Source organism: Nicotiana tomentosiformis, chromosome 9 (assembly GCF_000390325.3).
Source record: "Nicotiana tomentosiformis chromosome 9, ASM39032v3, whole genome shotgun sequence".
Classification (NCBI taxonomy): Eukaryota; Viridiplantae; Streptophyta; class Magnoliopsida; order Solanales; family Solanaceae; genus Nicotiana; species Nicotiana tomentosiformis.
In genome coordinates, this window is record NC_090820.1 from 89,058,129 (window position 1) to 89,130,217 (window position 72,089).

The 72,089-nt window shown below is 39.5% G+C and overlaps 1 protein-coding gene and 1 long non-coding RNA gene across 3 annotated transcripts; both read right to left on the reverse strand.

The window, feature by feature from the left end:
• Positions 1 to 6,221: 6,221 nt before the first annotated feature.
• On the reverse strand, positions 6,222 to 7,783 carry LOC138899166 (uncharacterized). The gene is made up of 2 exons (XM_070185292.1): positions 7,340 to 7,783; positions 6,222 to 6,584 (listed from the first exon to the last, which is right to left on the reverse strand). Exons 1-2 carry the CDS (start codon positions 7,781 to 7,783, stop codon positions 6,222 to 6,224), a joined length of 807 nt encoding a protein of 268 aa, XP_070041393.1.
• Positions 7,784 to 14,918: 7,135 nt separating this feature from the next.
• Positions 14,919 to 30,037, reverse strand: LOC117275632 (uncharacterized). 2 transcript variants are annotated; one of them, XR_011411315.1, is made up of 3 exons: positions 29,849 to 30,037; positions 29,458 to 29,580; positions 14,919 to 15,143 (listed from the first exon to the last, which is right to left on the reverse strand). It is a non-coding gene; the product is annotated as an uncharacterized lncRNA (long non-coding RNA). The 2 variants fall into 2 exon arrangements; XR_011411316.1 differs by having other exon boundaries at positions 29,823 to 30,037.
• Positions 30,038 to 72,089: the final 42,052 nt, after the last annotated feature.

Sequence of the window (72,089 nt, forward strand, 5' to 3'; positions counted from 1 at the left end):
GGAGGATATGCTCAGAGCGTGTATAATTGACTTCGGAGGGCAGTTAGATCGATTCTTTCCCTTACCCGTGTTTGCTTATAATAACAGTTATTAGTTCAGCATCGAGATGGCTCCATTTGAGGCTTTATATGGTCGGCGATGTCGTTCGCCCATCAGATAGTTGTTGCCCGGCGAGGCTAGGTTATCCCACTAATTTAGTGAAGGATGGCTTGGATAAGGTAAATTTAATTCAGGAGCTACTTCGCACAACACAGTCAAGACAAAAGAGTTATGCGGACCAGAAGGAATGTGATTTATCATTTATGGTGGGCGAGAAGGTTCTCTTGAAATTCTCGCCGATGAAGGGTATCTTGATGTTCGAAAAGAAGGGCAAGTTGAGTCCGAGGTTTATTGGCCTATTTGAGGTGTTGAGGCGAGTTGGGGAGGTTTCTTATGAGCTTGCATTGCCTCCCAGTCTATCAGAAGTTCATCCGGTCTTCCATGTGTCTATGCTCCGGAAGTACCATGCCAACAGGTCGCATCTGTTAGATTACAGCAAGGTTCAGCTAGATGAGAATTTGGGTTATGAGGAGGATCCAGTTGCCATTGTTGACAGGAAGGTTCACCAGTTGAGGTCTAAGAAGATTGCTGCAATAAAGGTCCAGTGGAGGGGTCAACTAGTCAAGGAGGTGACTTGGAAGACCGAGTAGGACATGCAGAGCAGATATCCACACTTATTCATCACTCCATGTATGATTCTAGACCTGTTCGAGGACGAATATTTGTTTAAGAGGTGGAGAATGTAACGACCCGACCATTCATTTTTATTTCTAGATCCATGTTCCCCTAATTAAGACTCATCGTATGTGCTTTTACTATTTTTGAATTGGGAGGATGCTTGGTTCAGGTTTGGAAAGGTCCGGGTCGAAATCAGAACACGTAGTTCCTTAGTAGTGGCCTAAGATGGCCAAGTTTGACTTGAGCCAACATTTGAGTAAACAACCTCAGAACCAGGATTTTATGGTTCTAATAAATTTTTATGATGATTTTGGACTTGGGCGAGTGTTCGGATCGAGTTTCGGGTGATCTGAGAGCGCTTCAGCGCTTAATGTTGAAAGTTGGCACATTGAAGGTTTTCATGTTCCTTAAATTTAGTTTGAAGTGGACTTTGGTGTTATCGAGATCCGTTCGGGATTCCGAGCCTGAGAATAGGTCCGTATGGTGATTTGTAATTTGAACAAAAAATTTAACGTCATCCTGAGTTGTCTAAGTATGATTCGACGTGTTCGAAGCTAGTTGAAGAAGTTTGAAGTTCATAAGTTGATCAACATGGTTTTGGGGTGTGATTCTTAGTTTCGATGTTGTTTTATGTGTTTTGAGGTTTCTAGCAGGTCCGTATTATGTTTATAGACTTGTTCGTGCATTTGGATGGGGTCCAGGGTGGCTCGGGTGTGTTTCGGACCGGCCGGACCAAAGTAAAAACTGCAGAAATTGTTGTTCTAGTTTCCTTCTTTGCGAACGCGGAGAAGGAGTCGCGTTTGCGATGAAAGAAATGTGGTTGGGTGGCATTTTTCCCTACGCATTCGTGAGAAGGGGGCCGCATTCGCGATGCCCTAGGCCACTGTCCTTCGTGTTCGCGAAGTGTGAGGCCAGCTGCGGAGGGGGTCAGTCAATGGCCTTCGCGTTCTTGTTGAGGCCGTCATGTTCGCGATGGGTAGGTCAGCTAAGCCTTCGCGTTCGCGAAGGGCAATTGTTTAGGCTTTGGCATTTTCCTTCACGATGGCGAGTGCCCTATCACAATCGCGAAGAAGGAATCACTGGCCGAGAACATATTAAAGTCGGGACATAGGCTTATTTTTCCCATTTCTCATTGTGTTGGCCGAATATGGAACTTCTTGGAGGGGGAATTTCTTCAAGCACTATAAGGTGAGTGATTCCTACTTAATGTATGTTAAACACATAGATTATGGGTAGGTTTTAACATGTAAAATGTGAAAATTTTAGGAGTTTGTTAAAAAACCTAGGTTTTGATAAAAATGGATTAGACCACGGAAATGATTATGGAATTGAGTAGAAGTTATATAGTTTTATTCGTGAGGTTATGAGTAACATTTATTTACAAAATATTTTGGAATCAGGGCATGTGTGCTCGGAGGTAAATTTTTAGGAATCTTCCAAATTGGGTTGGGTAATTGCTCTAATAGTTAAAGTATGAACTTTTGAGCAAATATTGATTAGTTTGTACAACCTTTGTCTAGTTTCAGATTGTTCGGCAACGACTTGAGGGTTTTTAGTATTGATGACTGAAAAGTGAATTTGGACACGAGGTAAGTCTCTTGCCTAACCTTGTATGAGGGAATTAAACCCATGGGTGTTTAAATTGTTATTTGGTACTAATTTGTGGGTGGTACGTATGCATGAAGTGACGAGATTCTGTATGTAGCTAAAATCATACTTATGTTCGGCTAGACTTAGGACTTTATCATGCATTACTTTTATTATGTGCACCCAACTTTCTAGTTTAATTATTTGAATTTATAATTGAAATTGGATAAAGGGATTTTAAAAGACATAGCTTCATTACTTTTATTGGATCAACGTTATCTTCTAGGAGTCATGTGAAATCTTGAGCAACAATAACTCTCCTAAGATCCTCTTGTATCTATTTTGTAGAGTTTGTATTTATCTGGTAAACCAACACATGCAATCTTGTACTATAAAGTGTATCTTATTTTAATTACTTTGAGTTTGGCGGAATACTTGATTGTTAGTGGACCTCAGCATAAATCGTGCGTGATAATGCTCGGAGTCCGATTATACTTGATATTTCTTCTTGTTCTGAGACATGAAAATTACTTGGTGGTTCTTATGTGTTAAAGACTTGGCATGTGATAGTTGGAGACATTAAATTGATATTATGTTTAAGAATTATTAATTACCATTTCTTATTTCATTGTTATTGTAAAATTTCATGCCTATTTATTATTTCTACGCTTTATTTATTGACCTCTAGTAAGTGTCGATGTCGACTCCTCTTCACTACTTCTTCGAGGTCACACTAGATACGTACTGAGAACATGTTGTTTATGTACTCATGCTACACTTATGCACTAATCGTGCAGGATCAGAGGCAGGTGCATCTGGTGGCCAGTCAGGTGCGTACCTGTCACGACCCAAATCTCAACATGTCGTGATGTTGCCTATCATAGTACTAGGCAAGCCGACAATCACAAATAACTGCACATTCTTAATTGAAAACATAATGTAATAAATTTAACGGTGAAAAATCTCATAAATGATCAATAAGAATAATTACGACTCAAATACCAAATCCCCAAAATTCGGGTGTCATCGAGTACATGAGTTACTAAGTTTCAACACAATTTAAATCTCTAATACAACTGTCTAAAAGATAGAACTGTACAAAATAAAATTAAAAAGAATGAGAGTCGAGGTATGCGGGCATCAAAGCAACTATCTCAAATATCTCCTAGCAGATACAACTCCAAGTCTAGCAACCACCGGGTCCATATGTACATGGATCTTCACCCGAAGTGCATAGTGTAGTATGAGCACAACTGACCCAATGTACTCAATAAGTAACAGGACTAACCCTGGGTTGAAAGTAGTGACGAGCTCAGAAAGGTACAATCCAAATCCAGACAATAATAGTACAGATAAAACAGGGAAAATGACCGTAATAAATCACTGAAATCCCATAATACCCAATATCAAAATGTAGACATGCTTTCAAGTTTAACAGTTTAAGCTCAACACTGATAAAATATGCTAAGTATAACTGATACGAGGAATGCTACATCTCTATGTCTAGATGTCAAATGTGCATGTCACATGTAATGCATCACAGTGATAAACTCATGTACTCACACTCTCAGAGTACTCAATCTCACTGTCTCACACTCCCCACTCATCACTCTCAATCACTCAGCACGGTATAGTACATGCGCTCACTGCTGGCATGTCAGACTCCGGAGGGGCGGATACCGCCCAAGCCCTGATATAAAGCTGACATGGCCTGCTACGGCGTGCAGCCCGATCCCATAATAATAGATAAAGCCTACAAGGCCTTTTGCGGCGTGCAACTCGATACATAATAATAATATATATAAAGCCAAGAAGGCTTGCTACGGCGTGTAGCCTGATCCACAACCTCACTCACAACACGGCTCTCGGGCCCTAACTTAGTCATCAATCTCTCCAGTCTCTCGGGCTCACAAATCTAATGCCAATTAGCCCAAACAATGATACATGATGTAATAATAAATGATAACATAGACTGAGATATGATATGCAAATGATGGATGTGACTGAGTACATAATTGCAATTTAAGCAAATAATTCAACAGCAAAAATGACCTCAATGGGTCCCAACAGAATAAGCATGTAGCCTAAACATGATTTCTAACATGGATTGCAGCTCAATTACTCTAACACATAGGAATTACATTAATAGCAACAACGATTGATAACTACACGGTACCATGGAATCAACCGATTCACAATTACCACGGTGCATGCCCACATGCATGTTACTTAGCGTGCGTGTCACCTCAATACCAACCATATAACACGTATTTCATGGATTCATACACAAGAACAAGGTTTAGAAGTGTTACCTATCTCTAATCGCGCAAATCCCTACTCCAACAAGCACTTGACTCGCGAATAGGCCTCCAAACGACTCAAATCTAGCCACAAGCAACCTAATACAATCAATACAAGCTATAGGAATCGATTTCATACTATAAAGCTAAGTTTTTTAAACAAAATCAAAAAGTCAACCCCGGGACTAAGTATCGGAACCCAAAAAAATTAAAAATATCCGAACACCCACTCAATAAAGAGTCCAACCATACCCAAATTATCCAAATTCCAACCTCAAATTGACATTCAAACCTATAAATCTCACTCTTAAATCCCTAGTCCAAAGTTTCCCAACTTTAACCTCAAAAACACCTAATATTGGTGAGAAATTCAATGGGTATTCAATATCAATAAATAAAAATGACCAAAAGTTTCTTACCTATTGAAGTCTAGTGAAACCCCTCTCAAAAATCGCCACTAGTCGAGCTTGCATTGTCCACAAATGAAGAAAACTCGTAACCTTTTCGAATTATAACACTGCGAGCACTATCGCACCTGCGGTCCATGATCCACTTCTACGGTTAAAGTTCCGCACCTGCGTAACTGACTTAAGTTCCGCCACTCTACTTCTGCGCCCTGAAAATAGCACCTTCGCGGGTGAAACGCATCTGCGGACGCGCTTCTGCGCACTATGTCAGCTTTTGCAGAAACACCTGACCCCCTCAAGACTCGCTCAGTTCCGCTTTTGCGGCCTCCCTTCCGCATAAGCGAATACGCTGATGTGGATCTCCTCTCGCATCTGTGATCCAACAGCCCCCAACTTACCTCCGCATCTGTGTATTTCCAGCCGCACCTGCGACCCATTTCACAGCGGTTACACCAGACCTGATCACACCAGCATTTCCACAAGTCCAAAATTCAATCCGTTTTCAATGTGAATCGCACCCGAGGTCCCCAGCACCTCATCCAAACATACCAATAAGTCCTAAAACACGATAGGAACTTAGTCGAAGGCTCAAATCACATCAAAAAATATCAAAACTACGAATCACACCCTAATTCAAGCCTAATAAAACTAGTGGATTTCCAACTTCTACAATGGATTCTGAAACCTATTAAACCAACTCCGATTGACCTCAAATTTTGCATACAATTTATAAATGACATAACGGACCTATTTTAACTTCCAGAACCAGAATCTGAGCCGGTAACAAAAAAGTCAAGTCTTGCTCAAACTTCTTAATTTTCCAAACCTTCAACTTTCTAACGTTCGCTAATTCAAGCCAAATCGACCTACAGACCTCCAACTCAAAATCTGGATATACTCCTAAGTCCAAAATCACCATACAAAACTATCGGAACCATCAAAACTCCATTTCGGAGTCGTTTATTGATAAGTTAACATTCGGTCAACTCTTTCAACTTGAGCTACCAACCTTGGGACTAAGTGTCCCAATTTATTCCGAAACATCCCCAAAACTAAACCAACCACCCCGGGAGTCACATAACAACAAACGAGCATAGAATAAGCAATAAATGGGGAAACGGGGCTACAATACTCAAAACGAACAGCCAGGTCGTTACATTCTCCCCATCTTAAACAAACGTTCATCCTCGAACGTGTCTAGAATCATAATTTAAGTCTCAAATAGGTATGGATAGCTGCTCTGTATCTCCCGCTCGGTCTCCCAAGTGGCTTCCCCGACTAGCTGACCTATCCACTGTACTTGCATTGAAGCTATATTCTTTGATCTCAACTTTCGAACATACCGATCCAAAATGGCCACCAGCTCCACATAATAATTCAAATCCCTATCTAATTGAACAGTGTTGAAGTCAAAAACATAAGACGGATCACCAAAATACTTTCGGAGCATGGAAACATGAAACACTAGGTGAACACTTGATAAACTAGGTGGTAATACAAGCTTGTAAGTCACCTCTCCAATCCTCTCAAGCACCTCAAAAGGGATAATATACTGAGGGCTCAGTTTACCCTTCTACCCAAACCTCATAAAGTCTTCATGGGTGAAACTCTGAGTAATACCTTCTCTCCCACCATGTAAGCAATATAACGAACCTTTCGATCGGTGTAACACTTTTGTCTAGATTGTGTCATGCAAAGCCGATCCCCAATCAACTTAACCTTCTCCAAAGCATGCTAAAACAAGTCAGTACCCAATAGTCTAGCCTCACCCGGCTCAAACCAACTAATCGGAGACCGACAAAGTCTCCCATACAAGGCCTTATATGGAGCCATATGAATACTCGATTGGTACTTGTTGTAGGCAAACTCTGCAATCAGGAGTAACTGATCCTAAGAACCCTCGAAACCCATGAAACAAGCGCATAACATATCCTCTAATATCTGAATGGTGTGTTCGGACTATCCATCCGTCTGAGTGTGAAATATTGCATGCAACTCAACCCGTGTGCCTAACTCTCACTGCAATTCCCTCCAAAACTGCAATGTGAACTGCATGCCCCGATATGAAATAATAAAAACGGGCACACTGTGAAGGCGAACAATCTCATGGATATAGATCTCAGCTAACTGCTCCGAAGAATAGGTAGTCCCAACTGGAATAAAATGTGCGGACTTAGTCAGCCGGTCCACAATCACTCAAATAGCATAAAATTTCTTCAAAGTCCATGGGAGCCCAACTACGAAGTCCATGGTGATACGCTCCCATTTCCACTCCGAAATCTCAAGCCTCTGAAGCAAGCCGCCCAGCCTCTGATGCTCGTACTTCACCTGCTGACAATTCAAGTACTGAGCGACAAACTCCACTATATCTTTCTTCATTCTCCTCTGCCAATAGTGCTGCCTCATGTCCTGATACCTCTTCGTGGCACCCGGATGAATGGAATACCGTGAACTGTGGGCCTCCTCAAGAATTAACTCACATAGTCCATCCACATTGAGCACACAAATCCGACCCTGCACCCGCAACACCCCATCATCTCCAATAGAAACCTCCTTGGCATCATCGTGCTGAATCGTGTCCTTAAGGAAAAGCAAATGGGGGTCTTCATACTGACACACTCTGATGCGATCATATAAAGAAGACCGAGATACCATGCAAGCTAGAACCCGGCTAGGCTCCAAAACATCTAACCTCATGAACTGATTGGCCAAGCCCTGAACATCTAATGCAAGTGATCTCTCACCAATAGGAATATAGGCGAGGCTACCCATGCTCACCGCATTTCTACTCAAGGCATCGGACACTATATTGGCCTTCTCGGGATGTTACAAAATGGTAATATGATAGCCTTTTAATAGCTCCAACCATCTCCGCTTCCTCAAATTTAGATCATTTTTCTTGAACAAGTGTTGAAGACTCCAATGATTAGTAAATACCTCACAAGACATGTCGTAGAGATAATTTCTCCCAATCTTCAATGAGGATTCAATTGGTGTGAACAGGGTAGTTCTTCTCATGAGGCTTCAACTGGCGTGAAGCATAAGCAATCACTCTACCCTACTACATCAAGACACACCCAATACCAATCTGAGAAGCATCACAATACATTATATAATAACCTGATGTTGAAGGCAAGAATAGAACTGGAGTTGTGGTCAAGGAAGTCTTGAGCTTCTGTAAGATCTCCTTGTACTTATCAGACCACCTGAATGGAGCACCCTTCTAGGTTAACCTGGTCAAAGGCGTTGCAATGGACGGGAAACCCTCCACGAAGTGATGATAATATCCGGCCAAGCTAAGAAAACTCTGAATCTAAGTAGCTGAAGACAGTCTGGGCCAACTCTGAACCGTCTAAATCTTCTTCAGATCTACCTTGATCCCCTCACTGGACACCACGTGCCCCAAGAACGCCACCGAACTGAGCCAAAACTCACACTTAGAGAACATAGCATAAGGCTTCTCCTCCCTCAATGTATGTAGTACAACCCTTACATGTTGTATATGCTCCTCTTGGCTACGTGAGTACACCAGGATATCATCAATAAATACTATGAAAAATGAATCAAGATATGGTTGGAACACACTGTTCAATAGATGCATGAATGTTGTTGGGGCATTGGTTAGCCCAAAAGACATCACAAGGAACTCATAGTGACCATAGCGGGTCCTGAATGCCGTCTTCAGAATATCGGAGTCTCGAATCTTGAACTGGTGATACCTAGACCTCAAATCAATCTTAGAGAACATTGTATCTCCCTAAAGCTGGTCAAATAAGTTATCAATGTGCGGCAAAGGATACTTGTTCTTAATTGTATCCTTCTTCTTCACAAACAGAACTGGTGCACCCCAAGGCGACATACTAGGCCTAATGAACCCCTTATCATGAAGCTCTTGAAGCTGCTCTTTTTATTCCTTCAACTCTGCTGGTGCCATACGATATGGAGAAATAGAAATGGGTTGAGTGCCTGGCACCAAGTCAATACCATAATCAATGCCCCTCTCGTGTGGCATGCCCGGTAGGTTTGCAGGAAACACATCCGAAAAGTCTTACACTAATGGAACAGAATCAATGGTAGGAGTATCAGCACCAACATCCCTCACAAAAGCCAAATATGACAAACACCCATTTCCAACTATCTGTTGGGCCTTCAGATATGAAATCACCTTACTGGGAACATAGTCTAGAGAACCTCTCCACTTGATCCTAGGTAACCCAGGCATCGCTAACATCATGGTCATAGCGTGACAATCCAGAATATAATGACATAGGGATAACGAATCCATTCCCAGAATTACATCAATATTAACCATACTAAGTAATAAGAGATCATCTCTCATCTCCAATCCCCCAATGGTCACCACACATGACCGATACACACGGTCCACAACAATATAATCACCCACCGACATAGATACATGAACAAGGTAAACTAAGGACTCACGGGGAATATCCAAATAATGAGCAAAATGATGATACATATGAATAAGTGGAACCAGGGTCAAATAATATGGAAGCATCCCTGTGGCATATTGAGGCAATACATGTGATTACTGCGTCTGAAGCAACGACCTCTGGACTGGCAGGTAAAGCATAGCATCGAGCCTGACTGCCACCTGATCGACCTCCCACTCTAGGGAGACCTCTAGCTACATGAGCCCCACCTCGATTTGGCTGAGCGGGTGGTGATGTAACTAGTGCAGAAGTCATAACCTGACCCCTCTGCTGAACTGGGTCTCCTAAGAGATGGGGACAATACCTCCTCACATTTCCAAACTCCCCACACTCGTAGCAACTCCGATCCGTCAATGGTAGTGGAGACTGAATTAAACCCCGAGAACCAGAATAGCTACTAGAAGGACCTGGTACAAATGAACCCTAAACCGATGGAGCACGGGATAAACTCTTAGCTGGGAGGGCACTAAGAGATGACTAACCCGGACGAGCACTATATAAAGTGTAAGACCCCATAAAATTTTGCCAAGGAATTTAAGGTTTCGTGGTGCCGAGGTATGCTTATGTGTTTGAGCCTCTCTCTCCCTCTCCTGTGTATGTGGCTCATAGGATTTAAGGAATCACTTTACTCCCTTTGTGAACATTATCATAAACCCCCTTCCTTATTTAGTACCATAAGAGCATATCTCAGCACCTATCATATGTGTACATGGTATGTACTTTATGTTTTGAGGTATAGCTAGGGCCTTGTCGCTGGCACTTCCATACTACTCTTCTGTTGTAATTAGAGGCTCCGTAGACAGGTTGTGGCTTGTGTATGATGTTGGGAATTAAACTAGTAAGTGTTTGTATTTGGGCAAACATGTTTTTCATCATATCTATAAACTTGTTATATTTTGGAAATCATAAATGGATATCTTTTATTAATGGAAAAGGAATGTGGAACACTTGACACTTCTCATGTCTATCACTTGTACAATTTCTTATGTTGTTAATGGGCAAGGTTGGGTAGAAGGAATCTAGAAGGCTTGCTTAACCAGGGTATCTCGGTTGAGCACCGATTGCGCTCCCCGAGGTCGGGGCGTGACAAAAAGAATGGCTAGCTGATGCACCATGATGAACCAGACGAGCCATCTGAGTGGGCATGTACGGGCGACCCCTATTGTGGTGGGACTGTCCTCAAGAAGAAACACTACTGAAACCACCCTAAACATAAGGCCTTTTGGACTCCCTCACCCCACGCTCCTGACTATGAACCTGCTCTAGCCGCCTAGCAATATCAACCACCTCATCAAACCTAGCACCTGCTGTAATCTCCCGAGTCATGATGAAGCGTAGTCCATAGTTGAGGCCATCAATGAACCTCCTAATCCTCTCCCTCTCTATGGGAACCAACCAGATCATATGACGAGCCAACTCTGAAAATCTCATCTCATACTGGGTCACTGACATACACTCCTGGCATAGCTACTCAAATTGCCTACGCAACTCCTCCTTGCGGGTCTATGGAACAAACTTCTCTAAGAAGAGAAGTGAGAACTCGTGCCACATAAGTGGGCGCCGGCTGGCCTGCTCAACTCATAGACCTCCCACCATTTGAAGGCTGACCCCGACAACTAAAAAGTAGTAAATTAGACTCCACTAGTCTCCAGAATACTCGTCGTACGAAGGTGACTCAGCCCCTCTGAACTATGGGGGCAAACGCCTCCCAAACCGCTCTAGCCTCTTCTGCTCCTCGTCACTCATAAGTGGACTAACCGGGGCCTGAGCCACTGCAACTGGCTGGGTTGGTAGTACCCACGATGTATGAAGACCCTAAACTACCTGCTCTAGAGTACAGGCGGCGGGAGTCTGAGCACCTCTCCCGGCCTGAGAAGTAGATGGTGCTTCCGGAACTGAAACTGCTTGAGCAAGGCTAGTATATACATTCAATATCTGGGCCAGAGCCTCCTGGAGGCCTGGAATCACAATGGGCACAGCTGGTGCCTGAGCCAGTTTCACCGGCTCAACCTTATCTGGTATCTACTCCTGAGCTGGAGCAAGTGGTGGCTTCACGAGTGCTGCTCTAGCTACTGTTCAAACTACACCTCAGCCTCTACCATGGACCCGGCCTCTCGTAGCCCTAGCGGGTGGTACTGGTGGCCGTCCATCCAATCTAGTCGCACGTGTCCTCACCATCTGTGAGAGAATAGAAATATAGAAAATTAGTTTCCAGAATCTACAAATCCGCATGACAAGAATACAAGAAAGTGAAGTTTCCTAATGATTCGGTAGCCTCTTGAAGATAAGCACAGACGTCTCTGTACCAATCTGCAAGACTGTACTAAACCTGCTCATGACTCGTGAGACCTATGTAACCTAGGCTCTAATACCAACTTGTCATGCATTTTTAATTGAAAACATGATGTAATAAGTTTAATAGTTAAAAGTCTCATAAATAATTGTTAAGAATAATTTCCACTCAAATACAAAATACCCAAAATCCGATGTGACCGAGTACATGAGCTACTAAGTGTCAACACAATCGAAATCTCTAATACAATTGTCTGAAATATAGAACAATACAGAATAAAACTAAAAAGAAGAAGAGTCGAGGTCTGCGGGCGTCAAAGCAGCAACCTCAAATATCTCCTAGTAGATACGGCTTCGAGTCTAGCAACCATCGGGTCCAGATGTAACTGGATCTTCACACGAAGTGTAGAATGTTGTATGAGTACAACCCACCCAATGTACTCAGTGGATCCCACCCAAGCACTAATATAAAGCTAATATGGCTTGCGGCGGCATGCGGCCCTATCACATAATAATAGATAAAACCTATAAGGCCTGCTACGGCGTACAACCCGATCCTTAATAATAATATATATAAAGCGAAGAAGGCCTGCAGCGGCGTGCAGCCCAATCCACAACCTCACTCACAACACGGCTCTTAGGCCCCAACTTAGTCATCAATCTTTACGGTCTTGCGGGCTCGCAAATCTCATGCCAATCAGCCCAAACAATGATACGTGATGTAACAATAAATGACAACAGAAACTAAGATATGATATGCAAATAATGGATTTGACTGAGTACATAATTGCAATTTAAGTAAATAATTCAACAGTAAAAATGACCTCAGTGGGTCCCAACAGAATAAGCATATAACCTAAACATGATTTCTAACATCAATTGCAACTTAATTACTCTAACACATATGGATTACATAAATAGCAACAAGGTTAGATAACTACACGGTACCACGGAATCAATCGAGTCACAATTACCATGACGCACACCCACTCACTCATTACCTAGCATGTACATCACCTCAATAACAACTAATAACACATATTTTAGGGATTCATACCCTCAAAATCAAGTTTAAAAGTGTTACTTGCCTCAAATCACGCAAATCCCTACTCTAATAGGCCCTTGCCTCGCGAATCGGTATTCGAACGACTCGTATCTAGCCACAAAAAAATTTATACAATCAATACAAGATGCAGGAATCGATTCCATACGATAAAGCTAAGCTCTTTAACCAAAGTCAAAGAGCAAACCTAAAAGGTAAACCCTAAGCCCACGTCTCGGACCCCGACAAAATTTATAAAATCGGAACACCCATTCAATAACGAGTCTAATCATACAAAAATTATCCAATTCCAACCATAAATCGACCTTCAAACCTCTAATTCTCACTCTCAAATACCTAGTCCAAAGTTCCCCAAATTTCACCTCAAAAACACCTAATCTAGGTGATAAATTCAATGGGTATTCAATATTAATGAATAAAAATGACCAAAAGTTGCTTACCTCTTGAAGTCTAGTGAAACCCCTCTCAAACATTGCCACTAGTCGAGCTTTCAAAGTCCACAAATTAAGAAAACTCACAACCCTTTCGAATTATAACACTGCCAGCACTTTTGCACCTGCGATCCATGATCGGCTTCTGCGGAACCGGATTTGCGGTTAAGGTTGTGCACCTGCGGAACTCACTTAAGTTCCGCAACTCTGCTTTTGCGCCCTGAAGACTACACCTGCGGCATCTCACATGCGCGTGCGGAACGCATCTACGGACGCACTTCTGCGCACTAATGTCCGATTCTGCAGAAACACCTGACCCCCTCAATACTTGCTTAGTTTATGCGACCTCCCTTCCGTAGAAGCGACTCCGTTTTTGCGGATCTCCTCTTGCATATGCGATGCGACAGCCCCAAGTCACCTTCGCATCGGCGCATTTCCAGTCGCACTTGCGGCTCCCCACCTGCGGCCCATTTCATCCAGGTGCGGTTGCACCAGACCTGATCACACCAGCACTTCCACAAGTCAAATATTCAATCCGTTTTCAAACCGAATTACACCCGAGGCCCCCGGAACCCCATACAAACATACCCAAAAGTCCTAAAAGACGATACAAACTTAGTTGAGCCCTCAAATCATATCAAACAACATCAAAAATACAAATTGCACCCCAATTAAAGCCTAATGAAACAAACGGATTTCCAACTTCTACAATCGGCCAAAACCTATCACTATAGGCGCCATCACAGCCTATAGTGAGAATTGGGTCGTGATAACTTTCGATATCCCAACCACTTCAAATTAATCAAAAACACAAAAGCAAACAACCAGGAATAACAATTTAACTAAAGCATATAAGGCATGGTAAAAGAAGCAACATGGTACATTAAATCAATTTCCACCTGCATGCTTTAACCCATGACGATACATATATAATGGTCACCTTGCATATATGTCGTCCCCACCCGTAAATCACATAGAAAATACACCAACTAGTGCTAATTCCGTCAAGCCAAGGTTAAACACGATACTTACCTCACTCTGCAACAAAATTAATTAATCAACCACGGCCTTGCCTTTTGAGCAAGTCTCCAAGACAACCAAATATAGCCAATTATAGATCAAACAATTCAAAATAACCTTTAGAAACTACCCACCAATAAAAAAGGTCCAATTTTGATCATTTTTGAAAACTTCAACAAAGTCAACCCCGGGCTCGTTTGGTCAAAATTCGAGATTCGGACGAAAACCTGATTAACCATTTACCACCACCACCCCGAGTCCGGTTGTGTGATTTGTTTTGAAATTCGACCTCAATTTGAGGTCTAAATCTCAATTTTATAAAATCCTCAAATTCTACCCAAATCCCTGATTTCTACCATGAAAATCCTAGATTTGATGTTAAAAACACATGAAAAGTAATGGGAATTGAAATAAAGTTGATTAGAGTTGCTTTACAATGATTTTGAGAAGAAGACATTCTTGAAAAATCTCCTTTAGAGTGTTTAGGGTTGAGAAATGGTGTTGTCACAATCCCAATCTCCCACCATAAGATGTCGTGATGGTACCCAGTGTCTAGGACTAGGTAAGCCTAACATACATGAAGAGATAACGGAAATAATAATAAAACTTCAAATTTAAACCAACCAGTTATCATAAAAGAACTCCATAATACAGCTGACAATAACTCCCAAAATATGGTGAGACTGAGTCATAATCTCTACATGAGTATACTGAAACATCCCTAATACATCACTATCTGAATAAGAGTATGCAAAAGAAAAGCAAGGACAGAGGGTCACTCTGAGGCCTGCGAACGCTGACAGGTATACCTTGAAGTCTCCAATCCGAAAGCTCAACTTATTGGTGCCAAGCCTGGTATGAGGTACCTAGATCTGCATAAAAAAATGTGCAGAAGCGTAAAATAAGTACACCACAATGGTACCCAGTAAGTATCAAGCCTAACCTCGGTAGAGCAGTGACGAGGTCAGGTCAAGACACCTACTAGGATAATAAAAGAACGTGAACATGTATGGTACAGTGCAATAATGGAAACAAGGAAATGATACAATGAAGAAATACAACAAGATAAGCTACACTGAATTTAAGGCAATAAAGGCATCAAGGGAGGAACACATAATAAGAATACCAAGGAAACAGTGCAAACAAAACACAAGTGGTGTAAATGAAAGGTAACAACAAGAATCACGTCCGAGGTACCGCCTTGTATCTCATTTGAAAATCAAAATCACAATATTTCCTTATATCACCGGGGGAACCTTACATTTAGTTTTGAAAATAATTTTCCCCGCAAGAGCTACCGCGTATTAGCCCACCTTATCACAATACAGAAACAGTAACTTCAACTAAGCATGTAAGGGCAAATAACAAGTAAGATATGGGACAAGTATTATCAATGTCAAAAAAAAACATATAAGGATGGATTAACGATGATGGATATAACATCTTATGACAATTCGATTAAAGGCATGAAAAGAATCCACATTGCTTAATCCGATTAATTTCCACATATAGCTCGTGTACCCACTCGTCACCTTGCGTGCACGGTTTTCACATACCACAAATGACACAAAACAACTCCAATCCTAAGGGGTAATTCCCCCACACAAAGTTAGGCAAGATACTTACTTCAAACAAGCTAACTCAGTTCACTAGTGAGCCTTTTCCGTAAATTTCCGACTCCGAACGGCTTGAATCTAGCCAAAATAACTTTATAAGAAAATCAAAAACACAACTTAAAAGGTCAACCCTGGGCCCGCATCTCGGAACCCGACCAAACTTACAAAATCCAAACACACATTCAATAACAAGTCCAACCATACTAAAATTATTCCATTCCAACCTCAAATCAACCTTCAAATCCTCAAAATATAGTTTCTGAAGTTTTCACAAATTTTTCTAATTTTTCCAACTTAAAACACTAATTAAATGGTTAAAATGATGGATTCATGTATAATAATCAAATCCGAGTTAAAATCACTTACCCCGATCAACTCTTTGAAAAACGCTCTCAAAATAGGCCAAAAGCGAGGTCTCTAGCTCAAAAGATGAAAAATGGGAACAAACCCTCGATCTGCCCCTTTTCTATGCAATGGTTCCGCTTCTGCGGACCAATAGCTACATTTGCGTCTCCGCACCTACGAAAAATCCATTTAAGTCGAGCACCTTCCACTTCTGCAGACAAAAACCCATTTCTACGGCCCCTCTAACCACATTAGTGTGTCCGCACATGCGGCCAAGTCCACCATAGGTGCGATGACACCAGAACTTTAGCAATCAACTAAGTTCAAAAATGAACCCGATTTCAATCTTATTCACACCCGGGGCCCTAGGGACCCTTTCCGAACATACTATAAAGTTCCAAAACACATAACGAACCTATTCGACGCCTATAATCACATCAAACAACATTGATTCTATGAATCACAACCTAATTCAATCCTTTTGAAACCATGAACATCCAACTTCCAAAACTAACGTCAATTCATACCAAACCAACTCCGATTAACCTCAAATTTTGCCCACAAGTCGTAAATTACACAACGGACCTATTTCAACTTCCAGAATCGAAATCTGATCCCGATATCAATAAAGTCAACTCTCGGTCAAACTTCTCAATCTTCCAAACCTTCAACTTTCTAACTTTCACCAATTCAAGCCAAAACGGCCTACAAACTTCCAAATGAATATCCGAACACGCTCCTAAGTCCAAAATCACCATACGAAGCTACCAGAATCATCAAAACTCCATTCCAATGTCTTGTACACAAAAGTAAAATTCTGGTCAACTCTTTTAACTTAAGCTTCCAACTTTGGGATTAAGTGTCCCATTGCACTCCGAAACTCACCCGAAACCAAAACCATGCACCCGACAAGTCACATAACCACAATATAAAACAAATAAGGGAACGGGGCTAAAATACTCAAAACTACTGGCCGGGTCGTTACTTCCTCCCCCTCTTAAAAAACATGTTCGTCCTCGAACGAGTATAGAGAGATACCTGAAATGGAGAAAAGATGAGGATAATGGCTATGCATATCCTTCTCGGTAACCCAAGCCACCTCCTCGACTAGTTGACCCTTTCATTGAACCTTCACTGAAGCAATGTTCTTTGGCCTCAGCTTTCGGACCTACTTGTCCAAGATGGCCACCGGCTCCTCAACATAAGATAAACCCATGTCCAATTGTACTGAACTGAAATCTAAAACATGGGATGGTTGACTGATACTTCCAGAGTATGGAAACATAAACACCAGATGAACTGCAGATAGACTAGGTGGAAATGCAAGCTTGTAGGCCACCTCACCAATCCTCTCAAGGATATCAAAAGGTCTGATATACCTAGGGCTCAACTTGCCCTTCTTCCCGAACCTCATCACACCCTCCATAGGTGAAACCTGGAGCAAGACTCGCTCTCCAACCATGAATGCAACATCATGAACCTTCCGATCCAAAGGAATCTATACCTAACAACTTAGCCTCTCCTGTCTCAAACTAACCAATTGGGGAATAACACTTTCTCCTATATAGGGCCTCATAAGGAGCCATCTAAATACTCGATTGGTAGATGTTGTTGTAGGTAAACTCCACAAGCAGCAAGAACTGATCCCAAGAACCCCAAAAATACTTAACACAGGCACGATACATATCCTCCAATATCTGAATGGTGCGCTCGGACTGTCCATCCGTCTAGGGGTGGAATGTTGTACTTAACTCAACCCGTATGCCTAACTCACATTGTATGGCTCTCTAGAAGCGCGATGTAAAGTGTGTGCCTCGGTCAGAGATAATGGATATCATCTTGCCATGAAGTCAGACAATATCGCAGGTATAGACCTGAGTCAAAAGCTCTGAAGAATAGGTAGTCACCACCAGAATGAAATGAGCCGACATGGTCAACCTATTCTCAATCACCCATGCAACGTCAAATTTCTTCTGAGTCCGTGGGAGCCCGACAACGAAGTCCATGGTAACACGCTCCCATTTCCACTCGGGAATCTCGAGTCTCTGAAGCAACCCACATGGCCTCTGATGCTCATACTTCACTTGTTGACAATTTAGGCCCCGAGCTTCATACCCCACTATGTCTTTCTTCATCCTCCTCCACCAATAGTGTTGCCTCAAATCCTGATACATCTTAGCGGAACCCGAATGAATGAAGTACTGTAAACTGTGGGCCTCCTAAAGAATAACTTACGTAACCCATCCATATTGGGCACACTTAATCGGCCATGCATCCACAACACACCATCATCTCCGATAGAAACTTCCTTGGCATTGCCATGATGTACCGTGTCCTTAAGGACTAGCAAGTGGGGGTCGTCATACTGACGTTCTATGATGCAATCATATAAAGAAGTCTGAGAAACCACGCAACCAAGAACTCGACTTGGCTCCGAAATATCCAATCTGACAAACTGGTTGGCCAAGGCCTGAACATCCAATGCTAATGGCCTCTCCGATATCGGTAGATATTCCATACTGCCCATACGCTCCGCCTTTCGGATCAAGGCATCGGCCACCATATTGGCTTTCCAGGGATGATATAGAATAATGATATCATAGTCTTTAAGCAACTCTAGCCATCTCCACTGATGCAAATTAAGATCTTATTATTTAAATAGATGCTGGAGACTCTAGTGGTCGGGATACACCTTACAAGGGACACCGTACAAATAGTGCCGCCAAATCTTCAAGGCATAAACAATAGCTGCCAACTCTAAGTTGTGGACATGATAATTCTTCTCATAAACCTTCAGTTTCCTAAACACGTAGGCAATCACCCTACTGTCTTGCATCAACATCGTGCAAACGCTAGCTCGTGACTCATCACAGTACACATTGTAAGACCCCGAACATGTAGGCAACACCAACACTAGGATGTAGTCAAAGCAGTCTTGAGCTTTTGAAAGCTCTCGTCACACTCCTCGGACCATCTGAAAGGAGCACACTTCTGGGTCAATCTGGTCATAGGTAAAGTAATAGATGAGAAACCCTCTACGAAATGGCGGTAATACCCGGCCAAACTAAGAAAACTCTGGATCTTAGTAGTTGAAGACGGTCTGATCCAACTCTGCACCACTTTAATCTTCTTTGAATCTACTTTGATCCCCTCACTTGACATCATATGACTGAAAAATGCCACTGAATCAAGCCAGAATTCACACTTTGAAAATTTTGCATACAACTTCTTTTCTCTCAAGATGTCGTCAATAAACACAATGACGAATGAATCAAGATTGGGTTGGAATACAATGTTCATCAGGTGCATGAATGATGTTGGGGTGTTGGTCAACCCAAATGACATCATAAGGAACTCGTAGTGACTATACCGAGTCCTAAAAGTGGTCTTCAGGATATCCGAATCTCGAATCTTCAGCTGATGATACCCTGACCGTAAATCAATCTTTGAGAACATTATGGCACCCTGTAGTTGCTCAAATAAGTCATCAATGCGTGGCAATGGGTACCTTTTCTTCATTGGAACCTTGTTCAGCTGCCGATAATCAATACACATGCGCATAGAACCATCCTTCTTCTTCACAAACAAAATCGGAGCACCCCAAGGTGACACACTAGGCCGAATAAAACCCTGATTAAGCAAATCTTGCAACTGCTCCATTAATTCATTCAACTCCATTAGGGCCATATGATATGGTGGAATAGAAATGGGTTGAGTGCCCGGCAATAAGTCAATACCAAAATCGATATCCCTATTGGGCATCATGCTTGGAAGATTTGCTGAAAATACATCTGGATAGTCTCTCATGGTAGGAGTATCAACACTGACATCTCTCGCAAAGGCTAGGTATGCATCACACCCCTTCTCAACCATCTGTTGTGCCTTAAAGAAGGATACAACCCTGCAAGGAACGCGATCTAAAGTACCCCTTCACCCAAAGCATGGTAAACCTGGCATAACCAATGTCGCAGTTTTGGCATGGCAATCTAGAATAGCATGATAGGGTGAAAACCAGTCCATGCCCAAGATAACATCAAAGTCTACTATGTTGAGCAATAATATATCAACTCTGGTCTCAAAACCACCAATAACAACTAAACACGATCGATACACACGGTCTAAAATAATAGAATCTTCCACAGGAATGGACACATAAATAGGAGAACTCAAAGAATCATAAGATATACCCGAATACAGAGGAAATTAAGATGATACATATGAGTGAGTGGAGCCTGGATTAAATATGACTGATACATATCTATAACAATCTAGAACAATATCTTTGATAACTACGTCTAATGCAAGTGCCTCCATCCTGCCCGAAAAAGCATAACATCTAGCCTGGCCTCCCCTCTAGGCCGACCCCTACCCGCCTGACCTCCACCCCTAGTTGGTTGTGCAAGTGGAGTGGCAACTGGAGCAGTAACCATGGCCTGAAAAGTCTGGGGACCTTGTGGAATAGGTGGAGCCTAAGTAGTCAGTGGAGGTGCACACCTCTTGAGTCTGGGGCAGTCCCTCACCATATGACGAGTATCACCACACTCAAAACAATCTCTTGGAGGACGTGGCTGCTGAAACTGGCTCAGCCCTGGTCGGCCGGACCGACCGCTGAAAGCACCCCGTACAGGAGGTGCACTAGATAGTGGCGGTGAATAATGACAACCTGAGACCTGGAAGTAGCTGGAGTACTACTAGAAGCTGAAAGTGTTGAATGAACTGGATGGCTCACATATCCTCTACCATGACGAGCTGTAATTGAGGCACGGGCACTACTATACCCGCCAGAACCTCGAGTCCTCTTGGCCTCCCTGTCCTCTCTCTGCTGGCCCAGCATACCCTCCAATCTCTATGCGATCTCTACCACCTATTGATATGGGGTATATATCTCCGACTCTTGATCCATGCTGAATCTAATACCATAGTTGAGCCCTTCGATAAATCAACGGACTCGCTCTCTAACTGTGGAAACCAAGGCAGGTGCATGTCTGGAAAACTCACTAAATCTGATATCATACTCTGACACTATCATGGTACCTTAGCGTAGCTGCTCAAACTCCGCGCGCCATGTATCCTGAGGCTCTAGGGAAAAACTCTCTCAAGAACATATCTAAAAACTAAGCCCATATGAGTGAAGCTGCATCGGTTGGGCTATCATCCTCATAGGCCCGCCACCACCGATAAGTTGGTCTCGACAGCTGGAAGGTAGTAAAAGTGAACCCGCTCGTCTCCACAATACCCATGGTGCGGAGAATATGGTGGTATTTCTCTAGAAAACCCTGTGCATCCTCTGTAGCTAGGCTGCTGAAAGTAGGAGGGTGGTACTTCTTTTACCTCTCAAGTCTAAGCTGCTCCTTCACAGATGTTACTGCCCTAACCTCAGGCTGAACTGGAAAAATTGGTTGCACTGTTATAACCTCTGGGACCTGGTCAATATGGACCCTCTACTTTGGGGTGTGGGCCGCGAGGATTCTGAGTTCCTCCCCCAGCCCGAGATGTGGCTAGTGCAAGTGGAATCAACCCCTCCTGAGCTAGAGAACCAAACATGCTCAAGAATTGTACGAGGGTCTTCTGAAGTTCAAGAGTGGCAACAGGCGCCTCGAGTGTCTGCCCCCAATTGGAACTACTGGTGGCTCCTCTGTTGCAGCTCGAGCAGGTGCTCTGGCTGCACCATGTGCCCCTCCTAGGCCTCTTCCTTGGCCCCGACCTCTCATAGCTCTAGCAGGGGGCCCGGGTGTCTAATCGTCGAATCTAGTGGTGCGTGTCATCACCAGACGTCTCCGTACAAATCCGTAAGACTCTACTAAATCTGCTTATGACTCGTAACACCTATGAATCTAGAGCTCTGATACCAACGTGTCATGACCCCAATCTCCCATTATAGGATGTCGTGATGGTATCTAGTCTCTAAGTCTAGGTAAGCCTATCATACATGAAGAGATAACAAAAATAATAATAAAACTTCAAATTTAAACCAACCGACTATCATAAAAGAACTCCACAATACAGCGGACAATAACTCCAAAAATTTGGTGATACTGAGTCATAAGATTTACACTAGTATACTGAAACATCCCTAATACATCACAATCTAAATATGAGTATGCAATAGAAAATCAAGGATAGAGGGTGACTCCGAGGCCTGCAAACGCCTGCAGGTATACCTTGAAGTCTCTAATCCGAAAGCTCAACTCACAGGTGCCTAGCCTAGTAAGAGGTACTTGGATCTGCACAAAAGGATGTGCAGATGCGCAGTATGAGCACACCACAACGATACTCAGTAAGTATCAAGCCTAACCTCGGTAGAGTAGTGAGGAGGTTAGGTAAAGACATTTACTAGGATAATAAAAGAAGCTGAACATGTATGGTACAGTATAATAATGGAAACAAGGAAATGATACAATGAAGAAATACAACAAGATAAGCTATACTGAATTTAAGAAAATAAAGGCATTAAGGGAGGAACACATAATAAGAATACCAAGGAAATAGTGCATACAAAACACAAGTGATGTAAATGAAAGGTAACAACAAGAATCACGTCCGAGGTATCGCCTCGTATTTCATTTCACAATCAGCATCATAATCCTTCCTTATATCACCACGGGAGCTTTACATTTAATTTTGAAAATTATTTTTCCCGAAATATCTACCCACATTTTAGCCCACCTTATCACACTACGTGGCTTCAAGTAGTTCCCCTACTAGCAACACACATATCGAGCCCACCTTATATCACCGCATGCGTATCAACCCTTATCCTTATACCACCGCATGTGTATCAATATCACAACGTATCACAACTCGCACCTCATGTGCCCAAATACCACAACTTGCCAAAAGAATCATCAGTAACAATGTTTCCACAATAAATAGCACATGGCTCAACCACAATGTATACAAGAGTCTCAACAATAGAAACTAGAAGTGAATAGCTCAACAAGAATAGTATTTCAGCAATTTACAACTTTGCCTCAATATGATCACGGATTTTACAACTTCAATACCAAAACTCAACAATAAGATATTCCCAAAAATAACAACTTCAAGTAAGGTAACTCAACAGTCAAATAATTAACAAGGCAATAAGAAAATAGTAACTTCAACTAAGTATGTAAGGGAAAATAATAAGTAAGAGATGGGACAAGTATTATCAATGTAAAATAAAGCATATAAGGATGGATTAACGATGATGGATATAACATGTTATGACAATTCGATTAAAGGCATGAAAATAATCCACATAGCTTAATCCAGTAAATTACCATATATAGTCCGTGTACCCACTCGTCACTTTGTATACATGATTTTTACATACCACAAATGACACAAAACAACGCCAATCTTAAGGGGTAATTCGCCCAAACAAAGTTAGACAAGATACTTACCTCAAACAAGCTAACTCAATCCACTAGTAAGCCTTTTCAACAAATACCGACTTCTAACGGCTCGAATCTAGCAAAAATAACTTTATACCATAAACACAAATCATAGGAAACTATTCCGGATAATAAAGTTGCAATCTTTAAAGAAAGAAATCAAAATGTCAACTCAAAAGGTCAACCCCGGGCTTGCGTCTCGGAACCCGACCAAACTTATAAAATCTGAACAACCATTCAATAACGAGTCTAACCATACTAAAAATATTCCATTCCAACCTCAAATGGACCTTCAAATCATCAAAATATAGCTTGTGAAGTTTTTCACAAATTTTTCCAATTTTCCAACTTAAAACACTAATTAAATGATAAAAATAATAATGGATTCATGCATAATAATCAAATCCGAGTTAAAATTACTTACCCTACTCAACTCCTTGAAAATCTCTCTCAAAATCGGCAAAAATTGAGGTCTCTAACTCAAAAGATGAAAAATGGGAACAAACCCTCAATCTGCCCCTTTTCTACCTAGTGATTCTGCTTCTGCGGACCAATAGCTGCATCTGCGACTCCGCACCTGCGGAAAATACATCGCAAGTGTGGCTATCACGTAAGCCCAACACCTTCTGCTTCTGCGGACAAAAACCCGCTTATGTGGTCCCTCCAACCGCACCAGTGTGTCTGCACCTGCGGCCAGGTCCATCGTAGGTGCGATGACACCGGAACTTCAGCAACTTTCAGCAATCAACTAAGTTCACAAATGAACCCGATTTCAATCTGATTCACACCCGGGGCCCCCGGGAACCCATCCAAACATACCAATAAGTTCCAAAACACATAACAACCTATTTGAGGCCTAAAATCACATCAAACAACATTGATTCTACGAATCGCAACCCAATTCAAACCTATTGAAATCATGAACATCCAACGTCCAAAACTAATGTCGATTCATACCAAACAAACTCCGATTGACCTCAAATTTTGGATACAAGTCATAAATGACACAACATACCTATTCTAACTTTCAGAATTGGAATCCGACCCCGATATCAATAAAGTCAATTTTCGATCAAACTTCTCAATCTTCCAAACATTCAACTTTATAACTTTCGCTAATTCAAGCCAAAACGACATGTGGACCTCCAAATCAAAATTCGAATACGCTCCTAAGTCCAAAATTATCATACGAAGCTACCGAAACCATCAAAACTCTATTTCGGAGCCGTCTATATAAAAATCAAACTATGGTCAACTCTTTCAACTTAAGCTTCCAACATTAGGACTATGTGTCCCATTTCACTCTGAAACTCACTCGAAACCAAAACCAACGACCTCGACAAGTCATATAACATGGAGGAGGAAATAAATAGGGGAACGAGTCTAAAATACCCAAAATAACCGACCGGGTCATTACATGTGTAAAATGAGTCATTTTTCCCTCTTTTACCCAGTTGTAAGTGTTGCAATTGCGAACTCTCATTCGCAATTGTGAAAAGCTCAAATGCGAAGCACGGATCGCAAAAGCGACATGCGGATACACCATTCGCATTTGCGAAGATGTCCAAGATTGACAGTGGTCGCAAATGCGACCAAAAAGTTCGCAAAAGCGACCCTAGTCAGTTTGCAAAAGCGAACCTTTTCCTCGCAGATGCGAGGTCACCCATCCCGGGCCCCTGCTCGCAAATGCGAAATCGTGTTTGCAAATACGAGCCAGACCTCGCAATTGCGAGATCTGCATTAGACACTAGAAACATGAGATGCACCAGCAGTCCTCAAACCATCCAAACTCACCCGTAGCACATCTGAAACTCACTCGAGCCCCTCAGGTTCCAAATCAAGCATGCACACAAGTGTAATAACATCTTATAAACTTGCTTGAACTATCAAAATACCAAAATAACATTCGAAACCACGAATCGGACATGAACATACATGATATTCAAAAGGAAACTCAAGAGTCGCTAGAAACACAACCAAGTGTCTGCTTCCTATCAAACCAACTTGGAATTACACACAAATTTGCAGACAAGATTTGTATATCTACACAGACCTATTCCAAGTCCTGAAACTAAAATCCAAACTCGGTAACCATAAAGGCAACCTACGGTCAAACCTAAGGAATTTCTAAACATTCAAATTGCCAACTTTCTGTAAAACTAGTCAAATCAACCTAGGGACCTCCGAATTTAATTCCGAAAATATGCCCAAGTCCAAAATCACAATAGGAACCTACCAAAATAGTCAAACATCAATCCTAGGTCGTTTACCCATAATATTGACCGTGATCAATTCTAATCTCATTTTAGTCATAATTTTTATTTTGTTCAAAAATTCACATAAAAGCTTTTCGAAAAGCGACACAGACCACGCACGTAAATCAAGAAATATCAAATGAAGCTATGGTAGGTCTCGGATCATGAAAATTAAGGCTAGTACTCAAAACGTCCTATCAGATTATCACATGAAGGTTCTTTGGATGACCTAGAGTACAATTTATCGCATAATTCTATTTGTAGTGTTCTTCTTATATTTGAAAACGTTTTTGGTATGCACTTGTGTCCCTCTTAGTTGAATTGCATTTCAAAAATAGTACTTGGTAGAATTAGTGAGTAATTAACTATTTACCTAGTTCAAGGTAATTTCAAATTTTTGTTGTAGTAATGCAGTTTTAATGTTTTTCTCAATTTGGTTATCTAATCACATTTGCACTTATTTCAGTTAGAACATTAAAACTTTTTCAATTAATATTAAAATTTGAGATTTGGTTTATGTTAATGCATTTGGAAAGTTTGATTTTCATTATTTTAATTTATTAAAACATTCCTATTCAAGTTAAATTTTAAATCTGACCTGAGTTAATTCGAAATTCTGGAAGTTGATGAATTTCTAAAGGCATTAAATTATTTTCGTATTTGAGTTAAATTTTAAAGATTCTGGTACTTACTTTGTGTTTCTTGGATTTACATCCGCACTTTCTAATCACAGCTTGGTAAATTTTAGTAAGTATGATAAAATATTTACTTCTTTAACTTAAAAGTTTAGATTTCTTTGATTGCTTTCATTTATAATATTTGGTTAGATATTTATTATGATGAAGTCTTGATGTGTATAAATAGTCACGATAATCTATTTCTCATAAGTGTCATTTCTCAAAGAAAACTACTCATCAATAAGTTTTTATATTATACTCCTTCCTTATAATTTTAGCCATGGAGGGTAAGAAGACTAGAGGACGACAAAGTATTCCAATGAAAAAAATAGAAAGTGAGGACGACCGCTATGCGACATTTTCAAAGCGTCGTTCGGGTATATATAAAAAGGCTAGCGAACTTGTTAAGCTATGCAATATTGATATTGGAATTGTACTCTTTTCCCCTACAGGTAAGCCTTTTTCATTTTTTCATCCTACATCCGAAGCGATTATTGATCGTTTTTTAAATCCTAATACGCAACTAAGTGAAAGCACTCGCCTAGTTGCAGCTCATGCACGAAACAAAGTGAATCAACTCAACAATAGGAGGGAATTGTTTGACAACATAAAAGAAGTTACAAGTGCTCAGTCTCTTTTACTTGACAACATGAAAGAAAATGGCCAAAGATACCGGTGGGAATCAATTGAGCAGTTTAATGCAGATGAAGTAAAAAAATATGAAGCTTGGCTAAGTACAACTGTTTTTAATCTGAATAATCGTTTGAAGCATTTGAAAAATGAGGCTTCATCTTCGTCTTCTTCACAGGCTTATCCAGAAAATACAGATAATTAATGCACCTAATGCGTAAGTTTAAATTCATATTATTAGGATGTGAGATTTCTTATTTTGTACTTTTTAGTTTGTTTTGATGATGCTACAAGCTGTATTCTGCTATGATTTCTATTATTAATATATGATGGTTTTACTTTTTAATACTATATGTTTTCTCCGATTTGAGTTAGGTTTCACTACTTCTGTATTTAAGCATAATTTATAATCTTATAAATATTACAATCAAAATATAATGTGGCTAAGGGTTTTATTCACTTCAATAGGTATTAATGTAGACTTAGATCTATAATTGAAAAAAAAAATATTCTAATGTATTTTTCTCGTGAAAAAATAAGATTTAGATCAGACGACAAAAAAAATGTAGATATGAAAAATAAATTGTTCATTATCTTATACTAGTACTTCAAGCATCCCAATAAGACATTTTAATATGCAATATAATTAAGAGGAACAAAACATATATATGAGTTCATCCAAAAATTTCTTGTGCCTAAAATATCTTTGTTTCTTCTTGATCTTGAAGGATCGTGCATTTTTTCTTCTGAAAATAATTAAGGAAACCTTTGAATAACTATATGTAATAACATTAATCTATAACCTAGAATAAATGACAATATAAAAATACTTTACTTTTTTTCGTCACAACTTGTAGACAAGAAAGCTAGGTGACAGGTAGGCTAAATTGATAGTTTGTAATAATATTTTTTATAATAAAAGAATTCCGAAAGCTACTGGCACACTGTTTAAAGCTCAGTGAATAATGGGTCCTTTCCTTCGAGCTTTTCTACTTAATTATTAGACTTTTATTTACGGCAGAGTTTGAACTCCTAATGTGCGTCTAGCACATACATTATGCATCTCATTCTTAAAACTAGATAGAGGATGATGATTCTATACATGAATATGAATCCCTTATAAGCAAATTTTCTAGATTGCAAAATCTGATTTAAACACATCAGTCGAAGCAAGTATGGACATGCTTTCAATATCAAATAGGCACAAACATATAAGGAGGATGTACAACAAATTCCTATGAAAACACATATAACATTTCATTAAGCTCACAGAACCACACAGAGATGAGACATCAACTCCATAGACATGATTTCTAATGCAACATAACCATTCATAATTGCAGAGATATACAAAGGTAAGCTTTCTTAATACCAGATGAGTCTACTGGATTCCAAACTAGCATTCACACAAATTCAACACAAGAGGGTCTTATAGGCATTAGTTTTACCATGAGCTAGAGATGCAAGCTTCAATCGGGAATTCTACATAAATTCAAGACAGAACACAACTACGCATACAAGATTCAATCACATGAGACTCTTTTAGAGCCAATAAGCTGAACTAAAATCAGTAACTTGCAAGGCTTTAAACACACACAGTTATGACATATAGCAGAAGTGCTAACATAAAGGAAAATTACAATGCAGATAGCTTAGCTACTTAGTAAGGGCTTAGACTCTAACAATGAGGCATAGACTAAAGTAGTTATGCAAATCAATATGAATCCTATAGGTAAGTGATACCAGAAGCATTAGCTTGAATTACAATCATGCAAATTCCAAAATATATAGTATGGCTGACATGCAATATACAGAATAGGAGGCTATATAAGCATATTCTTGATTCAAGAACTTAATAGACCAGAATCACATACATACATAAAGGAACTCGTTCAGACAGAAAAGTTTCAAACTCAAACAATTATGTTCACATAAATTCAGCACCACAGTTGATCTAAAACTCCAAAATTGAAGAACTTCTTATGCTCATCTCACTCATAAAGATACAAGTTTCAAACTAGTAGATTCAAGCGAATAAGAGAAGGAATTCTGAAACATGTTCGAGAGTAAGGATTATAATGCACTGTTGAGCTTCACGCATAAACAAAGAGCCCTGTGGGCATGATTCCTATTAAATATGTAACTAACACCAATCTAAGAAATTGACCACGTATTTGAAGTTAAACCATATCGATATTAAAATTGTGTAGTAAAGAATACTAACCAGTATGCGATTTGAACGAGGCAATTAAGAAATAATTCAAAGGTAGTTTTAATGGTGAATTACCAAATATTCGAACACCAGAGATTTCTTGAAATTACGGCATGTCAAAGTTCACGGGGACTTCTATGAGTCTCGAGCATAAAAGGGAGTGAGAGATGATATCCAAAAGCCTTGTGTTTCAGCCAGCTTAAGAACAAGCCAAAACAAAGAACCACCGCGAATTCAGAAAAAATACCAGTAAAGCAATACCCGAACAAAGAGTATTAAAATGGAACGAGTGACTGTATGAAAGAGAGAGATGTGATTAACGTCTACCCTGAAGGGAAAGGGGGAAGGGGTTTATATAGTTTCTATATCAAACAAAAACATAAGGAAAGAAATCAATCGCATGCAAACCGAATTAGAATCGGATTAGGGCAAACTCGTACATAAACCCTAATCGAGAGAGAATCACCAGAGATTTGTCAAGATCTAGAAAATAGCCCCTCTTCTTCAATGTATAAATCCAGGATCTTGTAGAAATTCCTAAAATTGGAGCCATATTGGCTTGATTAAAGAGAATTGGACTTCCCATAAATGAAACAATATCAATTATTACCATAAATGAACAAGCTATTGTGATGACCCGATAGGTCATTTTGAGTTTAAGCCTTGATTGCTGTATTCTGAGACCTCGGCTAGCATCGTTTAGTATTCCTTGATATGCATGCGTAGTCCGTGTCTTGTTCCGGAAAGTTTTTATGTGAAAAATTTAAGAAAATGTGAACGTTTGCCTTAAAACTAATTTGAGTTGACTACGATCAATATTTTGTGTAAACGGACCCGGATTAATATTTTGACGGTCTCCGAAGGTCTGTATTCTGATTTGGTACTTCGACGTATGCCCGAAATCGAATTCGAAAGTCCCTAACTTGATTTAATGTAATTTGTTGAAAACTAGTAATTTGAAGGTTTAAAGAATTTTTAAGTTTGACCGAAAATTGATTTTGTTGCTACCGAGTTTGGATTTCAGTTCCGGAACTTGGAATAGGTTCATTTTATCATTTATGACTTGTCTACAAAATTTAGTGCAAAACGGAGTTGATTTGATGTGATTCGGACTTCCGGTTGTAAATTTGCATGTTCTTGAGTTTCTTTGAAGACAAGGTGGGTTGCTCTGATGGTAAGCACCCTCCACTTCCAACCAAGAGGTTGTGAGTTCGATTCACCCCAAGAGCAAGGTGGGGAGTTCTTGGAGGGAAGGATGCCGAGGGTCATTTGAAAACAGCCTCTCAACCCCAAGGTAGGGGTAAGGTCTGCGTACACACTACCCTCCCCAGACCCCACTAGTGGGATTATACTAGGTTATTGTTGTTATTGTTGTTGTTGTTGTTGTTGAGTTTCTTTGAAAATTTCATACATTTTGATATCCGATTCGTACTTTTATGTGTTATTTTGGTATTTTGATCCCGCGAATGAGTTTGTATGATTTTTTTTAGACTTGTCTGGATGTTTGATTTGGAGCCCTGAGCGCTCGGGTGAGTTTCGGACGCATTTCAGATAGTTCATAGGAGTTCAGATTTTTGCAAGTGCTCAAATCTCGCATTTGCAAGAGCCGTATTTGTGGGCTTCATGATCTCATTTGCGAAGAGCAAAGTGGCCTAAAGAGTTCGCATTTGCGATAATGGCCTGGCCTGGGTATTGGTCGTATTTGTGATTAGTTGGATCGCTTTTGCGGATTGTCCATGTTCGTATTTGCGAACAAATCATCGTATTTGCGATGACAAGAGAGGTGTGAGATTCCTCACATTTGCGATGTATTCTTCGTATTTGCGGGGTTCGCATTTGCGAACCCCAGGTCGCATTTGCGATATCTGCCACTGGACAAATAGCTTAGAGATATGATTTTTAGTCTCATTTTTATATTTTGGAACCCTAGGCTCGGTAGAAGATAATTTTGAAGAGGGAATTTCATCTACAAACTTTGGGTCAGTAATTCTAATCCATTTCTAATCATATTCTATCAAGTTCTCTTAGATTTTAACTTCAAAATCATGAAAATTAAAGTGAAAATTTGTAAATCTTTGTCAAGTTTTGAAAAAATAAGAAATTGAGTTTTGAGAGTCGATTTAGACTCGAATTTTGAAACTAATCACATATATGAACTCGTGGGATCATGGGTAGTCGAAATCTATAATTGGACCAGGGTTTTGATCGGGCGGGCCCCGGGTTGACTTTTTGGGAAAAGATTAAAAAACTTAGCTTTATCTATTATAGTTGATTTTTCTAGCATTGTTTGATGATGTTATGTCGATTTTGATTAGATTTGATTGGTTTGGAGGCGAATTTTAGAAGAAAGGCCCCGGTTGAGCTTTGATTTGATTGCGGAGCGAGGTAAGAGTTGGGTCTAACCTTGATATGCAGGAATTAGGAACCCTTGAACTATATGTTATGTGAATTATGCGTGTAACGGCATATATGCGAGGTGATGAGTGCATATACGCCGTCAAAATGATTGTTTTCATGTCTTCCCTAGTATTTCATTAATTATCTTATTCCATGCCTTAACTGTTACATACTTTAGTTGATTTTTATGCCGTAATTGATTACTTGTCATTAACTATTCTTGTATTGAACTGTTTGTCCCTTCCATGACTCCGTGATTAATTGCTACTTGTCATTATCTATTCTTGTATTGAACTGTTTGTCCCTTCCATGACTCCGTGATTAATTGCTACTTGTCTTAATTGTCTTATTTGCATACCTTAATTGTCACGTAATTGATTATCTTGTTGCTTTTACATTATATGTAGCATTCTGTTGATTAGCACGTAGTTCCTTTATTGCTTTACTTTCAAATTCTTTAATTATAGAGATGTTTGTAAATTGAGTTATTGTTTGTGATATGGTGGAATGAGGGAGGATTTTGACCTTGATTATAATGATACGGTGGGATCGGGTTGCGCGTCGCAACGGTTGTGTACGTAATACTTGTTATTGATAAATTATGACACAGTGAAATAAGAGAGGATTATGATATCGATTATGATGATATGATGGGATCGAGTTGTGTGCCGCGATGGATTTTATATGTGATTCTTGATATTGATAAATGATATTATGGTGGAATAAGGGAGGATTGTGTGTGTACGGTGGGATCGAGTTGCGCGCCACAACGGATTGTGTATGTGAAACTCATTGTGTTGTGTTAGTTTTCAGCCTTTTATATGATATTTTGAGGTATGATATTCTGGATTCCTTGGTTGTGAGGATTGAGCTTATTTTCATAAATTAAACCATTTTACCATCATTTCATGTTCCCTTCCCTGTTATTATTATTATTACTGCGTACATGTTATTTTAAGTGACCCGCCTTAGCCTCGTCTCTACTTCGTCGTGGTTAGGCTCGGCACTTACAGAGTACATGGGGTCGATTGTACTCATACTACACTCTGCACTTCTTGTGCAGATTTTGGAGTTGGTCCTAGCGGTGGTCAGTAGATTGCTTAGATCCGGTGGTTGACGGAGACTTGAGGTACAATTGCATAGCGTTCGCAGTCCTGAAATCCCCTTCTATATTACTCGAGATGTTTATTTTGATTCAGATAGTTATGCTTTCATTCAGACTATTATTTTTAGTACTCTAGATGCTCGTATATTCGTAACACCAATTCTGGGATTTGTATTTGGATATCGCCGTTTATCAGATTTATCTACTTTGTTTTAGTTTATTTAGCTTATTGGTTTTCATTTGATTTGTATTAATAAAAATGGTTAATGACTACATCTAACGTTGGCTTGCCTAGCAAGTGGAATGTTCGGCGCCATCACGGTCTCGAGGGTAGGAATTCTGAGTCGTGACAATTGGTATCAGAGCACTAGGTTGCCTAGGTCTCATGAGTCATGAGCAAGCTTAGCAGAGTCTGGAGGATTGGTACAGAAACGTATGTACTTACCTTCCAGAGGCTATGGAGTTTAGGAAAAAATTCTCTTCTTTTCTTCTTTATCGTGCAATTTTATTCTATATTTCATAATTGAACCATTCTATTCTTGTTCTCTCACAGATGGCGAGAACACGCACAACATCTGTAGTCGGATAGGAGCCAGAGCCCCCTATGACAGCTACTACAAGGGGTAGAGGCCGAGGCAGAGGAAGAGCTCAGCCTAGAGCTCGAGCAGCAACACCCGCAGTGGATCCTTTAATTGATCACGAGGAGAAGGTCCCAACTCATACCGTGCCTGTCGGACTTGCTCATGTCCCGAAGGGGTTCATAACCACTCTAGTGCTTCAAGATGCTGTAGTCCGCTTCGTGGGCCTTATGGAGAGTGTGGCTGAGATCAGTGCATTCCTGATGGAATCAGCCATCTCTCGGGTTGGGGAAGGAGCACAGACTCCCGCTACTCACACCCCAAAGTAGTCAGCTACCCTATATCAGACTCCAGCAGCCCAATCAGTTGGGGTGCTTTAACCGGTTGTTGCGGCACAATCCGGTGATAGGACCTCCATGTCTTTTGAGGACTTGTTGAGGTTGGATAAGTTTACCAAGCTCTTTCCTATTCATTTCAGTTGTGCATCTTCTGAGGACCCACAAGATTACCAGGATCGTTACCACGAGGTATTGCGCAACATGGATATAGTTGAGACCAATGGGGTCGAGTTTGTAGTGTTTCAGATTACTTGTTCTGCCAAGAGATGGTGGAGAGATTATATGTTGACTAGATCAGATGATTCGCCTACTCTTACTTGGTATCAGTTTTCACAGCTATTTCTAGAGAAGTTCATTCCTTTCACTCTGAGAGAGGATTCCCGTAGGCAGTTTGAGCGTCTTCATCAGGGTAGTATGACTGCTACCCAATACGAGACCCGATTTGTGGTCCTAGCTCTCCATGTCATTGTTTAACTCCTTACCGAGAGGGAGAGAATAAGGAGATTCATTGATGGGCTCACTATTAGTATCATGCTCCAAATGGCCAAGGAGAATGGAGATGACATTTCTTTCTAGAGGGCCATAGATATTGCCAGACAGATCGAGATGGTTCGTGGTCAGGAGAGGGGGCCAGTGCCTGATAAAAGGCCTCGTCATTCCGGTGGTTTCAGTGGTGCCCCATCTGGAGGCAGGGATACCTTTGGTAGAGGCCATCCTCCTAGGCCATTCTAGTCAGTGCTTCCGGCATCCCAAAGCGCCGACCACCTCGCCGAGAATCCCGTAGATGGATATTACAAACTGCTTACCACGTATTTCCACGATAAAGAAGTACTATTTTCGGGGGAGGATATTGCAGAATCATACTATGGGTGGAGAATATTTTTCAATGGAGCAGCAAATTTCAAAGGAGTCGAAATTGGGGCAGTCCTGATTTCGGAATCTGGACAACACTATCCATCATCGGCAAAAATAAGATTTCCTTGTACCAATAATATGGTTGAATCCGAAGCGTGCATCCTTGGAATTAGAATGGCAGTCGACATGAACATCAAATAACTTTTGGTCATACGATATTCAGATTTGTTGATACACTAAGTCCAAGGAAAATGTTTCACCAAGAATGTCAAGATATTGTCGTACCTGCACTGCGTGAAGGAGCTATGCAAGAAGTTCACAAAGATTGAGTTCAAGCACGTCCCAAAGATTCACAACGAGTTTGCCGATGCCCCTACAACCTTATCATCTATGATTCAGCATCCAGACAAGAACTACATCGACCCTATCGAGGTAGAGATTAGGGATCAACCTGGATATTGCTTCCATGTAGATGAAGAACCAGATGGTAAACCAAGGTATCACAACATCAAAAAATTCCTTGCGACCCAGAATTACCCAAAGAATGCTACTAATGGTCAAAAGCGAGCACTCAGGAGGTTAGCAAACCACTTTTTCCTCAACGGGAAAGTCTTGTACAGGAGGACCCCAGACTTATGTTTGTTGAGATATGTAGACGCTACTGAAACCACCAGACTATTGGAAAAAATCCATGCAGGGATGTGTGCCACATGAACGAGTTCGCATTAGCTAAGAAACCTTTGAGAGCTATATACTTTTGGATGACTATGGAAAGCGACAACTACGTGCAGAAGTATCACTAGTGCCAGATTCATGGAGATTTCATCTGAGTTCCACCAAATGAGTTAAATGTAATGGGTTCACCCTGGTCGTTTGTCACCTAGGGCATGGACGTGATTGGACCCATAGAGCCTGCAGCATCAAACGGACATCGTTTCATCTTGGTAGCTATCGACTATTTTACCAAATGGGTCGAGGCAGCTACTTACAAGGCCGTCACAAAGAAGGTAGTGGTAGATTTTATCCGAAACAACATCGTGTGCAAATTTGGAATACCGAAGTCCATAATCACTGACAATGCCGCTAACCTCAACAGCGACCTCATGAGAGAAATATGTGACAAGTTCAGAATCATCCAATGCAATTCTATAGCCTACAGACCGAAAATGTATGGGGCAGTTGAGGCAGCTAACTAGAATATCAAGAGGATTCTAAGAAAGATAGTGGACAATCACAGGCAATGGCACAAGAAGCTACCCTTCGCTCTACTAGGTTATCAGACTACCATGAGAACATCCACTGGGGCAATGCCATACATGATGGTATATGAAACTAAAGCGGTGATACCCGCATAGGTTGAGATACCATCCTTAAGAGTCATTCAAGAAGCAAAATTGGACGATGCAGAGTGGATACAGGTCAGGCAGGAACAACTCATTCTCATTGACAAGAAAAGAATGGATGCAGTATGCCATGGATAACTATATCAGAATAGGATGGCCAATGCATTTAAAAAAGAGTGAAGCCTCTCCAATTCACACTGGGGCAGTTGGTTTTGAAAAAAATCTTTTCCCATCAAAAAGAAGCCAAGGGAAGTTCGCACCAAACTGGCAAGGTACTTACGTGGTTCATCGAGCACTATCGGGTGGAGCTCTAATTCTGGTAGAAGTGGATGGAAGTGTCAACATGAAGCTTATCAACTCAGATGTAACAGAACTACGTTCAACATGACTTCTCACGGAAGGATACATAGGAAACCCACGTAGGGTTCGGTTTCTCACCCCCATTTCTCTTGTAATAGAAAAACCAAATATCATTTTTTGTATGTTGTTCAGGAACTACGCCGACTTGATTTTCTCAGAAAGGAATACGTAGGCAATCCTCATCGGATTCAGTCATCTTTTGTAATTGAACTACATTCTGACCTGATTCCACTTGGATGTGTAGGCTGTCTGAGTCAGACTCGGCCATTTTCTTTCTTAATCTTATCATGTTGCATTTGTTGTAATCAAACTACCATTTGACCTGATTCCGTTTTGGATACGTAGGCTGCCTGAGTCAGGCTCGGTCATTTTTCATCATATTTTATCATCATCCCACGAACTACATTTAGACCTGATTCCATTTAGGATATGTAGTCAACCTGAAAGGGTTCAGTCATAACCTTAGGAAAGCCTTTGTAATGCATTGGTTATAATTAGGACGTAGTCGCAACATCAAGTAGCCGCATTGTCAGAGGCGTCACGAAAGATCGACATCAACATAACAAAGTTCTCAAAGGAATACGTTCGCATATGGAGAACATTTTCTAACATGTCATAATCCGGAACGACAGCATTTGCTTTAAAAGAAACAAGTATTTTCAAAATGTTTTCTAAATATATATATATATATATATATATATATATATATATATATATATATATATATATATATATATATATATATAAATACAATAAGTATTCCATCTACCGAACTTTGTGGCGCAATCATGTCAAAGGCTGGGGCAAACCAACATTGTGGTTGACACAAACCAACTCCCCCCCTCCCCCCCATAAGAAGTTTTCTTTGAGTGCAGGGTCATTAGGGAATATGGAAGCACTATGACCACACTAGGGCAAATGATATGGATCCGCCACTCGCCTAAGATTATCTCTCCTTTTTTTTTACTTAAATGTTTCTAGTACAACTAAACCTAGCTCTTGAATCCTCTGCAGGTGCCTCGGAATCAGACAGCTGATACGGAAATTTGTACATAGCAAACCGTCAGCTCAATCAATCAGAGAACCTTGTACAAATCGAACATTGGCTTCGCCTATCGTAGTCCTGTATATAGCAAACTGTCAACTTAATCAATCGGAGTGCCTTGTACATATCGAACGTTGGCTTCACCATTTGAAGTCTTGTATATAGCAAACTGTCAGCTCAATCAATCGTAGCACCTTGTACGAATCGAACGTTGGCTTCACCAATCGAAGTCTTGTATATAGCAAATCGTCAGCTCAATCAATCGGAGTGTCTTGTACAAGTCAAACGTCGGCTTCGCCAACAGGAGCCTTGTCTATAGCAAAATATAAACTTTGCTAACAAAAGAAATTCATAGCACCACTCCGTCATCATGAACACCGGAATAGACAATCACAAACCTTGTCACTAACGTTCTGCCAATCGATGGCCGCAACCTAGCTTCGCAGTCAAGAGTATCTCTTGGGCATGCTTGTATTTCATTTGCTATTAATTTGAATGTTTTAACATTTTGTTCGTGCATCTTTAGGCATGATTATGGTTTTAATCAATCACTCCCAAGTGGAGATTACTTTACATTTCAGTGCAAAGCTTTCCCAATAAGCGGAGACTGTAACGACCCGGCCATTCATTTTGAGAATTAGCGTCTCGTTTGGTGGCTTATGATCTTGGGAAGCTTCGTATTGTGGACTATGACTTGTGTGTATGGCCGAGTTTGGTTTTCAAATGATTCAGGATTTAATTTGGAAGAGTAATTCATATTTTAGAAGCTTAAGTGAAAAGAATTTATTGGAGTTTGGCTTTTGTGTAGACGACTCTGGATTAGTGTTTTGATGATTTCAATAGCATTGTATGGTGATTTTGGACTTAGGCATATGTCCGGATTTGGAGTTAGAGGTTCACAGGTTGATTTGATGCATCTTGGAGAAAATTGGAAAGTTGAAGGTTTGGAAGGTTGAGAGGTTTGACCGGCAGTTGACTTTGTTGATATAGGGTTCGACTTTTGATTCCGAGAGTTGATATAGCTCTGTTGTGTAATTTGGGACTTGCATGCAAAATTTGATGTCATTCCGGGTTGATTTGATATGATTCAGCGCGAGTTGTAAAAGTTGGAAGTTCAAAAGTTCATTAAGCTTGATTTGAGGTGCGATTCGTAGTATTGATATTGTTTGATGTGATTTGAGGCCTCGAGCAAGTCTGTGTTATGTTATGGGACTTATTGGTATGTTCGAACGGGGCCTCGAGGGTCTCAGATGAGTTTTGGGGTGATTTCGGATTATTTCTATGCCATTTTTAGCTGCTGGTGTTTGGCTACAGAGGTGTAAATTGCGATCGCATAGAATTGGTCTCGATCGCGGAGAGTAAAATAAGAAAAATGGACTTGGGCTTCGCGTTCGCGATGAAGAAAATTATGATGTCACTGACATGACTTTGGAAGCTTATATCTTTCAATCTATAAAGAATTCGGAGATGATCTAAAAATTAACGATGTAGCCCTTTGTGTCTAGTTTTCAAAAAATTAAACCGTTTTTCAGTTGGAGTTATGTACAAAATGTTATCGCTGATATATTATATACTATCTGAGAAGAGTTGAGAAAGGGTTAATGGAAGTTGTTCTTTGCGATTGCGGGGAAATGGCCACGATCGCATAGAGTTAAAATTGTCCTAGAAAATTTTGTAATTGTGATCACAGGGTTTGTGACCCTGATCGTGAAAGGTACCTCTAGAGCAGTGTTTAAAGTACTCTATTTCGAAGGTCTTGGTCATTTTATCATATTTTGAGCTATTGAGCTTGGATTTGGGCGATTTTGAAGGGGATTTTCACACTTTGGATCGGGTAAGTGTTCTTTATCCAGATATGGTTATATTTCATGATTCCATCTTTGTTTTTAACATTAAATTAGTGATTTGAATGGGAAAAAATGAGATGTCTTAAATAAACTATCAAAAAGGTAAAATGAGGATTGTGAGGCCGGTTTGATGTGGGAATTAGATAATTTTTGTATGGTTGGACTCGTATCGGAATGGGTGTTCGGATTTTGTGAATTTTGTCGAGTTCCGAGGTACGAGCCTGGGGTTGAATTTTTCGTTTTCATAAAAGATCAAATCTTTATTATTCGGAATTGTTTCCTATGGTTTTTATTTATGATATTAAGATATTTTGGCTAGATTTGAGCCGTACAGAGATTGTTTCACACGAGAAGTTCATTTTAGAGTATCGGTTTAGCTTTTTTGAGGTAAGTATCTTGCCTAACTTTGTGTGGAGGAACTACCCCTTAGGATTTGAGTCGTTTGTGCTAATTGTGTTATGTGAAAGCCGTGTACGCGAGGTGACGAGTACGTACTCGAGCTTATTTGTGGAAATCGACCGGTTTAGTCTCTTAGGCTTCTTTCATGTATTTATTTGGAATTGTTAGCACATATTATATCTTTTATTCACCATGTCTACTATCACATGCTTTATTTGAAGTTGTCGTTACATGTCACATCCTTTATTTGTCGAGTTTCTCTCATATGCTTTATTTGAAGTTGTTACACTTTTATCATTATGTGATCTCCTTTATTGTTGAGTTACTCTTAGTTGAAATTGTTGTACATGATATCGTTTTTGTTGCCGGGTTATTCTCATGCATTTAGACGTAGTACTAGTTCGTGCCATCTCTCTTTCATTGTTAGCCTAATTCATACACTAGATTCTGAAGCTTGCCATTTCATGAAAATACTTTTACTATTATGGTTATCCATAAACAATTAATTAGAATTGAGTTTATCGAAAGTCATTAATCTATTTTAATTGAAGTTGTGTTTAAACGGGGTATTGTTCCTTGTTGAGCTACTTTCCCGTTCATTTTATCATTATTGAGATTCTATACACATTGTGTTTGAGTCGTGGGCTATTTGTTGTAGAATATTGATATTGTTGGATCTTTGGAAATGTTGTGGTCTATGGGCACTTGTGGTACGAGTTGATATGTCGTGATATTGTGATGTTAGCATTTGGGAATTGTTGTGTGGTTTGGTTGTTGTTATGCGGAGTATAAGGATGGCATTTTAGCGTTGTTGTTATGCGGTACATAAGGGTGGCATCTCACGGTTGTTAAATGCACGGAGTAATATGGGTGGTTATTGTGTTATTGTCCAGGCGGAGTGATAAGGGTGGCTATTATATGTAGTGATATGGGTGGCTATTGGAAAGATAAGGGTGACTAATGATATTGTCAGGGAGGAGTGATACGGGTGGCTATCGGATAGATAAGGGTGGCAATGTCAGGGATGATGTGTGATGGCTTGGGGACATTGTGTTGGTGATTTTTGTGAGATGGTGTGATTTTCCTTGTGTATGTCATACACCTTACGTGACTTGTTATGTTTCTTCGATGAGCAACTTGATGTCTATGATATTACTTGTTGATTTGGGCTGCATTAGTACACTCGCACAAGCATACACCGTAGCATGCACTTGTACTAGCTCAGGAGTATAAAACTTGATATTTATTAAACATGCCCATGTGTTCTTGTATGATATGTTTTCATGTTGCTATCTAGCCTATGACCACGCTGAGCGGATTGTGACTGTGAGAATATGACCACGCCGGGCGAGTTGTGATATTGAGCATGTGACCACGCCAGGCGAATTGTTATTGTGAGCCTATGACCACGCCGGGTGGATTGTGAATGTGAGTGTGTGATCCTGCCGGGCGGATTGAGATATTGGAATGTAAGTTGTATGTGCGGTTGTGATTTGAGATGTGGGCATAGGGTGCCGTGCGTATATGAGGGTGGGTTGAGACCTGTGACTTGTGACTATGAGATGAGTTATCACTGAGTGATTACGCTGTGAAACTTGTGTTGGAACGGCTTGATTAATTAGTTGTCCTTTATGTTCCTTATTTGGTTTTAACGATACTTCACGGTATTCTTATTGCTTTACTATTTATATCCCTTGTTGATTTTTGTTGCCAGTTACTGATTTTTATTTTCCATTATTAGCTTTATACTTCTGTACTGCATATGTTATTTGTCTAGTGAGTGTCTTGACTTGTACCTCGTCACTACTCCACCGAGGTCAGTCTTGATACTTACTAGGTACCGACCGTGGTGTACTCATACTACACTTCTGCACATTTTTATGTGGAGCTAGGTATTAGAGATATCAGACCCGGGCAGAGGTAGCTTGTTGATCGTGAGGATTCAATGTAGAGCTGCTTGGTCATCGCAGTCCCTTGGAGTCCTTTCCTTACATTGTACTATCTGTTTATCACTTGAACAGTTTAGTATTTCGATCCTTGAGATCATTCCATGTATTCAGCTAGAGTTCGTGACTCTATATTACCAATCTTGGGGGATTGTTATGATTATTGCTGCGTAGGCTCATTTCGCTTTTGTATCGTTATTTATATTAAACTCTTTTTCAAATTATCATTGTTAATAACTGGCTTAATTGTTATAGTAATCGGCTTACCTAATCTTAGAGACTAGGTGCCATCACGACATCCTATGGAGGGAGTTTGGGGTCGTGACAAGTTTGTATCAGAGCTCTAGGTTCATAAGTTTTACGAGTCACGAGAAAGATTGGTAGAGTCTTGCGAATCGGTATGGAGACATCTGTACTTATCTTCGAGGGGCTATAGAACTATTAAGAATATTCCACTTTTTTCATTCTTGTCGTGTGGATTTGTTGATTTCAAAGTTTGAGCCTTTGTATCTCTATTCTCTCACAGATGGTGAGGACACGCGCTGCCGGATCAGCTAGGTCGGGGCCGAGGTAGAGGCTGAGGAGGGGCACATTCCACAGCTAGAGCTTTAGTTGAGGAGCCGCTAGTAGCTCCGGTTAGGGGACACGCACCGGAGGCGCTTGTTGTTACCCCGGACTTCAGGATACTTTAGCGCAGTTCTTGATCATGTTTGATACATTGGCTCAGGCGAGATTGATCTCTGTTGCACCAGCCACTTTGCAGATTGGAGGAGGATCTCAGACTCCCACTTCTCGTGCTCCAGAGCAGCGGGCTCACATTGGTCAGGTTCTAGGTGTGGTGTCTGTATAGCATGTCATTCCGGTTTAGCCTTAGGTCAGGCTAGAGGCATCAGAGGAGGAACAGAAGAGGCTTGAGAGGTTCAAGAGGAATAGTCCACCAACTTTCAGTGGTACATCTACTGAGGATGCATAGGGATTTCTAGAGAAGTGTCACCGTATTCTCCGTACCATTTCAGCTGAGCGGAGTTCCTTTTACTACATTTCAGCTGTCGGTAGCAGCGTATCAGTGGTGGCAGATTTATGAGGATGGTAGATCAGCCGTTGCAGCACCACCTACTTGGGCTCAGTTGGTAGTTTGTTCCCTAGAACCTCCGGGATGCATGGCGTTCAGAGTTTGAGAATTGCGTTAGTGCACATAACGGTGGCAAAGTACGCCATCAGGTTTGGTGAGTTATCCCGTCATGCACCTACTTTGGTTCCTAAAGTTAGAGAGCGATTATATAGATTTATTGAGGGGCTCAGTTATGATCGTAGATTCAGCATGGCACGGGAGTTGCAGACTTATACTTTATTTTACCAGGTGGTGGAGATTTTCAGGATGTTAGAGCATATTCGGGGTGAGGAGAGGAAGGATAAGGAGACCAAGAGGTTTCAAGGTTCTGGAGGGTTCAGTGGATTCTACTCTTCAGCAATGACCCATTGTGGCAGAGGCTCGGGAAGTCGGCCAGTCCAGTCCGCACTTCAGACTACTCGTGGTACTCCAATTAGTCAGGGTACTTAGGTGGGATAGTCATCTTCTAGTGCACCACCAGCACGTGGTTCCTACAACAGTTATTCTAGTTATCCGGCACAGACTCGGTATAAGCAGCCACGCTAGCAGAGGGGTTGTTATGAGTGTGGTGATACTAAAAACATCATGAGAGATTGTCCCAGACTCGGGAGGGGCGGATTTTATCTGAGCACTCTGGCTACGGGCCCCATTCCAGTTTTTGCTCCACACGTACAACCAGTTAGGGGCGGAGGACATGCGAATAGAGGGCGCCCTAAAGGAGGAGGCTCGTCCCATTGATATGCTTTCTATGGTAGGGTTGAAGCCGTTGCACCAGGTGGTGTCGTTAGAGGTATGGTTTCGAATGTCATAGAGGAGCATCATTCTTATTTTGATTTGGGTTTGCTTATCGGGGTGAGTCCTATTATCTTGCTTCACATATGGGTGAATTTCGTGATTTTGTACTCTGCTTATGTGTTTACCCTTGTTGGGAGATTCTATAGTGGTAGCCCATGTCTATCATTTTTTTTGTTCAGTATTGAGAGCTATGAGACTAGAATTGACTTTCTGTTACTCATTACGGTAAGTTTCGATGTGAATTCTGGATGGTTTGGCTACGATTGGTGATTTAGGTGCTCTACCGGTATGGGAAGTCCGTTATGTGTTATGATTTTGTTTTGCAAAATTGAGTTAATGGAAGTTTTCGCTTGGTGTAAGGTGTATTCTACTTGTAATTTAGAGTTGAGGGTGAGACCCTCGCGTTGTCATGCAGTTTGATATGTTTGAACCGGGTTACGTGCTGCTGTGGAGTTGTATTAGGATAAGATCCTCGTAATTAGTTCAAATGTTTTGATTCTCCATTGTGAAATTGATTTGTAGTATGGTACCGATAGGGAATTGTACCTGTCGGGCTTATTTGATAATTCTCTTATGTGTTTCTCTTTGCATATTTGGTCATATTCGCGTTGTGCTTATTGTGTTTTAGCTTGCGAGTGCCCAGGTGGCGTTAGATGTGACTTGTTGATTTGAGTGAATTGTCATGGGATCTTCATGTTTCTTGCATCGTTTTCAATGTTGTGAAGGTTTGGAACAGGGTTCTAGCTGATATGAGGTTACTTGCTGGTGTTGGATTTGATTATGGGCAGTTATGGTGGCTAGAGTTGTTGTTATGGGCATATGTGTGATGTGTTACGTCATGTGGTTGTACCTTGTAGGGGGTAGGCATGGGTTGTTGCAGCTGGATGAGGTGGATACCGTGTGTTGATGTGGGAATCAGGCCTTCGGAAATGATAGGATAGTGAAATTTTTGGTTCTAAGGTTTATTAGTGTGGGTGGAAGGAATAATTTTCAGTTCAGATGGTGTTGTCGGGCCTATGTGGATTTTTGTGACATAGGATCACCCGCGAGTATATATATGTTGAATTCATTCAGTGACTTGATGACTTCAGAATGGTTCTTGGCACGTTCGAGGACGAACATTTGTTTAAGAGGGGAAGAATGTAACGACCCGGGCGGTCGTTTTGAGAATTAGCATCCCATTCAGAGACTTAAGGTCTTGAGAAGCTTCATATTGTGTACTATGACTTGGGTGTATGGTCGAGTTCGGTTTTCGGACGACTCGGGATTTAATTTGGAAGAACAATTCTTGTTTTAGAAGCTTAAGTAAAAAGAGTTGACCAGAGTTTGACTTTTGTGTAGACGACTCCAGAATGGAGCTTTGATGATTCCAATAGCTTCGTATGGTGATTTTGGACTTAAGCGTATGTCCATATTTGAAGTTGGAGGTTCGTAGGTTGATTTGATGCATTTTGGTGAAAATTAGAAAGTCGAAGGTGTCACAACCCAAACCGGAGGGCCGCGACGGGCACCCAGTGCCTTACTCAACCGAGTACCAACATAACATATTTTTCTTATTATACTGTCATGGGTAAGTGGGCCAGAAGGGCAATCATGAGATAACGATAATATAACATAAGGGAATACTAGACATAGGATGACCCAACATGATAAATAAACTTATACATGTGACCTACGGACCTATAAGGCTTACATGATCATTCGTACACTCAAAACATAGGCCGACAAGGCCATACAACTATCCATATACATAACATCTCTCTACAAGCCTCTAAGAGTACATAAACGTCATAAAGGTTGGGACAAGGCCCCGCCATACCAATCAATACATGTCCAAATCATACTGACCAAATAGGCAACTCCAAAGCAACTGGAGTGCACCAACACCTTCTGCTGAGCTGATAGCCTACTAGGAGGACATCCCATCAAGTGGAGTGCACCAACACCAACACCATCGGCCTCTGTGGGCGAAATCATAAACGTAGACCAGTTGATCAGGTGGTGGTGCGTATGTAATGCCATAACCTTTCTCCATACCCCATATACATATAATATACGCGTATATAATGCCATCTGGCAATAGGTCAATGTATATGTATAAATAAATGCAATGCATGAGAAGTAAGTCAATAAGATCTCTTGGAATGTCATAAAATCATTATGCCTTCGATTAATATCATGAAATAAATTTTATCAACTTACGTATTTTTTGAGACCCATGAACAAACGATATAATAATAGGACACACGGGGAATCAAGAACATAGGCAACCCTAGTATTTCTAAGAATAGAGTCTCATTTGTGAAAATTTCGTGTTTGCTCATTTCGTTTGTATCATATGGATCATGAAAAAAGGAAAGAAGGGATAGCCTTAGCATACCTCAAGTCGTCAATTCAACTCAACAACAAGATTATGACAACTAGCGTGCCAACCCTATAACAAAGAAATACATGTACAACTTAGATGGCGCTAGCATATTACGTATCTCAAACGATAACTCGATTCTAAAATAAAACGGGCAGCATTTCCCCAGATTTTACTGCTCCTCAAGCCTACTATAGGCGAGATACAAATGCAATACAATCAGAAACTCAAAAACAACCCAACTACAATTCAGGACCTTCAATACAACAAAAAACCCCAAATATACCATAACACACGCTATCAACAAGTTATCAATTAGCCTGAAATTGCAATGACGAGCGACCAGCCTACTACCCTACCACATATGATGTTTCTCCACACCCTTCATCCCTTCAAACTCCAAAAATTAGCAGCACAATAGGCCAACACAAGTGGACTATAAAACAGTCCACTAAAAGTGAAATAAATCAAACTCACAGCTTCTGATCACCATCCCATGCGTTCTAACTATAAGGAAACGAATTTATCAATATTCATTGATATATAAAAGCTTAAATACAGAAATTATATGTTTTCTTAACTATGAAGTAACTTCCAAACTCAAACTACAAAGAAAAAGAGAGGCGATATAGTGATACTTACATCGTAGAGATCGTTCTAATATTATCGCTTCTTGATTTTATACCCGGGATGTTAATATTCTTTGAAACCCTAGAAGAGAGCTTATGGATATGTTTATGGGTGTTCTCTGGTCGTGTGCTATGGGAAAATGTAGACAAAGACGACCTAAGACCTTAATATATCAATGTTTGAAAAGTCAAAGAGGTGCTAGCTTGGCACCCTATCATTGGTCCTTCTTCCGATGCTTATATCATTTTTATTTGGATGTCGTATAAATGAACGGTTAAGAGTATTGGAAACTAAATTCCAAGACCTTCAATTTGGTATATAATATGTCCTAAAAAGACGTCATATAACACACAAAATGTGTTCCTCAAATAGCTTCAGTGACACACCTACTTGTCATCTATGCAGTCTGCGCAGTCTCGCAAAACTACAAATATATCTCTAATACAATGTTGTATCAACAAATGGTTTAATTTGTTAGCAAATAGACGCGTAGATATTCAATTTTATATGTGGATCATCCCATAATTCCAAGTATATTGGGAGAAAAATTCCGCTACATTTGACATAATGTTCAGCACATTTATGACTGTAACTTGTGATGACCTTTGCCAACTTTTGTTCCACAACTCGCTTGACTTAAAAACGTAACACACGACTATAATAAGCCTAAAATAACTCATAACATAACCTCCTTATCATGTTAATCACCCTATTCTTATTCCAAGATTACATGTTATAATATTCTCAACTTGTCGACTTTCGACGAAACTTATTTTCTTCAGTTTGCTTAGCTTCTAAGTCTTTCAACCCTCTTGGTACTTGTTATCTATGATCTTAAAGATTTATAACCTCCAAGGTAACATGATTAACTTACCATATGTACTTTCAAGAATGGTCTCATTTATGAGCTTAAATCAATTATCTTACAACATACTCTTACATACGAAAACATGGGGTGTAACATAATTCCCCCCTTGGGAACATTCGTCCTCGAATGTTCACTGATGTGCTTATCGGTCTCGTAACCTATAGCTCTAATACTATAATATTGTCCTTGACATCTAGGCAATTGTTCTGTGAATAAATCCAAAGGCCAGAGCATTCCCCCCTTTAGGCCTCTTTCTCACACCACGACTTGTGATTAGAATTCTTCTAATCTCTTAATTGTTTCTACCTTCTGTCATGTAGCCTGTACGACTTTGTCCTTGTATGTGTGCCTATGCGACTCTTCTCTCCTTTTTCATCCAAAATTTAAACAATATTTAGGCCTCACTTTGTAAACATATACATAACTATGACAAGCTACCCCTCTGGGAATCTATAGGTGTACTGAAGTTCTTCACTCGGTACTTTGTCGAACTTAAGACTATTGCTATATCTTGTTTCATAGCCTCGGTTATTTATGCTTATGGCTTTACTACAACTAGGTAGGTCATACTATACCATAACTCTTACTTCGGTTTATTATTATCGAGGTCTGCTACCCAACTCCATGTTACTCTCTCGCTGCTTATCTATATGTATAAATCTAAGTCCTTTAGTGCTTCCTCATTACTTATTATTTTAAGAATGACGGCCGAATCTCGTCTTATACTTTGTAATTTTTATCCATCTATTGGTGGTTCACCTCAACGTTGATCTAAATTCTACCACTGATAACTTGAAATGTCTTATGTAATACATTATCACTCGGGCTCACTTTGCATTGAGAATATTTGAAGTGATTTGCCTGATCCACTTAGGGAAAATACTATACTTCAATAACCATATTTCATGGCATCCCAACGTGATTCATCTTATGGGGATATTCTAATCCCGTGCAATTTATGAAATCCTTTTTCTTTAAATCATTACTCAATCAAAGGCCTAGACGTTATTTTCTTATCAATCACAATTACACCCTTATTTTACTATCAGGGCAGCATTTCATCTCTTCTAAATGCACCTAGTCTTAGACTTCTCCGAGTTAATTCAAGCTAAACTGAGCTTTCTTTAACTTACGAAAACCATCAGCTCTTTTATTTTGATGGGCTTAATCCCGAGGCCTTACCTATTCTTGTCACCTTCTCACTCATCTTTACTTATCCTTACTCCTATCTACCAAAACCCTTGTCGTTCTACGATACTTTAGCTTGCAACCTACATATATCTATTCATACTACTCGCAATCTTCCTTTAAATTATTAGCACCATAGATTTCCTTTTATGCCTTCTCAGTTGTCTTTAAACATAAGCAATAACTTTTCATGGTCGTTCTGCCACTTGTTGCATGAATACATGACTCATCTTATTGCCCACAAAAACTTGAATTTCCTGTAACTCATATGATCTTAAATATCATATTTTGATTTTTTTGTTTCTTCTTCCCGTTCATTAGCCACGATAGGTGCCACTTTCTTATGGAGTTCATACAATGTTGTAGTGAGACTGTTTTTACAAGACCATTTTTTTTATGTCGCTATGCTTAAGTTGAAGCCTCATTTCTTATTTCCTCAGCTAGCCTTTCTTTGCAGTACTTAGGGGAGGCCCTTTGACTCCTGTAAAGCTGCAAGCTTATTACATCGTATACTCAAAAAAAAAAATTGATATTGTTAATCGCCTATAATTATCTTTTGTTACTTACCTCCGCGCCCTTGTGCTCGTTGGGTTGAACTGAAATTTTTGACTGTCTTCCTAGTGGCACTTTCTTTTATTTCCATAATACTTATACGGTACCTATAATTACCCCAACTTCTATTTGAATATTTCTCAAGGGTTACGACATCATATCTGCGAGACTAAATTCACTATATTGGGGTTTACTATATTTATCTTGCACAATCTACTGATTTGTCTGTATTCTCTTGTCTAGACATGACTAGGCTCTTACTGAATCAACTACTAACTACTCGTTAGTCCATTCTCATATCTATATTGTGCGTAATCTCTCTTGGGTTATATCTTTTGTCTTAACTTACCCCGCACACTGGCTCCTTATGTATCAAGTGTTTATTTGCACTTATTTATCAGAAACATCTACTGATGGAACCCTTACTGCCTCTCCCCGTCATTATGCTTGCATAATGTTCTAGAGTCGTATCATATCCTTAGGATCTAAATAAATGCAATTTCATTCCTTTCGCATTTCCACCACATTCTTCCTTTACTATTCCATAGTTATCTGAACCATATAACTTCAACTTAATACCATATCGCACCATCTTCCCCATTTAGGGGAGTACTAACATTTAATTCTATGAAGATTTACCTATAAATGTTTTACCTCTTCATCTTTGGAGTCTTTTCACATTTCCATGGACTTTTACGTGCCTTGCGGTAACCTTTATATACGATGGATAACTGAATTTCTTATGCACGAAGGTGACAGCTAGTGTAACTGGAACACTTAGTCCCTTAAGCTTAACTCTGCTCACAGTTCTTTCTTTAGGGAAGCGTCTTCCTGGATGTCCTTTAAACTTTATTCTTTTGTCGTCCATTCTATTATCGCCGGAACGCGATCTATGGAATTCTCACAATGTTGACTATTATCAAATCCTTCAGTCCTGAATTCATGTTCAGTTTAACTTATTCACCAGCCCATACTAATTTCTATTTCTCCGGGGGTCTAACTTTTCCTTCTGGTAATCACGTACAAGTCACCAACTCATTTCTCGAAATGGGGACATGACTTTAGGGCTTATACTCTTTTATTGTCTCAAGGCATATAGCCTCTTTTCTTTTCCTTCACATGACTATAGAATCTGTAGTCCTATCATATTTTGATTTGCCGTTATCATCCATTTATCACATCTTACTCATAATGCTTCATTTATTTTCTTCTTATTCTCCTGCTAATATTTCTGTCTATCACCTTATTATGAAAACTTCAAAAAACATTCTTTTACTTGTTGAAACTTGTATCTACCTTCTCTCTTCTCTCGTTGCTTTTAACCATACGAGCGGATAGATATTCATGCCTTAGGGCTCCTGATCAAGAAGCTTAGGGCTCCTGATCAAGAAGCTTACACGTCGTAGTACACATATAATCTACTGAACACCTTATATTTACTCATCATAAGCATGATGCAAAATCGAATTCCTTTGCCTCAACTCTTCCACAGCCACATTCAATCTCTTACCAACTGTATTTTTGGATGTAGGTATCCTTGTATAACGAATAAAATAGAATTTAGAAGTTTGAATTCTTACAACTGAGCTCTACCACACGATCTAGAGTAAGAAGAAAGAGTGACAGTCCTAAATTCCCTGTAGCCTCCTGCTTATAAATGTGGTGCACAACACGCCCATACACAAGACACCACTAGATACAGCTTATAGACTGCCTAGGACAGAACTGCTCTGATACCACTTTTGTCACGATCCAAACCAGAGGGGCCGTGACGGGCACCCGATGTCTTACTCAACCGAGTACCAACATAACATATCTTTCTCATCATACCATCATGGGTAAGTGGGCTAGAAGGGTTGTCATGAGATAACGGGAACAAACATAAGGGAATACCAGACATAGGATGACCTAACATGATATAGAAACTTATATATATGACATACGGGCCTATAAAACCAACATGATTATTTGTACACTGAAAACATAGGCCGACAAGGCCATACAAGTATCCATATACATGACATCAGTCTACAAGCCTCTAAGAGTACATAAACGTCAGAAAAGTCGGGACAGGGCCCTGCCATATCAATCAATACATGTCCAAATAGGAAACTCCGAAGCAAGTGGAGTACATCAATACCTTCCACTGAGCTGATAGCCTACTAGGAGGACTTTTAACCTATCTATCGGTACAAATAAAGTTCAAGTCTGTAAGTGTCACGACCCAAACCGATGGACCGCGACGGACACTCGGTACCTTACTCAACCGAGTACCAGCATAATGTATCTTTTCATGTCATTTTATCATAGATAACTGAGCCGGCAAGCTGCCGTGAGATAAGTAGAATACAACATGTGATACCAACTTATACATAAGACATACGGGCTTATAAGACCAAAATAACCACTCGTATACTGAACATAGGCCGACAAGGCCATACAGTCTTTTACGTAGATGACATCTGTCTACAAGCCTCTAAGAATACATAATTTTTATAAAGGTCGGGACAGAGTCCCGCCATACCAAACAATGCGTGTCTAAATCATACTGACCAAACAAGCAACTCCGGAGCAAATGGAGTGCACCAATATCTTCTATTGAGCTGATCGCCTACTTGGAAGACTCTCGACCTGTCTATCAAGACCTGCGAGCATGAAACACAGTGTCCCTAGGCAAAAGGAACATCAATAAAAATAATGTACCGAGTATGTAAGGAATGTAAATCAGTAAATAACAGGCATAAGAGAAATATGGAATAAAAGACTCGACATGTATGTCTGCATAGCTCTGTGAATTATTTCATTTTTATAATATCATGCATATGCGTACAAATGTCATACCATGCATTGGTATCAAGCCTCTAAGGGCACCCCATCATATCATTTTGGCCACTGTGGGCAAATCATCAACGTATACCAGCCGATCAGGTGGTGGTGCGTATATAAAGCCATAACCTTTTCCCATATCCTATATACATATAATATACACATATATAATGCCATCTGGTCATGGGTCAATGTACATGTATAAATGCATGAAATGCAAAAGAAATACGTTAATAATATTCTCTCGGAATATCATAAAAATAATGTGCCTTAAGAAATACGTTAATACAATTTTCTCGGAATGTCATAAAAATAATATGCTTGTCGGATAAATTTTATAAAATACGTATTTTTTTGAGACCCATGAACAGAAGATATAATAATAATTCACATGGGGAATCAAGAATAAAGACACCCCTAATATTTCTATGAATAGAGTCATTTATGGAAATTGTGCGTTTGCTCGTTTCTTTCAGTATCATTTGGGTCATGCCAAAAAGAAAGAAGGGATAGCCTTAATATACCTGGAGTAGAGAAATATTCGTGTAATTTTTTTGAGAAGGATTATACGGTATTCCCTTAGAATCGAAAAATTTCGTTGCTAGTATAATATGGAGTGACTATCGTCCTTGGCTTTGTATTCTGAATAAATCGCTTGTCGAATGAAATTTGGCATTTATTCAACATAATAGATCTTTGCATTTGTCTCACCCACTTAGGTATTGGATTCTTGATACTTATTCAAGATAAGATTTCTTTGCATTTTGGCATTTTGTGTAACCCACTTACATAAAGAATTTTGTATGATTCACGTTCAAGGCTTAAAGCTAAGCAAATCTTGCTAAATGTCCTAATAAGGAGACATCTTGCCATGTCTCTTATGAGTCATGTAATGACTTTTATTGCCAAATTCAAGGGCTGCCACGTTTTTGTGGTCCAAGCCTTATCCAAAATCACCCTTAATTAACCACTAATCTCATGGTTAATTTGATAATCTCTCACTATCTAATAATTAATCAATTACCCACATAATTAAAAATTATCTCAAATTACTTAAAATACTACTCACTTTTAATACTCTTTGTATACTTTACTATTATAGTCATGTGGTACCTTGTATGGTACTAGTCTATAAATACGAGATATTATAGCTTGGACCGTATTTTATCCCCAAATTGCCAAACTTCGACGGAACTCATTTTCTTCGATTTGCTTACCCTCTCACTTTCGCAAATTAACTTATCACTTGTTTGAAATAACATAATACTTATAATCCCAAAATACTCTCATTCCCGAACTTACGTGATTAGCTTATGATGAAACCTTAATGTACGAAAATGTGGAATGTAATATTACATTTTCGAACTTATATCAATTTACTTATGGTGTACTTTCACGTATGAAAATATAGGGTGTAACATCATTCCCCCCTTTGGAACATTCGTCCTTGAATGTTGACTGATGCACTTATTATTTTTATGACTTATGCCTTCCGAATACTTTAGTATTCTCCTTGCCATCTAGGAAACTATTTTATGAATAATTCCAAAGACCAGGGCATTCCCCCCTTTAGGCCTCTTTCGCAGACCATGACTTATGGTCGGAATCCTTCGAATCTCGTAACTGTTGTTACCTTTTATCATGCAGCATGTACAACTTTGTCCTTGTAAGTGCACCTATGCGACTCTTCTCCCCTTTTTCCTCTAACTTTTGGCCAATCTCTAGGCCTCACTTTGTAAACATATACAGAGCTTGACAAGATGTCGCTCTGGGCATCTATGGGTATACCGAAATTCTTTGTTCGGTACTTTGTTGAACACACGAATATTGTTATACCTTATTTTGTTTATCCATCTGTATGACTTTACTGCACCTAGGTAGGTCATACTATACCATAACTCTTACCTCGATTTATCCTTACTGAGGTCTGCTACCAAACTCCTGGCTACTAATGATGAGTAGCTCATTTGAGTTCATTCAGGCTATACTGAGCTTTCTATAACTTCGAGAATTCATCAGCCCTCTTGTTTTCACGGGCTTAATTCTGAGAACTTATCCGTTTCTCGTCACCTTCTTACTCGCCCTTTCTTATCCTTACTCATGTCTTCCTAAACCTTGTCGTTTTACCATACTTTAGCTTACGACCTACACATATCCATTTATATTGCTCACAACCTTCCTTCAACTTAAATTGCACCATAGATTTTCTTCTGTTATTCTGGAACATCAAGCGAGATATCACATTGTCTCTAACTCTTCTTTACTTTCTTAACTAGACCTCTCGATACCTAGAAATCATCGACTGGAAGATATGCCACTGACGATGCCGCTATCATTCCTGGATACTGAATCCTCACGCTTCTAGCCTTCTATCCGCAGTACGGACTATTCATAACCTTATGTATTTGAGTATCTCGTAGGTTGTTCACTTTTACCTTACTTACCTTAAAAACTCACATCACATATTCTATCTCTTTCATGACTTCCCTTCCACAAAGGTATGATTCACATCCACAACTTGAACCTCTATTATAATACTTGCACCTCTTTACATGATTCGGTGAGAGCTTCATACTGACTTCTTATGAGGCGGTACTCTTCTAACTGCTTTATCATATAGCTGTTATAGAATATGGTTGTTGTACTATCTCTCTTGTACTTGTGATATTACGAGTGATCCTGTAATGTTCTCACTCACGATTTCTATAATTTTCTGGGTCCAATAATCAGACTCCTGATTTACTTAGTTGATGTAACTCTTTAGTTTCCTCTTCATTCTGATCAGCATTTATGTAGGATTAATCTATCTTCCGATCTGTGACTCCTGATATTAGTTATTACTTTAGCCTTTCATGGGAGCTGAGGGATATCTATGGTACAATCCTCTAACAATTCAATCCTTCGTCTATGACCTGGGCTCAATTCTTTCTTTTAACATATACTAGAATCTTCTACGGCTATATATGCTACAGGTATAAAACTTCAAACTCTTAAGTGCGTTCATAACGTCACCAACTCGGGATCATTGATCGAATAATTCCTTTTGTTCCTTCTTAGCTTTCTTTAACGTAAGCTATTACTTTTCCTGGACTTTCTGCCTCTTGTTACGTGCATACTTAGCTTATCTTAGTTTCTACGCATGCCAGAGTTTTCGTGCAACTCATATGATCTCGAATATTACTTTTAATTTTACTTCCCCTTTATTAGCCATGGTAGGTGCCATTTTCCTTTGGAGTTCTTACAATGTTGTTGTGAGACTGTTGTTACACGACCATTTCCTCTTTAGGTCGTTGTACTTAGGTTGAAGCCTTCTTCCTTATTTCCTCAGCTAGTCTTTCATTGTAGTACTTAGGTAGGATCCTCTGACTATTGTAAAACTATGAGCTTATTACATTGTATGCTTGATGGAATTTTTGATGTTCTTCCTCTCCTATTTGATGGCCGTAGTTATTTATCTCCACGCTCTTGTGCTTGTAGGGTTGCTTCTGAACTTGATATTTTTACTGTCTTCCCAGCGACATTCTCTTTTATTTTTATAATACTCAACATACGGTACTTTTAACTACCCCGACTCCTTTCTGAGTATTTCTCAAGGTTACGATGTCATATCTGCGAGACTGAATGCCTCATGTTGGGGTTCACTATTTTTATCTTGCACGATCTGTTGATTTGTCTGTATCTTCTTGTCTAGCCATAACTAGGCTTCTTCTGAATCAACTACTGACTACTCGTTGGCCCATTCTCATATCAATATTCTGCGTAATCTTTCTTGGGTTATTTCCTTTATCTTAACTTATACCTCGCACTGACTCCTCATCTATCAATAACATCTTGGGCAGGGACCCTTACTTCCTTTTCTTGACGTCGTGTTTGCATAATATTCTGGAATCGTAGCATATTTGTAGGCTTTGAATAAGTGCAATCTCGTCACTTTTTCATTCTTATCACATTCTTCCTTTACCATTTCCATAGTTACTAGAACCACTTATTTCTGACCTAATGCCACATCACACCATATTCCCCCCTTTAGGGGAGTACTAAGATTTAGTGCTACGATGATCTATGTATAGATGTTTTACCCTCTCATCTTTGGCATATTTTCACATCATCGATGATCCTTACTCGCCTCGCGGTAATCCTTCAGTACCAAGGATAACAAAATTTCTTACTCACGAGGGTGACACTTAGTGTAATTGGCACACATAGTCCCTTAAGCTTAACCTTACTCACCTTGCTTGATTTAGGAAAGCATCTACCTGAATGACCATTCTCTGAATTTCTCATGAATCTTCTTCTGTTGTCCACTCTATTATCGCCAGAACAAAATCTAAAATTCTCATGATGCTGACTATTATCCAATCACTCAGTCCCTAATTCATGTTTAGTCTATCTTGTTCACCAGCCCATACTGATTTCTATTATTCTAGGGTCTAACTTTTCCTTCCGGTAGTTGCATTGGAGTCACGAACTTATTTTTCGAACTGAGGATATGACTTTATGGCCTATACTCTTTTGTTGTCTCAAGGCATGTCACCTCTCGTCTTTTCCTTCAATTGACTATAGACTTTGTAATACTGTCATCTTTTTGATCCACCGTTGTCATCCATGTATCATATCTTACTCATGATGCTTCATTAACTCTTTTCTTGTTTCCCGCTAACATTTATGTCTATCACTTTATTCTGAAAACTCGAACAAGACATTCTTTTGCTTTTAGCTCCCCTTGTTTCATCCAGTGGCTTTTGGGGTTGCTTAACATTCTCGCTCTACTAGGGACACGAGCCACACTAAGGTAATATTTATCCCTTCTAGGCTTCCTATGCTTATCTTTGTAGTACTCATATCTAGCTGTACTATTTTAGGGTGCACCATGGTGTCTCACAAGGAGATCCATTACCACGTTTGCACCATCCTTCAGAAATTGTCAACTAACTCTACTAATCCATCCACTATTTTGGGTTACTCTATTCCCAGCCGGATCCTAATAACCCGTCCTTCTCTTAAACTATGTCTGTTAGCTCCCATAGGGCATAACTGAGATCGGTGTGGCCAATTGTACATACATCTGTCACTGTTGAAGGTAACTCGAAATGCTTATATCTTCCTTCCTGAATGATGATAATCTTTATTAACTGGGTACCTCGTACCTTTCTTCATATTGCTTCTTTTACTCCTTGAAACTTGTATTTATCTTCTGAATCTCTCATTGTCTTTCGCCATAAAGGTGGATAAATATTCTTGCCTTAAGGCTCCTTAACAAGAGGCTTACACGTCTTAGTACAGACATGATCTGCTGAATACCTCATGTTAATCCATCATAAGCATGATGCAAAAATCGAGTCCCTCTAACTCAACCCTTCCACAGCTATATCTCTTACCAACCGTCTTTCTGAATGTAGGCATCGTTGTATTATGACTAGGATAGAGTTTAGGAAATTGAGTTCTTACAACTGAGCCCTACCACACGATCTAGAGTAAGAAGAAAGAGTGAAAGCCCTAAATACCCTGTAGCCTCCTGCTTATATGTGTGGTACACGACACACCCATAAACAAGACTACTAGACACGGCTTGTAGACTCCCTATGACAGAACTGCACTGATACCACTTTTGTCATGACCCAAACCGATGGGCCGCGATGGGCACCCGTAGTCTTACTCAATCGAGTACCAACATAACGTATCTTTTCATGTCATTCTATCATAGATAACTAAGCCGGAAGGCTATCGTGAGATAAGTAGAATACAACATGTGATACCAACTTAAACATAAGACATACGGGCCTATAAGACCAAAATAACCACTCGCATACTAAATATAGGCCTACAAGGCCATACAGTCTTTTACGTACATGATATGTGTCTACAAGCCTCTAAGAATATATAATTTTCATAAAGATCGAGACGGAGTCCCGCCATACCAAACAATGCGCGTCTAAATCATACTGACCAAACAAGCAACTCCGGAACAAATGGAGTGCACCAATATCTTTTGCTGAGCTGATCGCCTACTTGGAGGACTCTCGACCTGTCTATCGAGACCTTCGGGCATGAAAGGCGGCGTCCCCAAGAAAAAGGGACGTCAGTACAAATAATGTACCGAGTATGTATGGAATAAAAATCAGTAAATAATAGACATGAGAGAAACATGGAATAAAAGACTCGACATGTACGTCTGCATAGCTCTGTGAATCATTTTATTTTTTAAATATCATGCATATGCGTATAAATGTCATACCATGCACTGGTATATGCGTTCATAACATCATCAAGCCTCTGAGGGCACCCCATCATATCATTTCGGCACTGTGGGCAAAACATCAACGTATATCAGCTGATCAGGTGGTGGTGCGTATATAACGCCATATCCTTTTTCCATATCTCATATACATATAATATACGCGTATATAACACCATCTGGTCATGGATCAATGTACACGTATAAATGCATGAAATGCATAAGAAATACGTTAATAATATTTTCTCGGAATGTCATAAATATAATATGCCTTAAGAAATAAGTTAATAAGATTTTCTCGGAATGTCATAAAAATAATATGCCTGTCGGATAAATTTTATCAAATACGTATTTTTCTGAGACCCATGAACAGAAGATATAATAATAATTCACATGGGGAATCAAGAATATAGACACCCCTAATATTTTTATGAATAGAGTCATTTATGGAAATTGTGTGTTTGCTCGTTTCTTTCAGTATCATTTGGGTCATGATAAAAAGAAAAAAGGGATAGCCTTAACATACCTGGAGTAGGGAAAAATTCGTGTAATATTCTTGAGAAGGATTATACCGAATTCCCTTAGAATCAAAAAATCCCGTTGCTAGTATAATATGGAGTGACTATCGTCCTTGGCTTTGTATTATGCATAAATTGCTTGCCGAATGAACTTTGGCATTTATTCAACATAAGAGCTCTTTGCATTTGTCTCACCCACTTACTTATTGGATTATTGAAACTTATTCAAGATAAGATTTCTTTGCATTTTGGCATTTTGTATAACCCACTTACATAAAGAATTTTGTATGATTCACGTTCAAGACTTAAAGCTAAGCAAAGCTTGCTAAATGTCCTAATAAGGAGACACCTTGCCATGTCTCTTATGAGTCATGTAATGGCTTTTATTTCCAAATTCAAGGGCTGCCACGTTTTTGTGGTCCAAGCCTTATCCAAAATCACCCTTAATTAACCACTAATCTCATGGTTAATTTGATAATCTTCCACTATCCAATAATTAACCAATTACCCACATAATTAAGAATTGTCTTAAATTACTTAAAATATTACTCACTTTTAATACTCTTTGTACACCCTACTATTATAGTCATGTGGTACCTTGTATGGTATTAGTCCATGAATACGGGATTTTATAGCTTTGACCGTATTTTATTCCCAAATTGCCAAACTTCGACGAAACTCATTTTCTTCGATTTGCTTACCCTCTCACCTTCGTGAATTAACTTATCACTTGTTTGAAATAACATAATACTTATAATCCCAAAATACTCTCATTCCCGAACTTATATGATTAGCTTACGACGAAACTTTAACGTACAAAAATGCGGAATGTAATATCTCATTTCCGAACTTATATCATTTTACTTATGGCGTACTTCCACGTACGAAAATATGGGGTGTAACATCATTCCCCACTTTGGAACATTCGTAATCGAATGTTGACTGATGCACTTATTATTTTTATGACCTATGCCTTCCGAATACTTTAGTATTCTCCTTGCCATCTAGGCAACTGTTCTTTATGGCGCTAGTATATCACGTATCTCAAACGATAACTCGATTCTAAAATAAAATGGGCAGCATTTTACTTGATTTTACTGCTCCATCAAGCCTACTATAGGCGAGATACAAACACAATATAATAAATAACTCAAAAATAACCCAACTACAATTTGGGACCTTCAACATAACAAAAATCCCAAATATACCATAACATACCCAATAAACAAGTCATCATTTAGCCTGAAATTATAACGATGAGTGACCAGACTACTACCCAACTACATGTGGAATTTCTTCATTCCATTCATCCTTCCAAACTCCATAAATTACCAGCACAATAGGCCAACACGAGTGGACTACAAAATAGTCTACTAAAAGTGAAATAAATCAAACTCACGGCTTTCGATCACCGTCCCCTGAGTTCTAACTATTAGGAAACGAATTTATCAACCTTTCTTGATATATAAAAGCTTAAATACAGAAATTAGATGTTTTCTGAACTTTAAAATACATTCCAAACTTAAACTACAAAGAAAAAGAGAGGCGATATAGCGATACTTACGTCGGAGGGATCGTTCTAATGTTATCGCTTCTTGATTTCGTATCCGGGATGTTAATCTTCTTTGAAACCCTAGAAGAGATCTTAAAGATATGTTTATGGGTGTTCTATGGTCGTGTTCTATGGAAAAATGAAGATAAACACGACCTAAGACTTTTATATCAACTTTTGAAAAGTCAAAGAGGTGCTAGTTTGGCACCCTATCATTGGCCCTTCTTCCGAAGCTTATATCTTTTTATTTGGATATTGTATAAACAAACGGTTAAGAGAATTGGAAACTACATTCCAAGACCTTCAATATTTTATACAATATGTCCCAAAAAGACGTCATATAACACACGAAATGTATTTCTCAAAAAGCTTCAGTCACACACCTACTTGTCACATATGCAGTCTGCGCAGTCTCGCAAAACGGCAAATATATCTCTAATCCAATATTGTATCAATAAATGGTGTAATGCGTTAGAAAATATACGCATAGATCTTCATTTTTATGTGTGTATTATCCCGTAATTCCAAGAATATTGGGAGAAAAGCTCCGCTACATTTGACCTAATTTTCAGCACATTTATGAATGTAACTTGTGATGACCTTTGCCAACTTTTGTTCCACAACTCGCTTGACTTAAAAACGTAACACACGACTATCATAAACCTAATATAACTCATAACATAACCTCCTTATCATGTTAATCACCCTATTCTTATCCCAAGATTATATGTTATAATATTAGCAACTTGTCGACTTTCGAAGTAACTTATTTTCTTCAGTTTGCTTAGCTTCTAAATCTTACAACCCTCTTGGTACTTGTTATTTATGATCATAAAGTTTTGTAACCTATAAGGTAACATGATTAACTTACCATATGTACTTTCAAGAATGGTCTTAGGTTTTAGCTTACATCAATTGTCTTACAACGTACTCTTACGTACGAAAATATGGGGTGTAACAGAAGGTTTGGAAGGTTAAGAGGTTTGACCAAGAGTTGACTTTGTTGATATCGGGTTCGAATTTTAATTCTGGGAGTTGATATAGCCCCGCGGTGTCATTTTGGACTTGCATGCAAAATTTGATGTCATTCCGCGTTGATTTAATATAATTTGGCTCAAGTTGTAGAAGTTGAAAGTTCATTAAGTTTGATTTGAGATGCGATTCATAGTTTTGATATTGTTTGATTTGATTTGAGGCCTCGAGCATGTCCGTGTTATGTTATGGGACTTGTTGCCATGTTCGGACGGGGCCCCGAGGGTCTTGGGTGAGTTTCAGGGTGATTTCGGACCATTTCTAGGCCATTTTTAGCTGCTGGTTTTTTGCTACAGGGGTGTAGATTGCGATCGCATAGAATTGGTCGCGATCGCGAAGAATAAAATATGAAAATGGACTTGTGCATCGCATTTGTGGAGGAGGCTTCGTATTCGCGAAGAAGAAAATTCTGCTGTCACTAACCCGACTTTGGAAGCTTATATCTTGCAATCTATAAAGAATTTGGAGATAATCTAGAACTAAAGGTTGTAGCCCTTAAACTGTTTGTCATTTGGAAATATGTACAAAATGTTATGGCTAATACACTACAGACTATCTAAGAAAAGTTGGGAAGGGTTAATGGAAGTTGTCCAATGCGGTTGCGGGAAATGGCCGCGGTCATGTACAGTAAAAATTGTCCAGGAAAATTTGTAATTGCAATCATGAGGTTTGTGACCGCGATCGTGAAGTGTACATCTGGAACAGTGTTTAAAGTACTCTATTTCGAAGGTCTTGGTCATTTTATCATATGTTAAGCTATGGAGCTCGGATTTGGGCGATGTTGAAGGAGATTTTCACACTTTGTATCGGGGTAAGTGTTCTTAATCCAGATTTGGTTATATTTAATGATTCCTTCTTTATTTTTATCATTAAATTAGTGATTTGAATGGGAGAAAAATGGAAATATTTGTAAAAACTTTCAAAAATGTAAAATGATGATTTGAAGGACTATTTGATGTTGGAATTGGATAATTTTGGTATGGTTGGACTCGTATCGGAATGGGTGTTTGGATTTTGTAAATTTTCTCAGGTGAGGGCCTGGGATTGACTTTTTAGTTTTCATTAAAGATCGAAGCTTTATTATCCGAAATCATTTCCTATGGTTTTTATTTATGATATTAAGTTGTTTTGGCTAGATTTGAGCCGTCTAGAGATTGTTTCACATGAGAAGTTCATTTTAGAGTATCGGTTTAGCTTCTTTGAGTTAAGTATCTTGCCTAACTTTTTATGGGAAAACTACCCTTAGGATTTGAGTCGTTTGTGCGAATTGTGTTATGTGACAGCCGTGTACGCGAGGTGACGTATACATACTCAGGCTTATTTGTGGAAATCAACCGGTTTAGACTCTTAGGCTTTTTTCATGTATTTATTTGGAATTGTTAGCACATGTTATATCTTTTATTCACCTTGTCTACTATCACATACTTTATTTGAAGTTGTCATTACATGTCACATCCTTTATTTATCGAGTTTCTCTCATATGCTTTATTTGAAGTTGTTACACTTTTATCATTATGTGATCTCATTTATTGTTGAGTTGCTCTTAGTTGAAATTGTTGTACATGATATTTTTTTTGTTACCGGTTTATTCTCATGCATTTAGACGTAGTACTAGTTCGTGTCATCTCTCTTTCATTGTTAGCCTAATTCATACACTAGAATCTGAAGCTTTCCATTTCATGGAAATACTTTCACTATTGAGCTTATCCTTAAACAATTAATTAGAATTGAGGTTATCGAAAGTCATTAATCAATTTTAATTGAAGTTGTATATAAAGGGGGTGTTGTTCCTTGTTGAGCTACTTTCCCATTCATTTTATCGTTATTGAGATTCTATACACATTGTGTTTGAGTTGTGGGCTATTTGTTATAGAATATTAATATTGTTGGATCTTTGGAAAAGTTGTGGCCTATGGGAACTTATTGTACGAGTTGATATGTTGTGTTGTTGTGATGTTAGCATTTGTGAATTGTTGTGTGGTTTGGTTGTTGTTATGCGGAGTATAAGGGTGGCATTTTACCATTGTTGTTATGTGATGCATAAGGGTGGCACCTCACTGTTATTGAATGCACGGAGTGCTATGGGAGGTTATTGTGTTATTGTTCAGGCGGAGCGATAAGGGTGGATACTATATAGAGTGATACGGGTGGCTATCAGAGAGATAAGGGTGGCTAATGATATTGGCAGGGCGAAGTGATACGGATGGCTATCGGAGAGATAAAGGTGGCAATATCAGGGATGATGTGTGTGGCTTGGGGACATTGTGTTGGAGATTTTCATGAGATAGTGTGCTTTTCCTTATGTTTGTCATACACCTTACGTGACTTGATATATTGCTTCGATGAGCTACTCGATGTATGTGATATTACTTGTTGATTTGGGCTGTATTAGTACACTCGCACCAGCATACATCATAGCATGCACTTATACTAGCTCAGGAGTATAAAACTTGACAGTTATTAAGCATGCCCATATGTTCTTGTATTATCTGTTTTCATGTTAGTGTTGAGCCTGTGACCACGCCGGGTGGATTGTGATATTGAGCTTGTGACCACGCCGGGTGAATTGTAATATTGAGCTTGTGACCACGCTGGGCGGATTGTGAATGTGAGCCTGTGATCATGCCGGACGGATTGAGATATTGGCATGTGAGTTGTCCGTGCGATTGTGATTTGAGATATGGGCATAGGGTGCCATGAGAATATGAGGGTGGGTTGAGACCCGTGACTTGTGACTATGAGATGAGGTATCACGGAGTGATTACGTTGTGAAATTTATGTTGGAACGGCTTGATTAATTCGTTGTTCTTTGTGTTCCTTATTTGGTTTTAATGATACTTCATCGTGTTCTTATTGCTTTACTGTCTATATCACTTGTTGATTCCTGTTGCCAGTTACTGCTTTCTGCTTTCCATTATTAGCTTTATACTTCTATATTACACAAGTTATATGTCTAGTAAGTGTCTTGACTTGTACCTCGTCACTACTCCACCGAGGTTAGTCTTTATACTTACTGGGTACCGACCGTGGTATACTCATACTATACTTCTGCACATTTTTGTGTATAGCTGGGTAGTGGAGATATCAGACCCGGGCAGAGTTAGCTTGTTGATCGCAAGGATTCAAGGCAGATTTGCTTGGTCGTCCCAGTCCCTTGGTGTCCTTTCCTTACATTGTACTGTTAGTTTGTCATTTGAACTGTATTGTATTTCGATCCTTGAGATCATTCCATGTATTCAGCTAGAGTTCGTGACTCTGTATTACCAGTCTTGGGAGATTGTTTTGATTATTGTCGTTTAGGCTCATTTCGCTCTTTTATCGGTATTTATATTAAACTCTATTGCAAATTATCATTGTTAATAACTGGCTTAATTGTTATAGTAATCGGCTTACCTAGTCTTAGAGATTAGGTGCCACCAAGACATCCTATGGAGGGAGTTTGGGGTCGTGACAGAGACACACTTTACAAATCAAGCTCTCCCGACAAACAGGGACATTTCTCAGTTCAAAGCTCTCCCAATATGTGGAGACACACTTTACCAATCAAGCTCTCCCAACATGCGGAGACAATTTTCAAATGCTCTGAGAACTGCGGAATGGTACACAGCCCGGCTAACAAATCGAGTCAGGATCAAGTATCCTATCATCCCAATCCCAAATAACGGCTCGCTGGCAGCCAGGCATCATAATTCCTGCATCATTTACATCGCATCTTTATATATTATGCATTACAATATATTGGTATGCGTGTACTTAATTTGTTTTGTGGGAATAAACACCGCAACGTGGAACCTTTTCTTAGCAGCAGATTGAACTACAACGCTATAGGGACAGCCAACACAGTAGAGGGCCTAAGATCCCAGCTCAAGACGATCAGTGAGCTCGAAATTTCGAATCATTTAAATCATGCCGCAAAATTCAAGGTACCATGAGTGACCAATCTTCCGTCTCGCCGTATTATCACAATACAATACTGGGGAAATTCCTATGAGTGTCGCTTCCCCAAAATCCCTACTCCACAACTACATGAGGCCTGATCCTCGTTAAGCCCGAGGTATGTAAGCAATTCGAAGTCGGGATTCGATCCAATATCCCCAAATCTTTCTAGATTCTTCCTCAACTCAATCCCACAAATTCACCATCTCCATTTCCTGCAATGCCTGCCTAAAGGTAAGGACAAAATTGGCTTTGGTTCAATTTCTATGCTCGAAAACGCTTTCATCGTCTCCGGTCAAAGAGGGGTATTTGTTGACGGCCAATTTTGACCCTCCCTTTTAAAATTAATTTACTCACTCTTAATAATTTACAATTAATATTTTGAAAATATTTTCTATCAATAAATACATATTTCTACAAATTAATTTAGTATTAGTTTTTGAAATTAATTATTTGGTATTAGTATTATGTAATTACAAATATATTTAGTATTTTAGGATTATTAAAATAATTTCTATACGTAACTTCTATAATTAATTCAATAAATTACTTCTTAAAATAGTTAATTAGTTTACTATTTAAATAATTCAAATTAATGTCCTAGTGAAGTATTTTTACAAATAGTCAAATTTATTACAATAATTTTATTGAAAATAATTAAGTTTGTTTAAATTAATTTCAAAAGGGTAAAAGACTAAAAGGCTACGATTGCCATTCTGTTACTAATTACAAAGTGGCTACCATTTAAATAATTTCTAGCCCAAAGACAAGGCCTAATTCGAAATAACCCAATCCAAACACCCATCTCATTTGTCACCTTGGTGATCTGTGACACCCTCTCTTAGCCAATGAGAGCGCACTGCCTCACTCGCCTCTCTCACTCACAGAACAAACACAAAGTCATCTAGGCCGTTCATTTTTTAATCAATGGCACATGATTTTCACTCCATTTCTCTTTAATTACTAAACACTCAGATCATTTAATCCTAACTGTTGGATTACAGGAATCCAACGGACACCAAAATTCTGCCCTAGAAATCTTTAATCCCTAATTTATCATAGCCGGAATCCAACGGACACCAAAATTCTGCCCCAGAAATCTTTAATCCCTGATTTATCATAATCGTTGATATAATGATCCAACGGCCCAGGTTACATCTCCTAACTTTAATCTAGAGACCAATCTAACTCCCCCCAAACCCTAATCATTTCACACAAATGCCCAACCGCCTCCTTTCCTTTTTCTCTCTTCTTTCTCTCATCTCTCAGCCTCCATCAATCAAAAAACACTTGCACAAATCCATGCAAGGTCAACAAATCAAACATGAAATCACCCTTTCTTGCTTCCCTAGCCAGAATCCCGTTGTTATTTCCCCTTCTATTCACTGTATCTGTATCACCAGAGTTCAATCTCTCAAACTCGAAACACCAATCCGTCTTTGGCTTTCAATCAAACTCAGAGATCAGGTTTTGTCTCTGGATTATGATGAAGATTTTTTTCTTTCATTTTTCGTTGATAGATATTCAAAACCCCAAATCCGAAAACCCTAGACCAAATCGTGCAAAGGTCAAATATCTGAAATCTTCTCTGTTTTGTTAAATCCACGGCATGCTGTCACGACCCAAAATTCAACTAGTCGTGATGACACCTAACCTAACCCGCTAGGAAAGATAATTATCATCTATCCAATTTCAATGAAATTAATAAGGCAATTAATTAAAAGAAAATTTATGAAACTAATACATTTCCCCAAGAACTGGTAGTACAAATCATGAGCTTCTAAGAATAGAGTTTACAAAGCTAGTATGAATTAAATATATCATCTATTTGAAAAGTACATAAACAGAGTTTTATGATTCTAAGGCTACCATGAACAAGAGGCAACTACAACCGGAACGCAGGTACATCTTCAGATCCAGCTCCCAACGAACACAGCAACATCATCAGCCAACATCTGCACGCAAGGAGCAGAAGTGTAGTATTAGTACAACCGACCCCATGTACTCAATAAGTAACAAACCTAACCTTAGGTTGAAAGTAGTGACGAGCTTGAACCAAGGTCAGAGTCCAGCTCCAATAACCAACAACAGTTCATAATAACATAAAGTAAGTAATGAAAGAGGTATCTCAGAAATAAAATGCTCAGTTCGGTCACAATTCTAGAAAAATAGGTATTTCTTTTCAAGTATTTCAGTGAAAACCCAAATCTATTACCGAAAATTCCAAAATACGAGTAAGTTTGAAAACTGTGATTTTACCCAAAACTCCTTTCAATGATAAGTAAAATGTTTCATTTTTAGATAGCATGAGGAAAGTACGTCTTTATGCCTACATGTCAAGATACAGGTAAAATCATAAATGTCCCCAAAACTAGGTAGCAGAAGGAAATGCAGCTCTATGCATGTATCTCAAGTACGCATGACAAATGCAATGCATCTCGATGATGAGCTCATGTACTCACACTCCCAAAGTACTCAATCTCACTGTCTCGCATTCTCTCTCATTATGCTCAATGCTCATTACAGTCAATCACTCAGCGTTGTACAGTACCTATTACGGCGTGCAGCCCGATCCGCATATGACCATAAGGCCCGTTGCGGCGTGTAACCCGATCCACATATATATAGTTGACTGCGCTCACTAGGGTGTGCAGACTCCGGAAGGGCTCCTTCACCCCAAGCGCTATATCGCTGCGACGTGCAGCCCGATCCCATAAAATGTAATCAATATATATATTGTTGCGACGTGCAGCCCAATCCCATAAATATAATCAATATAACATGTTGCGGCGTGCAGACCGATCCCAAAATATCACTTTCACTCAGGCCCTCGGCCTCACTCAATCATCAATCTCTCCAGTCTCACTCACGGGCTCACAATGTCATGAAACTAGCCTCACAACAATGATATGATATATCAATAAATAATAAATGAGACTGAGATATGATATGAATGCATGGATATGACTGAGTACGAAATATCAATGAAATTAGTGAGATGACAGTAAGAAACGACCATTATGGGTCCAAACAGTGTCGACATAATGCCTAAACATGATATCTAGCATGATTTATAGCTTAACTACTTTATCACATGGTGGAAACACGAATATCAACAACGTAGGACCACTATACAGTGCCATAGAAGCAACAAAGTCCCAATTCACATGGTGCACACCCACACGCCAATCACCTAGCATGTGCGTCAACTTAATACCGATCACATAACACGTATTACAGAGTTTCATACCCTCAGCACTATGTTTAGAAGAGTTACTTACCCGAACAAGCCAATACCAATGCCAAGCAAGCCAAGCAATGCTCCAAAGATACCATCACACGCGTTCCGACCCCCGAACGGTCCGAAACTAACCAAAAACAACTCAAGTACATCAAATAAATCCTAAGGAAATAATTCCAAATGAAAAATGTCGAATCTTTAATCAAAATCCCAAAATCGGCAAAAACATCCAACCCGGGCCCGCACCTCAGAACCCGACAACACTCACAAAATCCGACAACCCATTCAATTACGAGTCCAACCATACTAGTTTCACTCAAATCCGACTTCGAGTCGATGTTCAAAACTCAAAATTCACATTATGAAACTTTAGGCCAAAACCCCCCAATTTCCTCTTTAAAATTCACAATCCAATTACCAAAAACGAAGATAGATTCATGAAATATAACCAAACCCGAGTAAAGAACACTTACCCCAATTCATATGGTAAATGTTGCTTCAAGAATCGCCTCAATCCGAGCTCCATAGCTCCCAAAATATAAAATGGCTGAAACCCTCGAAATATAGTACTTTATAATTTGCCCAGGCCCCCCTCTTTCGCGAGTGCAGGAAATTCATTGCGTTCACGATGAATAAAACTCACTTCCACAAAAGATTCTATGTGTTCGCTATACACCCCATGAGAACGCGATGACCACTGCTGCCAAGGCTTCGCGAACGCGACTCACCTTCCGCGATCAAATAGAAGAATGCTCCAACTCCCAGCTGCCAACCTCATCACTACGCGAACGCAATCCTCCGTATGCAAAAGCGAAGAAGACTTGCCCCAACTCTACGCGAACCCGGGACATACTTCGTGCTCGCGAAGAACAATTTTCTGCTGCCATCAAAATACACTACGCCTTCGCGACAATTGCCACGTGAACGCGATGAAGGACTAAGACACCAGAAACCAACAGAACACAACAGTGAAAACATGAAGGAAAAATTATCCGAAATCAATCTGAAACACGCCCGAGCCCCTCGTGACCCCGTCCTAACATACCAACAAGTCCCATAACATAACAAGGACCTACTCGAGGCCTGAAAACCACATAACAACATCAAAAGGATGAATCATACCTTAACTCAAAATCAATGAACTTTGAAACTTTAAGATTTCACAACGGATGCCGAAACCTATCAAATCATGTTCGATTGACCTCAAATTTTACACACAAGTCACATTTGACATTAGAAACCTGCTCCAACTTCTGGAATCGGAATTCGACCCTGATATCAAGAAATTCTACTCCCGGTCAAACTTTCCAAAATTTCAACTTTCGCCATTACGAGACAAATTCAACCACGGACCTCCAAATCACAATCCGGACGCACTCCTAAGTCCAAAATCACCAACGGAGCTAACAGAACCATCAAAATTCCAATCAGAGGTCAAATGCTAAAATGTCAAACTTGGTCAACTCTTTCAAATTTAAAGCTCCCTAGTTGACAATCATTCTTCCAAATTAGTTCCGAATAACTTGAAAACCAAAACCAATGATTCACATAAGTCATAATACATCATACGGAGCTACTCATGCCCGTAAACTACAGAGCAAAGTGCAAATGCTCAAAACGACCGATTGGGTGGTTACACATGCATGGGCATATCTCAAAGCTTAATCATGGCTATTCGAGGTCCAGACACAGTGACCTCTGGACATTGAAGCTTTGTCCAGCGATCCTTGCCTCCGAAGGTCGACTCCTCTCCTCTCAGGTAAAAATTCTTACTTATTTTCCCTCTGTTCTCTTTCAATTTCACTCAATCGTGCTCATATCATCTGGTAATCGTCATCTTCCACTATCCGATTTTGAATCCTCTGAAACCCTAGAGCCTTCAATAGCCACTATGAATAGAAGTTTTTAATGCTCTCACCTAACAATACAACAACACCTACATACAACAAAATTATGAACCAATCACCTAACACTGAGAAAAACACACACACAAACACTGAGAAATTTAGGATTCCAAGCCTTAGGTTCTTACTGTTTTTTCCTTTCTTTTGCTGAGTACTATCATTGGTCTAAGCTTGAGGTTTTCTAGGATCTTAAGTAACTGAAAAGAGCTCTCATTTGGTCTACTGTTATCAAAAAGGTCAGCACCTCTCTCATTCATCTCTTTTGTTCATTTTATTTGAATACTACAAGCATGCTAAGTTAGGTTCTGAATATTACAGTTGTTTTATGGTGTTTAATATGCTAATACTTGTGCTCTATTAGTTTAATGGCTACTTGTGATTATTTGTCTTGTTATGAGACTTTAAATGATGATTTATTAAACTATATAATTGATTCTTGCTGACCTTGTTTTGCCAAGTCTCCAACAGTCTACATGTTTAAGTTATTATATGTTCATGTTCACATGAACCTCATAGCTCTTATTGGCATGCAGTAACCTTTGTCTTTGCATGTTTCATCTCTGTAGCTTGTGAATTTTTTTGAACTTGAACTCATATTCTGATAACTATGATTGAATGAATTTTAAGGTGTTAAGTTTATATCCTCTATCCCTTTAAACCTTGAGCAGAATCTCTAAGTGTTTATATGACACCTTCCCTATTTATGTATGTTAGACTGTTTCCATTATGGCCTTTCATTATGTTTAGTTGCTAGTTGCTTCCATTAACCTAGTCTTGTTTGAACTAAACATCTCCTTTCTTCTCCCAGTAATCCTATTGTACACACCTGTTTTATGCCACCTTCCCTGTTTCTTTCTCTTTGTCATAAAGACTGATAATTGGTTAGACTGAACTTAACTATTTTCTTGATTAATAAACATCCTCAACTTCATGCTTACTTGGTATCATGTCTCTTATCCTTAGGGTCATCATTCATCTTTGAAAAGCTGGCATGCATTTTATATTTTAAAGGGACTTAATTACCCTGCCCTAACTAAGGGATAAATTGTAAAAAGGGAAGCATGATCATCTGTGTATTCATGTACTAACCCAGACTTAGGTTTGAGTTGAACTTGTCCTTATGTAATGTCTTTTGCTTATCTATAACCTCTGCTTAATCTAATTCTACAAAATGTGTGAGGTTTCCCCTGTATGCATAAGATCTTTACTGGCCTGAAATGTTTAAGTTAACTACTGCATATTCTTACTTAGTTCTTGATTATATATCTTGTCCAGAACTACCCTATTCCCTGCTCTCCTGATAACTTTAAAACCAAATCTGATCCCTAAAGTCTCATAAGGATCCTTGCTGATGTTATCTGAACTTGATGATTTTCTAGGAGTATGATTCTGTAAAAATCCCTAGGGATTCCCTGCTGTAGTCTATAACTTTGTGGACATATTGAGAAAGTTCATCATTTCATAAATATCTTTGAGACCTTTATATATGTTGAGTTGTGGTTGTATAGCTTTACCTTTCCTTGTAGTATAGCTCTACTCAAAATTTAGACTTTTATAACATGTTTGTGATATTTATGATGATTCACCCGTATGAGTTTCAGAACTAGATCTTTAGACTTAACGTGATATATGTTTGTTTGGTAATTCAGTATAGACTATATGTTCTTATGTTAGGAGGTAAAGTATATTTTGTGGTGGGCTATGCTATAGCATTTAGTTTATATTGGAAGGGCCTTAGTGG

What these genes read in the sequence shown, in the direction of transcription:
- LOC138899166 (XM_070185292.1), bottom strand. Translation starts at nt 7,783, where the DNA reads ATGGGTAGCCTCGCCTATATTCCTATTGGTGAGAGATCACTTGCATTA. An exon ending in AGTACTTGAATTGTCAGCAG is followed by an intron (nt 6,585 to 7,339) that starts GTGAAGTACGAG and finishes AGGTTTGGGTAG; the next exon opens with AAGGGTAAACTGAGCCCTCA.